The sequence below is a fragment of the Liolophura sinensis genome, chromosome 10 (genome assembly GCF_032854445.1).
Source record: "Liolophura sinensis isolate JHLJ2023 chromosome 10, CUHK_Ljap_v2, whole genome shotgun sequence".
In the NCBI taxonomy this organism is placed as follows: Eukaryota; Metazoa; Mollusca; class Polyplacophora; order Chitonida; family Chitonidae; genus Liolophura; species Liolophura sinensis.
In genome coordinates this window covers 27,502,463-27,574,551 of record NC_088304.1, presented here as the reverse complement: position 1 = coordinate 27,574,551, position 72,089 = coordinate 27,502,463, and the positions used below count along the sequence as shown (strand labels likewise).

At 40.4% G+C, this 72,089-nt stretch overlaps 2 protein-coding genes across 2 annotated transcripts in view; one reads left to right on the top strand and one right to left on the bottom strand.

Annotated features, from left to right (window-relative positions):
* The window catches only part of LOC135476519 (BRCA1-associated protein-like), a 15,566-nt gene extending 1,004 nt beyond the window's left edge, over window positions 1-14,562 (top strand). The window contains 15 exon segments of the mRNA XM_064756562.1: window positions 287-731; window positions 2,816-2,926; window positions 3,313-3,391; window positions 4,122-4,178; window positions 4,180-4,236; window positions 4,447-4,512; window positions 4,984-5,041; window positions 5,152-5,179; window positions 7,778-7,853; window positions 8,634-8,701; window positions 10,092-10,272; window positions 11,050-11,139; window positions 12,023-12,136; window positions 12,808-12,954; window positions 14,380-14,562. Of these exon segments, the coding sequence (XP_064612632.1) occupies window positions 287-731; window positions 2,816-2,926; window positions 3,313-3,391; window positions 4,122-4,178; window positions 4,180-4,236; window positions 4,447-4,512; window positions 4,984-5,041; window positions 5,152-5,179; window positions 7,778-7,853; window positions 8,634-8,701; window positions 10,092-10,272; window positions 11,050-11,139; window positions 12,023-12,136; window positions 12,808-12,954; window positions 14,380-14,562 (1,760 nt within the window).
* A 30,415-nt stretch (window positions 14,563-44,977) lies between these two features.
* Window positions 44,978-71,619, bottom strand: LOC135476295 (fibrinogen-like protein 1). Its single transcript, XM_064756281.1, has 5 exons — window positions 71,501-71,619; window positions 69,095-69,643; window positions 49,568-49,687; window positions 48,447-48,584; window positions 44,978-46,885 (listed from the first exon to the last, which is right to left on the bottom strand). Exons 2-5 carry the CDS (start codon window positions 69,600-69,602, stop codon window positions 46,455-46,457), a joined length of 1,197 nt encoding a protein of 398 aa, XP_064612351.1. The 5' UTR covers window positions 69,603-69,643; window positions 71,501-71,619; the 3' UTR covers window positions 44,978-46,454.
* Between the last annotated feature and the right edge of the window lie 470 nt (window positions 71,620-72,089).

Genomic DNA, 72,089 nt, shown 5'->3' with positions numbered 1-72,089 from the left:
ATTATATACAGTTGTTACATTTACCTAGTATCTGGTAGTATAAGGGATCCTTCCACCTGTTATAGACCTTTCTACACTCTCTATGATAAAGGTTTTAAAGCTAAACAACAGTGAAACCTCTCGTAACATTTTCTTATAGATTATAACTACATGCTTTTTTGAATCCGGTTAATTAGCCTATGAGAACAATGGCTAATGCATTTTAATTTTTCTCTGAATATATCTTCTCCTTTTGTAGGAGTTGATACTAAACAGTAATATATCTTTTCTGTTTGACTATTTTAAGGGCCAGACACAGATGAAAAAACTGTTCAGCTTGTCAAATGTGGGACAGGTGGGAAATCTGACTCATCCTACGCATCTGTTGTGTCCAGCATATCTACTGAGGACAGTCAACAGGTTCGAGACTTCAACACCAACAGTGCAGCTTCTAACACTGCAGAAGAAGTTTCTACAAGGCCACAATCAACTTTCACAAGACCCAAGCGCTCGAGGTCTGCTGATCGTGTCACAGCCAGGAAGTCTCAGTCACAGACAAGGGGTGGTTCCGTGGAAGTTGGCTACTCTCCCATGTTTCCTGATGATTCCCATGCATCTATGCACCCTGGTTCGGGGATTAAACGTCCCCAGAGTCACAGCCCTTTGCCAAAAGGCCCGGGCACAATATACTTCTTTTCCGGCAATCCCATGGTTGAGGTCACCAAAGGTCTGCTTCATATCTACAAGGACAAGTAAGCTGTTTACTTACAGTGCAACCTAGTCAGTGAACTGTCATTTCATACATGTACACGTATCTCAACCGCATGCATGAGGCATGCAACTGGTTTGGTTGCAGTAAGCTGTCAGTGGTTTGCCTGTATCAAACATGTGACCTGCCAGCGGTTGGCTGTAGTAAGTGTATAGCCTGTCAGTGGTCTGCCTGTACCAAGCCTGTGACCTGCCAGTGGTTGGCTGTAGTCATTGTATAGCCTGTCAGTGGTCTGTCCTTATCAAACCTGTGACCTGCCAGTGGTGTGGCTGTAGTCAGTGTATAGCCTGTCAGTGGTCTGCCTGTGCCAAGCCTGTGACCTGCCAGCGGTTGGCTCTAGTCAGTGTATAGCCTGTCAGTGGTCTACCCGTATCAAACCTGTGACCTGCCAGTGGTTGACTGTAGTCAGTGTACAGCCTGTCAGTGGTTTGCCTGTACCAAGCCTGTGACCTGCAAGTGGTTGGCAGTAGTCAGTGTATGGCCTGTCAGTGGTTTACCTGTTTCAAGCTAACCTGCCAGTGGTTGGCTGTAGTCAGTGTATAGCCTGTCAGTGGTGTGCCTGTATCAAGCCTGTGAACTGCCAGTGGTTGGCTGTAGTCAGTGTATAGCCTGTCAGTGGTCTACCTGTATCAAGCCTCTGACCTGCCAGTGGTTGGCTGTAGTGAGTCATAAGTCTGCCAGTGATTTGCCTGTAGTGAGCCTGTAACCTGCCAGTGGTTTGGCTGTAGTTAGTCTGTAGCCTGTCCGTGATTTGCCTGTAGTGAACCTTAAACCTGCAAGTGGTTTGGCTGCCATGACTCAATAGTCTGCCAGTGATTTGCCTGTAGTGAGCCTGTAGCCTGTCAGTGATCTGCATGTGTGAAGCATCTAACCTTCCAGTGGTTTGGCTGTAGTGAGTCTGTGGCCTATCAGTTGTCTGCCTGTGTCAAGCCTGTAACCTGCCAGTGGTTTGGCTGTAGTGAGTCTGTAGCCTGTCAGTTGTCTGCCTGTATCAAGCCTGTGACCTGCCTGCTGTCATGACTCAATAGTGTGCCAGTGATTTGCCTGTAGTTAGCCTGTAGCTTGTCAGTTGTGTGCCTGTAGTGAGCCTGTAGCCTGTCAGTGGTCTGCCTGTGTCTAGCCTGTAACCTGCCAGTGATTTGGCTGTCATGACTCAATAGTCTACCAGTGCCTGTAGTGAGACTGTAGTCTGTCAGTGGTCTGCCTGTGGCAGGCCTGTAGCTTGTCAGTTGTCTGCCTGTAGTGAGCCTGTAGCCTGCCAATGATCTGCCTGTGTCAAGCCTGTAACCTGCCAGTGGTTTGACTGTAATGAGTCTGTAGCCTGTCAGTGGTCTGCCTATGTCAAGCCTGTAACCTGCCAGTGATTTGGCTGTAGTGAGCCTGTAGCCTGTCAGTGGTCTGCCTGTGTCAAGCCTGTAGCTTGTCTGTTGTCTGCCTGTAGTGAGCCTGTAGCCTGCCAATGATCTGCCTGTGTCAAGCCTGTAACCTGCCAGTGGTTTGGCTTTAATGGGTCTGCAGCCTGTCTGTGGTCTGCCTGTGTCAAGCCTGTTACCTGCCAGTGATTTGGCTGTAGTGAGCCTGTGACTCTATGTTAATGAAGCCTTAGGATAATGGATTAACAATTCCTTATGAGCTTAAAACATTAATGGCATTTGATCACGACTCTGATAACCAATGGTGCTCTGTGTTCTGGGATTTTGTATACAATGTGACAGTAACTTTATTCTGTGTTTTATGGTTAGCTGACTCTGAATAACTTTAAAAATGGAAGAGAATTAAAACTGAAAATCCAGCTTTGTCTGATTTTGATGTTTTTAAAATTTCTAGTTTTCAAGGCGTTCTGATCATGTAAATCAGTCTTTAACAGGGAAAATTGCTGGAATTGTCCACCTTTCTGAGAAACCAGATGATTTTCAATTTTGCTTTTGTAATTTTTATACGCTCCTTCGACATTACAAAAATATTTAATCCGCTGGAAAAACAACACTTTTAAACGTTCTGGCTTTGTGAAAATAAAAAAATCTGTCCTTCTAAAAGTGTGATGAAGCATGTTTGTCTGTTTCTCAGTCAACTGACTCCGCTGAACGAGGACATCCCGCGTAGTGAGATGGTGTGCATCCTGACAGTCCCTGCAGCTTTCACTATCCATGATGTCCTGCAGTTCACAGCTGCTGTACAGTGAGTACACTATTGCTCATTTTGTTTGGTGTATTCATTTTTTTTATTTGATAGGAATTTTAGGCCATACTAAAAAATATTTTCCAACTCCAGCATTATGGTAGGAGGAAACAGGAAAGAGCCCAGGAGAAACCCACAACTATCCCTCAAGTTCTTGAGTATTCTTGAGTAAGGCATAAACAACATCAGTCAAATAAGTAAATATATTATACCATTCTCTACTGCTACTTTTAGTAATCTTAGCTGTGACTTTTCAAACTTATTTACCCTGTCAAGGGATGATAATCATGAACGATGAGAATACAACGTGCCTGAAAAAATTGTTGTCACTGTGCAATTGTTACATACTTTCATTGTATACACTGACTGAAGTTTTGTGCTTTTAGCTCTGGTGTGGAGTTCATGCGGATCATCCGAGACTCCAGTCCCAACCAGTACATGCTCCTCATCAAATTTAGAAATCAGGTAGGACATCAAGACTGATAGATTATACATCCATTGCTATGGCTTTCGTTGGCATTTTCTTTTATTTGTGTGATGTTGGTTAACTCCACAGCCGGGAATTGTTTGTTTGTATGATGTATGGTTAGTTGTACATGTATGTGTGGATGTATATGAGTGACCTTTGGAAAGTTTCTGACAAACTTCCCCTCATGTTCTTTGACAAACATTTGGTCTAAGTGACGGAAAAAGATGAAAATGTATGTGCTGTACAGTAATGTGTTGTATAATGTATCCGTAAACCATACATGATTTGGCTATGGCTTTAAGTGATAAGAAAGGTCTCTGTGGCCAAGTGGTCCACAGTGCTAGTGCAGCACAATGGCACAGAATTCTCCCACCAGTGCAGTTCCTGTGAGCTTAAGCCCAGTCCATGCTGGCTTCCTCACTGATCGTATTCTTGAGTACGGTGTAAAACACTAATCAGTCAAATAAATAAACAAGCCAGAAGATTTGCTGGGTATCTGGCAAAAGGGATGTGCTGTACTCCAGGCACTCCAGTTTCTTCCACTCATTGACTTGACCGATATCACAGAAATGAAATCTGATCCTTGAGAACATCATTAAATGTCATTCATATTGACAATATTTGGTAGGTAAAAGTGTTCTGTGGATAATGTTGGTCGAATCAGTTGAGGATTTTCAGTATGTACCCATGATTTAATAAAGTGAGGGTTTTCTTCTGTTTTGGCAGACACTTGCAGATGAGTTTTACAGTAACTACAATGGCATTCCCTTCAACTCAATAGAGGGACTATGTGTGTCATCTAGTCTATGTGGCCAAAGTCGAGTCAGTCAAAGCAGGGGAGGTAAATGTTAACATTATATATACATACACACAGTAATAAAATATTACACACCAATGATAATAATATTACATTTTGTGGTCAACTGTTTTATGTTTAGAATTTATTGTTTCTGATACACAAAACCTGGGGATAAAACAGTTGTTTGTGGTTAGATGTGTTCAATAGTAAAAGAGTACAGCCTGAATTGTTTGACTGTTTTTTGTTTCACAGGGAGCTTGTCTACCAGTACCAGGGCTTACTGAGCTGCCTAACTGTCCAGTATGCCTGGAAAGGATGGTAAGTGTGATTATCTCCCTTTTGTGGTAGTTATCTCCCCTGATCAAACTATACATTACAGTGATATGAAAAAGTATTTTATCAAATTGTAAAAGTTTTTTGATAGTTTGACAGGAGAAACTTGAACTTGACACTCACACTCTCAGTGAGAAACCAGAAGAGTTTAAGAATATTTCCCTGGATGCTTTCATTCAGTTAATGTTGTTTACTGTTATTCCATATATGGATAAGTAAACAGTTGATCGAGTGAGGTACTTAGCTTGTACTAAGAATAATATACAACATTGATTTTCTGTTGTTATAATGAAGTTTCAGCACTTTCTTTAGTTATTCTAGTTATTTGTTACAAGGTTTATGACACATCAAATGTCTGCACATGTATAGTACATACATTTATTCTTGTTGCAAATTTGTAACAAATGATGTAAGTGTCCACTATTTCATACAAGTACTCCTGTGGTTTCATTTCAGGATGAAGCTATTGATGGCATCCTGACAATCTTGTGTAACCACTCCTTCCACATATCCTGTCTGTCACAATGGGAGACACCAGGTAAGCACAGGTGTTAAAATCGTGGTGTCTGTGTGAAGCTATTGATGGCATCCTGACAATCCTGTGTAACCACTCCTTCCACATAGCCTGTCTGTCACAGTGGGGAGACACCAGGTAAGCACAGGTGTTAAAATCGTGGTGTCTGTGTGAAGCCATTGATGGCATCCTGACAATCCTTTGTAACCACTACTTCCACATAGCTTGTCTGTCACAATGGGGAGACACCAGGTAAGCACAGCTGTTAAAATCGTGGTGTCTGTGTGAAGGCTTGATGGCATCCTGACAATCCTTTGTAACCACTCCTTCCACATAGCCTGTCTGTCACAGTGGGGAGACACAGGTAAGCACAGGTGTTTAAAATTCGTGGTGTCTGTGTGAAGCCATTGATGGCATCCTGACAATCCTTTGTAACCACTCCTTCCACATAGCCTGTCTGTCACAATGGGGAGACACCAGGTAAGCACAGGTGTTAAAATCGTGGTGTCTGTGTGAAGCTATTGATGGCATCGTGACCATCCTGTGTAACCACTCCTTCCACATATCCTGTCTGTCACAGTGGGGAGACACCAGGTAAGCACAGGTGTTAAAATTGTGGTGTCTGTGTGAAGGCATTGATGGCATCCTGATAATCCTTTGTAACCACTCCTTCCACATAGCTTGTCTGTCACAATGGGGAGACACCAGTTAAGCACAGGTGTCAAAATCGTGGTGTCTGTGTGAAGCCATTGATGGCATCTTGACAATCGTGTGTAACCACTCCTTCCACATATCCTGTCTGTCACAGTGGGGAGACACCAGGTAAGCACAGGTGTTAAAATCGTGGTGTCTGTGTGAAGCTATTGATGGCATCCTGACAATCCTGTGTAACCACTCCTTCCACATAGCCTGTCTGTCACAGTGGGGAGACACCAGGTAAGCACAGGTGTTAAAATCGTGGTGTCTGTGTGAAGCCATTGATGGCATCCTGACAATCCTTTGTAACCACTACTTCCACATAGCTTGTCTGTCACAATGGGGAGACACCAGGTAAGCACAGCTGTTAAAATCGTGGTGTCTGTGTGAAGGCATTGATGGCATCCTGACAGTCCTTTGTAACCACTCCTTCCACATAGCCTGTCTGTCACAGTGGGGAGACACCAGGTAAGCACAGGTGTTAAAATCGTGGTGTCTGTGTGAAGCTATTGATGGCATGGTGACAATCCTTTGTAACCACTCCTTCCACATAGCCTGTCTGTCACAATGGGGAGACACCAGGTAAGCACAGGTGTTAAAATCGTGGTGTCTGTGTGAAGGCATTGATGGCATCCTGACAATCCTGTGTAACCACTCCTTCCACATGGCCTGTCTGTCACAGTGGGGAGACACCAGGTAAGCACAGGTGTTAAAATCGTGGTGTCTGTGTGAAGCTATTGATGGCATGGTGACAATCCTTTGTAACCACTCCTTCCACATAGCCTGTCTGTCACAATGAGGAGACACCAGGTAAGAACAGGTGTTAAAATCGTGGTGTCTGTGTGAAGCTATTGATGGCATCCTGACAATCCTTTGTAACCACTACTTCCACATAGCTTGTCTGTCACAATGGGGAGACACCAGGTAAGCACAGCTGTTAAAATCGTGGTGTCTGTGTGAAGGCATTGATGGCATCCTGACAATCCTTTGTAACCACTCCTTCCACATAGCCTGTCTGTCACAGTGGGGAGACACCAGGTAAGCACAGGTGTTAAAATCGTGGTGTCTGTGTGAAGCTATTGATGGCATGGTGACAATCCTTTGTAACCACTCCTTCCACATAGCCTGTCTGTCACAATGGGGAGACACCAGGTAAGCACAGGTGTTAAAATCGTGGTGTCTGTGTGAAGGCATTGATGGCATCCTGACAATCCTGTGTAACCACTCCTTCCACATGGCCTGTCTGTCACAGTGGGGAGACACCAGGTAAGCACAGGTGTTAAAATCGTGGTGTCTGTGTGAAGCTATTGATGGCATGGTGACAATCCTTTGTAACCACTCCTTCCACATAACCTGTCTGTCACAATGAGGAGACACCAGGTAAGAACAGGTGTTAAAATCGTGGTGTCTGTGTGAAGCCATTATGGAAAAACCATAACCTTCATATACACTTTTCTTGTATGCAAAATTTTTTAAGGAAGTCAATTTAAGTGCTAAATTTTGTGTTTATTTATAGCAGAACTTACACTTGATAATATACATCCCATGAACGGTTAATTTATATTATTAGCACACATTTTTGGCGTGAACTTACATTATCTCCGGTTATCCAGTTACGATTTTACATTTTCACTGACGCTAATAAACTTCGTCGAGAAACTGGAAGGCAAAATGTCACGGATTGGGATGAATCACCTTTTCACTTGTTTGAATGAGTAAGAATTAGGCTAATGATAAACCATTCACTAATTCTTTTTTGTCACCACACCTGCTTTACCAGGTAAGCAGACAGAAGATAGATCGTGTCATGTTTATAGCTAGCGTCTAGACAAAGTGCCGTAAAATGGTCCAAGCGAGACTACATGTACGAGCTGACCAAGATCTGCATAAGATGCGACCGGGATGGTTCCAACACCTGTGCTTGTCTGCCCATAATGGCCGTATGATCTGCATAGGGTATTTCATTTGGATTGGACAGTACTGCACATGTATGTGCCTGACCAGTAGAACATGTATTTGTAACGGCTTTGTTCATTTCAGTTGCCCTGTGTGTCGTTATTGTCAGACACCAGAAGAAGTGGCTGACAACAGGTGCATAGAATGTGGATCACAAGAGGTACTAACAAATGTTTAAGGGCAGATACGTAAAAAGCATTTCTGCAAATATTCACCATTTTCAGTGTTTTTAAGTTCCGTGTAAAGCTCAGGCTGTTGTCAGCGCATCCAGTCTGAATCAGCTATTAACCTCTGAGATAGGTATACTTTAATACAGCTTCCACTGAGGTTTTAACGTGAAAGGCTTGTCAGATACATGACGAGATGCACTCCAGTGTTTTCCATCCATATTACAAGACCTTTTAATTTGGGTCCCTCTGTCACAAAGCAACTGTCTACTAATTAAGTTGATTGTACATGTAGCTACACGCACATTTGTAACATGCATATATACTGTATATTTAACATTATGGCCTCCGTGGCTCAGTTGCTTAGCACGCTAGCGCAGCGTAATGACCCAGGAGCCTCTCACCAATGAGGTCGCTGTGAGTTCAAGCCCAGCACATGCTGGCTTCCTCTCCGGCCGAACACGTGAAGATCTGGCAGCAACCTGCTGGATGGTCATGAGTTTCCCCCTGGGCTCTGCCTGCTTTCCTCCGACCATAATGCTGGCCGCCGCTGTATAAGTGAAACATTCATGAGTAGGGAGTAAAACACCAATCAAATAAATAAATAATTTAACATTTACAAATATTTTATCACCTTATTACCTGCCAGCACATTAGACTTGGTTGCTTCTGTTGATTCTTTGAACTGTATTTTCCATCATATGACATCTTTTTTTTGACACCTATGAGTAGTACCTGTGATGTAATGTGATGATGTGTCATTGATGTTGCAGAGCCTGTGGATCTGTCTGATCTGTGGTCATGTAGGATGTGGCAGATATGTGGCCAGGCATGCTTTCAGGTCAGTCTTTACTCATTCAGTTTGGCTTAGTTTGATTCATGGTTAAGAGAATGGGTTGTGGTATCACTGACTATTGGGCTACACTGAATTACCTCCACTGAGGTCACTCTCCCGTTTAATTGGTGCATTTTTAATAATGAGTAAGCTGTGGTTAAATGAGAGAAGAATGGCGAGTTTCAAAACTTACACCAGTACTGGCCAGTTGAAGACCCTAACTTCAGGACGGATTTGAAAACCAAGATAAAGGTTATATAGTTTTAAGCCGTTTGAAGGAATTTAGAAATCTCACAATGAAAATACATGTACATGTATAATAGATATACAGCTTGCATGCACATGAATGTCAAACATGTATGTCCTAGCTAAGCTGAAGAACACAGACTGGATTTAAGACCTGCAACTCTGCTTGGCTGATGTCATGTTTTTTTCTGAATTTTGTTGACTAGAAACTAGTTGTTAGTGTCATTGGATAATCTACTGTATGGTACATACTGCATTACACCCACTTCAGAAGCCAAGGTCCCACTTCTCGTAGTTTATGCCTAAACAAGTGATCTTGCATTACGTCATAGCTACTGCCGTGGGACAAGGGTGGTAATGTACACATAGATGAGTTCTGCTGGCAGTAATAGGCATAAGACTATGGGTGTAACTGTTGGAACAGTTACTGCCTAGTGAAAGAGCTCCATGGTCAATTTAACCACCGACATAAGAAAATTATGTTCCAAATTGTGTACACAACGATGATGTTATGGTCAGCTGATACATGTCACAATTTCTGATGACAAAGTGCGAAAAGTTAGTTGTAAGTGTGTTCTTCAATATTTTTTCGAGTTTTCTTTAAAGGAAAATAATATGTTGTAAATGATTTTTGTATGGTTGGTATTTGTGACCACCTTTTGGCATGTATAGGTTGTATGTCATGGTATATATTGTCTTTGTGTGATAATGTTATAAATAAAGATGTAACACATGTGTTTATTAAAGTTGTTTACGCTAGAATTTGGTCTTTCCAGCTAGCAAATGTGTTCATCCTTGATTTTGACCATATTTATGTTTTTAATATATTCATAAATATTATCATCATTCAGATTAAAGGTATGTGTTTGGATATAAACAACAAATTTGCATTCAAATAAATTTATTAGACATGCATTTACATGCTTATTTGGAACAACATTATGCAAACACGATGCATACCAAGATGTGGTCCCAAATACCCACCATACAAAACGATTTTCCAATGCTGAGTATCTCCTGAAAGAGAAAGTCACAAAAAATATTGAAGACGATATTTGTAAATTTTGGCATGATTTTTATGCTTTCTTCTCCCTTATAGGAAGTCGGTGCACATGCACTGTTTTTTTTTTGTTTTGTTTTTTTCTTTCAGGCATTTCCAGGAGACACAGCACACGTATGCCATGCAGCTAGGTAGTAACCGCGTGTGGGACTACACCGGGGATAATTATGTGCACAGACTGGTACAGAACAAGACTGACGGTAAACTAGTCCAGGTGGACGAAGGTGGCAACTTTGTACAGGAAGAGAAACTCACCTCCCTCACACTAGAGGTAATTCACCTGTGAAATGTACAAAGAGGTCATTAAAGGTGTACATGCTGGCTTCGTCTCCGGCTGTATGTGGGATCATCTGCCAAGAACCTGCGGATGGTCGTAGGTTTCTACCAGACTCTGCCTGGTTTCCTCTCACCATGCTAGTCACCGTCGTATAAGTGAAATATTCTTGAGTACGGCATAAAACACCAATAGAGTAAATAAATTAAGGCGTACATGTATGTTATCCACTTGATTCAGACAGTGAAAGCGATACCAAGATTTGTCATTGCCATCTTTTGGTTCAAAATTTCTTCAAAAGTTAAGCCACAACTGTGTGATATATATAAAGATGTCAAGTACTTTCCCATCCAATACTTCAGTTATTAAATGTTCTCAAATATTGTTATACTAATCCTCTCCACAAAATAGTTGTATGAAAAAATGTTTTATTTGCATGGTGGTATTTGGTTCGTATTTGGTTTGTATTCTGTTCCCAGTTTGTAAACGTACTGTCAGGCAATTCTTTGTCAACATGTGTTGAATTGATCACCAAATTTCACATTCTTTTCTGCCATTGGCTGTCACACATTTAATTACATGTACATGTAGTGTAAATGTAAATAATTTTTTATTTATCTTTATCGGGGAGATTGTTTGAAATTGAAAGATTGAAAACGTGTTAAAATCTTCGTTTAGTATATCATACATCTACATTTTGAGTTTTGAAAGATGTTGTTACTATTATGTGACATAATTTTTAACTTTTATTTTTACCTTCCTTTAATTTCTCAGTACACATATCTGCTAACCAATCAACTGGAATCTCAGAGGTTGTATTTTGAGGAGAAGATGAAGAACATAGAGCAGGTGGCTCAGGAACAGGTGATTATAACAACACTTCCACAGGCTTTTCTTATATCACAGTTCCTTCAGTTGAGGTGTTCTGAATTCCATGAATTACTGTTTGAAATGTCTAAATTCTTGTGAGGTTTTTTGATCTTTTTATGGTGTGTACATGTAATTTTACTTGCAAGGGGAACTATCTCTAGCTGCCCTACTGGCTCTAGCTAATGTGCTGGTTTTGGTGCTGACCAGGGAAGTCACAAGCTGAAATCCAGCTCTCACCAAAATTTACTCACGTACATGTAACTCCAGTTAACTCAAACTCATAACTTGACAAGTCCAGCTCATGCTGGCTTCCTCTCCGGCAGTACGTGGGTTTCCTCCCACGGTAATGCTGGCCGCCGTCATATAAGTGAAGTATCCTTGAGTATGGCGTAAATTACCAATCAAATAAATCAAATATTAACTTGACCACTGTTAAATAAATGAAAAATTACTGCGTATGATATTTAACACCAATCAGTGGAGTGAATAAATAAATTGTACTTGTAAACCAAAGATACACTGATGCTGAATTTGTTATGGCTTAGCCTGTAGCTTAGTTTCATGCACTGTTTTAACCAGGGATTCAAACCTGATTTAAGTTTGATTTCCATCTTTAAAACTGATCCTTGATTTTGATCTTTCTGTGCATAAAGCAAACGGATAAAGTTTTTTTGTTTTTCCTGATAACTAGCTGGATTGGTCAACATTCCAATGAGATAGGCTTATACATTTGTTATGGACAGACTTGCTACATCAACGCAAATATGAGTGAAATAATACTCAAAGTGATTTTAAACAGATTATTTATATTCATTATAAATACACGTGGCTATTTATAACTAGATCCCAGTAAAACTACATGATCATACATTGACAGGTTCTTGACACTGAGGCTAGGTATAAAGAGACGAAGAAACACTCAGAGTTTTTAGAGAACAAAGTCGACCAAGTGACCAAGGAGAAACAGATAGCAGAGAAGAAAGGGGCACAGGTGAGTCTACAAGTCCGCGCTGAAATCAACGCCTGGATGAATACATATGCAAAAGTCTGCCTGTGTCATTTAGTTTTGATTAAGGTTTGCCTTCTGATATTGGTTTGGTCTTTACCAACCCAGTTATGTCCATCTTTGAAATCATTGGACAGCATTTCTCTGTTAGTGAGTGAGTGAGTGCTTGGGGTTTAACGTCGTGCTCAACAATTTTTCAGTCATGTGACGACGAAGGAATCCTTAGCGTGTATGTGTTGTGCCTCCTTGTTGCAGGGGGGATTTCCACCGCTCTGTTATCTAGCGCTGCTTCACTGAGACGACTTAGCAAAGGCAAGTAAGCCGCCCCGCCTGAACCATTATACTGATACGGGTCAACCAGTCGTTGCACTATCCCCTTCATGCTGAACGCCAAGCGAGGAAATTACAACTTCGTCTTTTAAAGTTTTAAGTGTGACTCGACCCAGGATTGATCCCAGATCTACATTTCTCTATTATCCTATGAATATATTTTTACAAAAAAACAAATAAAATAAAAAAAATATAGAATTCTGGATATAGTCTTAAATACATGTGGATGCAAATATGATGTGACATATATCGCATTTCATGTACATGTATTCGGAATCAGTCATTCGAAATTCAATGCTATTTTGTGTTTTCTCTGTGCTGCACAGCTGCACAGTCGCTTGACGTCCGTGCTGACAGAGCTTCGTGATGAAAAGGAGATGAACAAGGGGTTATTGGAGAACCAGCAGGCCTGGCAGAAGAGGGTGAACAGTCTGGAGACCAAAGTGCAGGAGCTGACAGCCTCAAAAGAAGAGGTATAGCTTATATGGTGTTCTGACAGATCATCACCTTGCCTAAAATACAACACTGTTGAATGACAACTCTGGTATTCTGATAAATCATTACCTTCCCTGAAATACAAAATTGTTGTTTTGATAAATCATCACCTCTCCTGAAATACAACACTGTTATTCTGATAAGTCATTACCTTCCCTGAAATACAAAACTGTTGTTTTGATAAATCATCACTTCTCCTGAAATACAGCACTGTTGTCCTAATAACTCATCACTTCTCCTGAAATACAACATTGTTGTTTTGATAAATCATCACCTGTCCTGAAATACAACACTGTTGTTTTGATAAATCATCACTTCTCCTGAAATACAACACTGTTGTTTTGATAAATCATCACTTCTCCTGAAATACAGCACTGTTGTCCTAATAACTCATCACTTCTCCTGAAATACAACATTGTTGTTTTGATAAATCATCACCTGTCCTGAAATACAACACTGTTGTTTTGATAAATCATCACTTCTCCTGAAATACAACACTGTTGTTTTGATAAATCATCACTTCTCCTGAAATACAGCACTGTTGTCCTGATAAATCATCACTTCTCCTGAAATACAGCAATGTTGTCCTGATAAATCATCACTTCTCCTGAAATGCAGCACTGTTGTTCTGATAACTCATCACTTCTCCTGAAGTACAACGTTGTTGTTTTGATCAATCATCACCTCCCCTGAAATACAACACTGTTGCTCTGATAAATCATCACTTCTCCTAAAATATAACAGTCTTGTTTTGATAAATCATTACCTTCCCTGAAATACAACATTATTGTTTTGATAAATCATCCCATCTCCTGAATTACAACACTGTTGTTTTGATAGATCATCACCTCTCCTGAAATACAACATTGTTGTTTTGATAAAGTGTCACCTCTCCTGAAATACAACACTGTGATTGAAAGACAAATCTGTCTACCTTGTTGAAAGCTATGTGTGGTGTAGAAATCTGTGATAACTGACGTATGTAATAAAGGTATACACATAACGGTTGAATACATAACCGAGATACCTAGAGCAAGAAAGAGGCAAATTCTGAAAGTTTTCTATAGCTTGAATTGTTTGAAAGCATGTAACGACAACTGAAATGTTCAGTTTCATGAAAACCAATTCCATATTTGGATTTTCCTTTCTAGGAGACTGTTTAAAATTATTTATTGGGACTTGTGCAAGCTGGACAACATTTCACCATACAAAAGATTGGAGCATAGTTATATTACTTTAAAAACTGGCTGTATGTTTAAACAGGCATCGCAGTAGTCCAGTTTCCCTCAAGAGTGTTGTGCATTTGAAATAAAGAAATGAAGGGGTTAGTAGAATCTTTAAACTGGAGTACAAACTTTGTAAATTACGACACAAAGTCGACGTGACTTGTTTTTGTTTTACAGGAAATTGAGGAGCTCAGAGAACAGCTTCGGGATGTAATGTTTTACCTGGAAGCTCAGCAAAAACTTTCCTCAACAAAAGAGGTGTCACAGACAGAGATCCAAGAGGGGCAGATCATTGTCGGGGCAGCTGCAGAGGAGTCCCCCTCCCCCAGGGGCAAACGGGGAAGGAAGAAGGGCAGGTAGCAGTGCCTGGGGCAGATTGCATGGGAAGGTGCTCAGGTTGGAGCATTAGTGGGGCACAGATACCCGGAGACATGAGAGATACATGTGTATGAAGACAGATGAAAGAAGTGGTTAAGAGATAATGGATGATAAGGAGAGAGAGGAAATATGTGGCTGCTGTAGTGAAGAAAGAGAAGGTAGCGAAGATATAACTGAGACATACGTCTTGTAAGTAGTGATATCAGCTCAAGAAAACGTTACACGTGGGAAGAAAACTTGCAGAGTTAGATGAATGGAAGAGGTGAAGGCGGACTAATGCTGGCGTTGAACAGGGTTGTATACGGGGAATAGAAGGGTACGTTCTCAGAAAAGATGACATGGTCAGTCTCTTCAGAACGGGTAACTGTTTGCTTGTATTAGTGGGCACGAGGTGGCAGCGAATCTGATGAACTTTCTTGCTCCTTTTTCTGTTGTGCATTTGAAGTTGATGCATCCCAGCGTGTGCAATTTTATGTCATGGTAGGCTTTGGATCCTATTCGGTGCTCCTGCATAGCATTCATATTTTACATTTCCCCCTTGCATTGTTTGTCCAGCAGGAATCACTGTTAAACTTACCTTTTGTTATTGTGATGACATGTATTTGCGCATATCTGTGAGAAACTTGAACGTGATGGAATGCTTAGACAAGTGAGTGCTTTTTCTGTTTCTCAGCCTAGCTCCACAAAATGTAATATATTGATGTTTATATGTATATATTTCTTCTAGTAAAGATTTCATGCACAGCATGTGATTGAAATCAGAAGGGGGTTTTGCATAGGGTTATGAAGAGATTTTCTATAGAAACTCCTGGAGAAAGTTATGGGGTCATTAATTTTGGAGAACGAAAGCTTTGATATTTGATTGCAAACATGAAACTGATCATGATTCCGTGAAGAGCGTCCAGATAATTTAATTAAAATGTGTGCTTTAATTGATCATTACAAAGCCATTGTTCATGTTGATATCTTCCTAAGAAAATAATGTGTATGCATGTTTATACATGATGTATCTTTTTGAAAGCTAATATTCCCTTCACAAGCTGCCACACACTGAATCTTTTTGTTTAATTTGACAAGAAAAGTATTAGCAAGTGTTAGGGATCGCTGAGACGGTTTTGAAAGTGTACATTCAGCTATTTTCAAAAATAAATAACGCATTTTTGATTGAAAATCAAAAGTCGGTTTAATCTGTAGCTTTTTCTTTTACTCTGGCGCTTTTGCAGAAATGCGTTTTTTTATAGTTTTTTGTCCGATTTATTGCCTTATGGAAAATGTTTAAGAATATCAGTTACAACCAGGATCTACATGTATATTTAGTGAAATGATCATTATGATTAAAGAGGCTATACTGAAGAATTTTGACCCCCCAAAAATAACTACCGAAATAACTACCTAACTACGGTAATAAAGTACCTAAAGCGACTCGCGTTTTAACTGTTTCAATCTTTCGAATCGTTTTAACTCTACAGATAGTACAGTAATTTGTGCTAGGTGAATACAGAATACAGCCTACTAAAACTCTCCTGTATGGGCCCTTTAATGAGACTAATTTGTCATTTCAGACAGTGATTTGATGGCATGAAAAATATGTTCCGTGCAAAAGAGGTTTCTCTTCCTGTTTCTCATTCATTGTTGTTTAGCAACCACTGGTCCGTCTCCTTCAACATTCGAATATGCTTTGCCACGGTGTTGTATATGTGCGGACAGTTTTCTCCACTTGGCTGAATTTCAGTTTCTTTTCTAAGGATATTCTGGGGGGGGGGGGGGGGGGAAATCGTGAGTAACATTGCCACATACACTCTAACAATGTGCTCATCCTGATCGTATTGATAGTTGCATTTCATACTGTTATGTGTCAGTTTCAAGGTTTCTTCAGGGCTTTCCGTGTTGTCCATTATTCCATCCACATACCTGGTGTCAGCTCCAAGTTCGTGAGCCTCGATCGTCATGTTTTGTTGCTTTTTAACTAAGCGAATTTCATTAAGTTTCTCAAATGACGTCACCACTTTTTACTAGTCATGTTTCGGAATGCAATAGGATCTCATCTCACAAAGAAAAGGGACTTAACTGCTCATACGAAATTATTTTGACCTGTATGCTGGACAGTGGCTACGAGCAATAAGCCACATTATAATATTTCCAGAACTGTTCCTGAATGGCGAGTTGCAGCCTCAATGATTTCCACGCAAGGTGTCTTCCGTCAGACATACGCCACTGTGGTTGTGTTTTCGTTACTGATGTAACGAGTCGGCGCATTATGTTTGCCATTAAAGCATGTGCTGTTCATTACACCTGCCATTGGCATGCAAGTTATGGTTTAGTTCTGCAAATATTGTGTAATAGTTGTAATGTTTATTTATGTATAAATGTTTTTGAGACTTTCGAGCATATTTGTGTATATATATATTTTAATTACATGTTATGTTACGAGCATATTTGTTTATGTAGATATTTTAATTACATGTTTTATATGCATTAAGGACGTGGTACTTAATAGGATTGAATACGAGGCCGTCGCAAGTGGGTCAGGTGTTCGAATGCAGTTCTAGCCAGGTCGACTGCGGCTGCTTTTTGGCGAGAGACGGTGGTCTTTGTAGGCTTTGTAAGCTCTCGATTAAATAATTCCTTCTCCACACATTAACCTGAGTGCCATCATATTTTACCGGAAAATTCATCAGTGTAATAAATCAGTGAATACCTTTTGTCTTCTGTACAAATGTATTGTATGCATATCTGTGCGCCACAGGTGAAAACGTATGTCAGTAACATGCCAAAGGTAGATGGTTTAGTCCATACACTCCTCATTTCGTCCACCCATTACACTGACCATTGTTTTAAACCAGTGAAAAATTTTTGGGTATGGCCTAAATGTCAGTCAAATAAATAAATAGATTCTTCAGTATGGCGTCACCCAATACTTACATTGATAAATAGGATATTTTATTTCTTCTGATAAATTAAGGAGCACCTTTTGTCTCCATCAGTTTCACATTCCATGTGGTGGGATTGGTGGTTTTCGAAATATCTTCTCGGTCTTTCTCACAGGCACTCCGAGTCATCAAGCTTGCGCATATATACTACGTACGACTGTGGATGACAAATATAAACATAAAGGTTCTTAGTATAGATCAATTCTTTCATGACATTTTAAAATGGCACACGATTGTTCAGAACATATAATTTTGAAAATTTTAGTATGCATGTTGTGTTTGGTGGAAGTATATTTATTTAGTTATTTGACTGGTGTTTTACGCCGTACTCATGAATATTTTAGTTATACGAGGGTGGCCAGCATTGTTGTGAGAGGAAACTGGACTGGGCCCTGGGAAAAACCCACGGCCATCGGCAGGTCACTGAAAGACGTTCCCACGTGCTGGTGGAAGTGTACGCCGTGGCCTTTGATCAGCCTTTCAACGCGAGAAACAGTGGATAAATATACATCGATAGCGGTGTCCCTATGTCACGGCATGACAACAACGGGAGACTTGGAAATTTCCAGAAGGGTTCAAAGCAGAACTGATACGTGGGAAGGTCTGACAGCAACCTGCGGATGATCGTGGTATCCCCCGTGCTCTGCACGCTTTTCTCCCACCGGGCAGAGCTGGCCACCGTCATATAAGTGAAACATTCTGGAGTACGGTGAAAAACACCAATCAAATATATAAATAAATAAGTCAATAAATCAAAGCAGAACGTGACCCAATCGCAATATGGACGACTCACAGTCGCTGCCAGACGAGTTGCTATAGTTCAATCTCGGCCACTGCACCACTTTCCTTGACGATTATTGTCAATGAGTCGTCGACAGGCTCACAACAGCCGTTGGTTGAAGATCACTTGTCTTCCAGCATTATGACGGGTAAGTGTGTATACTTATACGTCAAATGTGGGAAAGTTCGTCGGTATATTGCCAAAGGTTGGTGGTTTATATCACGAACATTCCCAGTCATGCCTCCTCCAGTAAAACTATATATAGATTCCTTTGTATAGTTGTGAAAAATTATTGAGGGTGGCCTTAAGCAACAATTGGTTGAGGAATTGCATGTGGCAGGAAAGCTCGTCAATAACCTGCCAAAGATCAGCGATTTACCTCGGGCTCTGGTTTCCTTTAAACATACATTTGACCTCCATCGTATACATGATGAAAAAGTTGTGAGTATGCCGTTGAACAACAATGGAAGAAATGATTAGCGGCGTTTAACATGTGCCTCTAGACGAACTGATTTAGGAATCCAGCCAGAATCCAGCACTTTGAACCTGTCTGCTGTACACCACCCATAAAACAACCTGTATACGAACTCGATACTGCTATTAAAGCGTTATGAAAGAGTTATCATTTATAGGAAGAATTCACTGAGTTGGATTCAAACCACAAGAAACCATGGAGTGTTATGTTTATTTTAACACCGTGTTGCATAATATGGATATATGACTAATTTCTGTAGTTAGGAGGATATGAAGTACACAGAGTTTAATGTGAAAGCAGTTGATGTACATGACTACTTCTTGACAGCATTTATCGTGTCCATCATTGAGGTACATTTGAAATAATTTAGCTTAATTTATACCAATGTTAAAAGTGTTTAAGAGCCATCTGTTGGTTAATAAGAAAGTAAAAGGATATACAGAAGTAAAACATTTGCTGTAATTCACTTATGTATATCTACACGAGAAAACAGTTCATATTTTCTGCGACCATTCTGCTCCTGTCTTCGACCGGTTGTTCCGTTGACGTGATTTTAGCAGCTGTACCCTGCCCGGAAGTAGGAGATCGGATAAATGGAGTTATCCTTACAGCATACGTTAGTGTCGACGTTAAAGGTGGCCTGGCCACAGCAGCCGGTCGTGGCGCCAAACCTCCGAGGGCTGACTACACCGTTACAACACACGTTCGTCAAAACGTTGTAAGCCTGCGCTCCACAGCACAGCGTTCGGTCCTGGTACGTTAACGGGTAGATGCGCCCTCCGCAACAGATCTGCGTACGACGGTTATATCGGACGGCTCCACAGCAGTCGTAGGTATCGGTTGGCTTGGGAACAATGCGTCCTTTGCAACAAAGACTTGCACGCCTGTCATAGCGTGACGTCCCGCAACACGCGAACTGATCCGTGTGGAAAAACGGCTTGGGAACGAGGTTGTTATCGCAACAAAAATTTGCGTCCAGGTTGAACGGTCTGCTACCGCAGCACCCTGTCCAACAGCTAGGCCTGAAGTACGCTCGGTCCCCACAGCACACGCCTACTTTGGTATTATACAGCTCTGTACCGCAACAGGATACCTCATGCGGTTGTACAGCCGGTTTGTTTTGCACAACACCATTGCAACATAACTGCCTCTCCCGCTGGAAAATCTGTCCGTTGGTTCCGCAGCAGTCGTAGTTATGCGCCGTCGACGGTTTATTAACGACGATGTTGCTGCAGCAAATACTTGTCTCTGTGTTGTAAACTTGTCGTCCGCAACAGGCGTAGTTGCGGTAGTAGGAATCGGCCGGCAAATCGACAATCGTGTTGCCTTCGCAGCACCTCTGGTTCAGCGTGTTGTACGTGCGATAGGGCCCGCAGCACTCTTGTAACGGTGTCTGCACGCTGACGATGTATGGTGGGTTTGACGAGCAACAAAGTTGCCTGCCCACCTGGTAGGCGCGGTTCCCGCAACAGCCGACGTAAGGAGAGCCGTTTCTGGGACTGGTCACGCCGTTACAACATATGTGCGTCTGCGGCTCGAAGGGCACGTTGCTACACTGATCTGAGGACAAACATAGAGCGGAAAACTGTTAACCATAAAATTAATGCTTTTCTGCCTTGTTGAGTTCAGTAGTTTTACATCTGAAAAAGTTATTTCGGTCATAAATGGATGATGTGCCAGCCATATAGTGCATATACTGCTTATTTGAATTGCTGAAGATCGGTTGTATTCTTTGGGTACTTCGATTTTCTCCGCCCATAAACTTACCGCCATATTGTAAGTGAAAAAATATTGAATACAGCGTTAAACAACTACACTTACTTGCAGTTATAATTAGCATACCTCATATGGAAGACACCATAAAACGGCGACCTACTCAGTCACACAGCGTGACTTCAACCATCAAGTTTACCACAATTAACAATATACGTCCGCAAATATAATAGTATTCTGTAACTGATAACTGTTCCAATTTTCCTAAACATACATAAAATCGTAACAGTAAATGAACCAAATCTTCATTTAAGTAGAAGGCACGCAGAACGGCTCAGCTGGCCCTCTACCGATTTTAAGCATTGTGTTATATTTACATTGACAGCATAGCCATGGATGCTAATTTACAAGAAAAGACAACACGTGTTTGGTAACTGTGTAAATGAACTCGTAAAAAGACGTCCTTACGAGGCTGTGGAATGCGCCATGTTACAGCAAACGGAAACGCGATGTCTCGTCACTCGTACCCCACGCCAAGGCAGAACAGGGTTCAAGTGACGTAAACGGGGTTCTCGGGTTATAGAAATAACTCGCGCCTGACTGGATAAAGTTGATAGCCTGCGGCGCTTCGATTCTCTCAAGGCGATATCTGGGTTGTACAACAAAATTACATCCAAAAAATACATATAATAGAAAGTTATGCTTTTTAAACTTCCTGTGGAATACTTTATCAATGCATACATTTGGTCTGTAGTTTGTTTGCTTTTTTTTGCAAGAGATTTATTTTGTCAAAAAATTTCAGACACAGGTCCAGCTGGCTACTTCTCTGGCCGTAAGTGAGAAGATCTTCCAGCAACCTGCGGAAGGGTGTGAGTTTCACCCGAGTTTCAACCCACCAGAAAGCTGACCGCCGTCGAATAAGTAAACTGTTCCTGAGTACGACGTGAAGGGGTCTGTGTGGCTGATATAAGACAGTAGTGTACCTTAATGGAGGGTTTACCTCGGTTCTGTATGACTTCATACCACATACCACAAAACTATGCAACCAAGTCAATACAGGTACCAATATATGTTTTTTAAAAGCGTGATGTACCTGAGAAAGTGTTTGTGTGGCAATTATACATTTAATAAGTGTATGTGATGGTTCTTTGGATTTTTATTTTTCTAATAATATCATCTTCGCATATATATCCAAATTTCTGGGCATTTTTTGGCGCATACGTACATTTCAGTATACACAGTTATGTGCACAAGTTATATTCACGACGTAAGTGGAAAGGTCTGCTACCTGCGGATGGTCGTGGGTTTCCTCTGGGCTTTGCCCGGTTTCCGCTGACCATAATGCTGGCCGCCGTCGTATAAGTGAAATATTCTTGATAAAGGCGTAAAACACCAATCAAATAAATAAATAAATATATTCACGAACATGACGGGAATTTCTCTATACAATTCAGATTTTAACAATTTTAAGACTACTTCCAATACAATACAGTGAAAATTGTCAACTCGCTCTGCAGTTAAAAGGAAAGAGCTTTTTTCCTGGAATTCATGAACCCGGCGCGATATGAGGCTAGTAATCAAGAGAGCTACGCTAAATATTGAAATACACGCATTTAATAAATGTTAAAATTGCGTTAAAATCTGAAATCACACAAACTGGTCATGTTTCAGTTTATTCAGTGTACGTAATTGTGACTAATTCAGAATATTTTCTCAATACACCACAATCTTAAGTATCAGTTACTGTATACATTTCTATGCTCTAACCGTTACCTTCGTCGTGTAAAATGTAAGGTACCGGTATTCTTTTTTCGTGTTACCGTACAAACTTATAGGAAAGCTCGTTTGACTTCACGAGTTCAGAATAACGGTGAAAACGTTTGTGTTGTCAGGGATAAAATCTATACACATTTTTGCTATTGTATGTCAGCCAAAAATTTGTAATTTAATTTAGTTATATGTATACTTCCGCGATGGAACCTGGATGTACAAACACTTTTTAACAAGTCTCTTCGTACATGCATTGCAAACCTGTAGATCTTGAGCTCATGTATAACAGATCTGTGGATCATACGGCTGTATAATACTGTTTTACTGCATGTTATAAGACGTACGTTGCTTCTGATAGAATATAATTAAGCCGTCGTGTCTATAGCCAGTATATAGTTACAGCTCTTTTCAAAGTATGCATTATTTTCTTCTCACTGACATTATATAGGAAAGAAAATATTCCCCCCAAAAGCAGTGCAAAAATACAGTAAAGAATTATTACAGTTTCCGAAAAATATATGTCATATTATTCATATGTAGAACAGTTTGTGATAGATCCTTAATGCGATAGTATACTAGTATATCTATGTATACTTACTGGCTTTGGCAGTTATGAGACTTCCGAATATCCACAGCAACTGTACTAGACTTGTTGAAGAGGCCATTGCGAAACACATGTGAATTCTCCAACGTTCTAGAACGATTGTGACAGAAAGGTTGCTCTGTGTTTTTATGTTTATACTCCTGGAAAGAGATATGGGATAATTAAATCTCAGCGTATGCAATGTGACACATCTTTCGAGCCACTTGATGTGTTAGGCGGACATCCGTGGCATTCCAGTGACGGTGCGTATGTGTCATGTGCCTCTATTGAACCCGAAATATGCATAACTGTTGTATACATATTTGTTTGGCTTTATCAGCCGAAGACATCTTACGTCTGTAACTGAACTGATGTTAATAAAGTTGGTCTTCTTCGGTCATTTGCATATTGTGAATATGAGCAATGAGACTACTCGGCATTGCTGTTGAATAGCAACACAGGTGTACGACCATTGGTGACTATTGTGCAAAAGGTTTGCAATATCAAAGCCCTATGCAGCGTTCCGTGAAGAAGCCATATCAGAATTGAGCTCAAAACCGTGACCTAACCTGCCCTTGTTTCGTGCCGTTTTTGTTTTTCATATTCATTCCTTGCACTTCACGTATCGTATATTATGGTATTTTGTGTGGAGCTGCTGTAAAGCCATTGTTCAGCAAAGGGTTTCCCGGGGATGCAACATGCATTGTTTCCTTTTCCATGAAAGAGAATAACAGAAAAAGGGGAGCCGCTTCGGCAGTCTAATAGGACGTTCGCCTCGATCTGGGTTCAAACCCGGGTCAGGTCATACCAAAAGTGGTACTTGTTGCTGTCTCGTTGGCGCTAAACAATGAGAGGTTGGAACAAGGGAACAGTTGGAACAGGAACAGGACTGGTTAGACCGGTCTCCGTATAATGTGATTGGGTAGGGTGTCTGGTGTCTTCAGCAGGGTACTTCCGTGGAGGCAGCACTTTGGCGCCATGGTCTTGCCACAAGAAGAGACAGTCTATGTACGCACACGTGATGATTCCTTGTCGTCATTTCTGAAAACATGATAAAGGAATCCAGCGTTGATTCTGATTGGCTGGTGTTAGAGATAGGCAAGTCCAGAATGATTTGCCTAAGCTAAAGTTTAGGTATGATACATTTGTTCCAGCGTCACGAAGGCTGTAGAATTTAACTCAGGATGCCCTGTCTCAAGTGTGAGCCAAGTAGGGTAGATTCTTTATCCCTACAAGTACGACGTAAAACCTCAAGCATGCATACATACTTGGAAAAAATTATTCATTGATTTGTCGCTGACACCATCGTACAAGTAGAAAATGCATGATGCTAAACAGCAATCAAACAAAAATGAAATTAAAATTCATGTTTTTTCTTCAACGTGCTCTAAAAGTACGGAGAAAGTTATATAAAAGTTACGCGGATACATGTAGGTTAAACTAAGCCTTGTTTTGCACCTGGTGCCAGGTGTAACTGTTAACTGAGTGAGGTCATCATTGCTCCCTTTTCCCCGGGGCTGAATGGTTATGTGTACGCCTTGGCCACAGGGCGTCATACCTGAATAAGTAATCCAGCCCGCCAGATGTTAACGAACACAGTAAACCTGAAGACCTGCTCAACCGTGAAGGTATGGAGGAGACCATGTATTGGAAACCTCATATAAAAATACATCAACTTAATTTTACAATGTTTCATTTGAATTGTACAGTGGGCTGTACGTACATGGGAAGGTTTGTCAGTAAAATGCGGATGGTGGGGTTCTCCGGACTTTGACCGGTTTTCTCCCACCATAATGCTGGTCGCCATCGTTTAAGTGATATATTCTTGAATACATCGTAAAGTACAAATCTAATAAATCTTCATGAAAAAGGTAATGAGTGAATGACTATGGCATTAGGTCACGTTGGCACTATTGCAGCAATGTCGTGGCGACAACAGGGATTGTTAATGACTTCAGATTTTGATGACTTCCAAAACCTAGACCCGAGACAGAACAGACACTTTTAAATCCAGGGGCCGATTCCACAAAGCTTTTCTGACTTTGTGAAGAAAAAAATTCTTCACAAAACGTTTTTTGATATTTAAAATTGAAATTTGTATATATCTGGCTTAAGATAACACTGATAAGGTCAAGCCCGTGGACATCACACCGACCTCTTTCTTATTTTGTGTTAAACATTGCAATAGACATAGCAATCTGATATGCACCCATAGATGTAAAAGAGCTATAACATCATAAATTACTTAGCTTGCTTGTTTCTCCACAATACTTCACATTCAAACTGATCACATCACGACGTTTTCTCCTTGTGGCAAGTTGGCTACAAAACTGACATATTTATAGCGCGAGGATGCCGTAATACATCGCACCGCGCCCCACCTTGTCACATATAACACTGACACCCAGCCTAGGTCTGTTCCTCTCTTACTGAGAACCTCTTATACATTTTAGTGCCAAGGTTAGTGTTTTCAGTGTCACATGAATGACTCTTTTCCCCAGGGTTGAATCGCGCATCTGTGGCTTATAAGACAAGGTGCTTTATCAACGTACTTATTTTGTTCAAGGGAAAGAAAATCTCCATGCACATCTCAAAATTCACATTTTAATGCTTCATTTTGTGGCTTTTTTCTATTCCAGCCGTACATGTAGATTAAACTGTACTTTCACACGACTGAAATTGTTGCCAAGAAATCTGAATTCTGTTTACACGTGACGCGCATGAATCGATACTCTTATATGGATTGCATACGCACAAAAAACCATGCATGCCAGTCTCTTCAGTTGCATACATGTATTCAATACATTCATGTTTGAAAAGGCGCGTTTGTCAGAAGACAAAACTGTGCATATAGTAGTCCTATGCATTAAAGTGTACAGATGTGTAGGTATAGTGTGGACCTTTTTATGTGCGCAATGTATGTCAGACAGTATACCTTGATTGTGTTATATTTGCATACACGGATGCATGAATAATTTGTTCATGCATATTCATAAAATCAAGCGGAATGCCTGTCTACAAACATGTGTTGGAAAAGGCGAATTGCGAAATGACGCCCAATTACCTAATCTATGCTTAATGCTCACATGGTAATGTCTGTTCATGATGAAATGCTGACAAACATCGAGAAGAAATTTGAAGAAAACTCCCCAAAAATTTGTAAAACAATTTAGACACTGTTTTTTTATTTGATTAGTTTTTATACGGCCCTCCTGAAGAACGTTTTACCCATATAATGTCAGGCAGGAGAGGGAGAAAACCACCGTCTTGGCTATTTGACATGAGATCTCTGTCTGAGGCATAAAATCAGATTTCGTCATATTCTTCTGTTCTTTACCATAGAGATTTCTGAGATCAATTAAATTGTTTTGGGATCGAGATAAGCAATATAAGAGCTAACATTGGAGCTGTAGAAATTAATATTTTGACAAAGTCATCAATATTATCTTAAGAAAATGTGTCAAACTTTCAACTCCCAGCAAAACAAATTACGCATCGTGCCCGAAGTGTTTTAATGTTTGACTCAAGTCAGAAATGGTTTTGTACAGTAAGCCCCTGGCATCTAGGGTTTCTTCGCCTCTATTATATCGCCGGTGTATCTTTGTCTATATATTTCCCCTTTAGTTTCATGAATTAAGGACACAAAATCAAAGTCCACGTGCTAATTAAATATGCAGTTCTTAAAACTGTTGTAATCCAAGACGGGTTTTCCTAATATTGCCGTCAAATATGAAAGAATACCGAAACCAGAGTATATTTTGTATAACAATATTTGCTTCATCTTAAACTTGGGATTACGAGTAGCTGAAGTTTGACCCAAAACGGATTGCTAGATTTGCTAGGAAGTAAAATGGCGGCGGTAAAGCTGTTATTACATGTAACTCTGTATAATGTATCCTAGGTATAATCGTAAACTTGTTATGATAATTAGATATATACATCAACGATGGAAATGGCCGCTGGGACCCTTGATCAACTGTAGGCCACGTGCTCGAATCCAACTTTTTTCGATAGCGGCTTTGAATCAGCAGGGTTGTGATGTACCTGGTGATACATATGTCATGTGAACAGCTATCTGTTACTCGCCAAAGACCGTCCATCAAAAAACCTGATGGCTATCGCAGATATAGAAAGTTCTTGCGCATAGATTAAAAACAGCAATGACGTGAATAAATGAATGTTGACCGTATTTGATAATCAGATCAAGCCTTATGACTATATCAAATTCTTGCGCGGGGGTCGACAAAAATTACTTTGCATACCTAGAAGATAGGCCATAGCCTATAGGTATACATACATGCCCTTATCAAGGACAATGGGGTGTAAGCATCAGAAAAGATCTGTGCTTGGCAAATGTTCAAGAATTATTCATCTGTCATAAGCGTAGAAAATCAGCTTTAAATTTAGTTAGATTTGCCTAAGCAGACGCAAAATATATAATGATAATAATTATATTAAGGCAAAAGGCTTAATTATTTTATTTATTTGATTGGGGTTTAACGCTGTACTCAAGAATATTTCAATTGTACTGCGGCGTTCAACACCATGGTCGGAGGAAACCAGGTAGTGCCCGAGAGGAACCCACGGCCATGCGCAGGTTGCTGGAAAAAGGCTAAAAATTGATCTCAGAATTTAGCGCATGAGAATGTTAGTGTGTATGATGCCAGTATATACTGAGAGGCCAACATATCTGCCCGAGTTGATGACAACCATTGATGTCCATTTTTAGCATGCTGAAAAGGGCATTAACTCTCGAAACAAAATGCTTTAATAAGAAAGGGAGAGAACTTTTAGAACCATCTTCTAATCGTCCCACAACGCGATCTGTGATCACACAACCGTGTATGCATCTACACGCTCTGTATATTAAATCCTGGTTTAACATACATATATATGTACCATGCGGTAAAATCTATGGTGCGGTAAGTCCAATCCAATCAGAGACAACATAGTTGTCCTCGGGTTAATGAAATCATCCTCTGTTACTAGAAGGCCACATATTACTGCGCGAATTCTTCCTCAAGCCATATTGTGTTTCCTCAGATCTGTGGTGGGTAGATTAGGCATACATGACGCTTCATTCTGCTACATGCAAATATACACAATAACATGTCTTCATTAAAATATCCTTGAATTTCTCTAGACCTACCCAGCAAATACATGTAGTTTTGAGGGGAACATCTTTGTATCGTAACTATTGGCTTTTACTAAACCTTATTAAAATTCATAATTATTAATTATATTAATTAACATGATTACATTTTTATTGGCCAAAATTCAAGAAAACATGGGACACATAAACGCTCAAAAATCTCAGGGGATGGTGATGCAGACAACGACCGTTACAATTTCAAATGCCTAATTTACGTCCGCCAGTTTGTTATTACGCTTCGATCTACAAGCAACTTTTGGATGGTCGTGGATTTCCTCCGAGGTCTGCCTGGTTTCCTCTCACCATAATACTGGCGGCCATCGTATAAGTGAAATATTTTTGATTACGGCGTAAAACTGCAATCAAATAAATAGATAAATAAATGTGCATCTTGAGGACGCACGCTAGAAAAGCGGGTAATGGGGTTGTTTCGATTCATTGCTGTCAGCTGGATCCAGGCCTATGTTCTGCAGTTCACACTTTTGTGCGAATGAATACATGTGAATGACAAGAGCTGAAACTGTGGACATCAAACTACATAGTACTTAAACTGGGTTCAGTGGGGGCTCCGACGATCACCACATACGGAAGGCCGGAACCTAGGGGGACGGAAATGCTTAGAGGAAAAGCTTCCGGAAGTCAAGATTCTGTTAAAACTCAAGACCTGTTTGGGTGTATGTGCATGTGGTGAGACTAAGAGTGTGACTCAGGAGCTTGTTGATTGACGAAAGACTTTGTATGAATCATCTATAAACTCCTGTATATTGTGGCCCATCCTTCTACTGTCAGAAGGAGACCTTCTTAAAAACCGACTATATCGTTACATCCGGGAAGAGCTCATTCCATGTCGCATGGCTTTATGTGTTGATCTGGCATAGATAGACTGGAAACCATATTTAAATACAGCCATACCGTCCACAAAATTGAAACTAGAATTATTCAGAATCTATCGCAATAGAGTTAAACTATAAGAAAAATACAATCACGCTTGGTGTTACTGCATGCGGAAGTGACATATTGCCGTATGAAGTATATTCACCGATAACGACACGGGCTGAAACAAACAATTCGAAGAGTTTTTCAGTGCTGCCCAGTTTTTTTTTTATAAATGACATGAATATCTTGATATTATTGAATAAAACTACACACAAAATTGCCATGCATGCACAATTATTATTTCAACTTACTGCAAATTTGGATATGAAAGGTAAATAACATTTTGAAAAGTTCTGTCATTTCCAAATATGTAAAAGTAATTTTACACTTTTTGTCGTTCCGATAATTGCTCATTCCTTTTCGATGTCTGTACTTCTGTTGTTTAAGATCAGCCCTACAGAAAGGGATCTTTGAAGAATATAATCGGTTAAATTTAACAGAAAGTCTATTGTCTCAGTGATGCTAAAATGTATTTTTCTATCACATCAAATTATTCGGTTAAATATAACACACATATTCTATTAATACAACATGTAGATTCTATTTGCCTAACGCTAAAAGAAATATGAAAAAATATTGTCTTACAATAACAGAATTGATTCCAGCGTCACTCAGTCAACAGACTTTCTGTTAAAAGTGACTGGCTAATTTTTTGAATGAAGGGTTCTGGGAGAGGAATAATTTTGTATAAGCCTACTTGTTCTATCACCTTTAAATCTGCAATCATCGTTTCGTTGAATAACAGATAGCATTGTATTCTCAAGGTTCCCACTGAACAAACAACCGGCAAGCTTGTTAGGTCACCAACGTTACCATGTCCAAATAAACGTTACACCAACAGCCATCTTCGCGGTGGGTCCCTGATACGGCGGTACGTCTGGACAAGACAATGACATGGCTGTTCCATGAGAACGACCAGGCCCTGGTTTGTTTTACTTGAGAAAGAAAACTTTTAATGACACAAGATGGTTTGCTCTAGGGCAATACACGTACATTAAGTGCGTCGTCAGAGAGCCAGAATGGTTTATATTATCTGATAAGAACACCACTTGAGCGGAAATGAAGAGTCAGCACGAATAGAGGTATACCGCCGTACGGTTGGATTGGAACCTATAAAGTAGCTTATATAACACAAGCCTGGGGCCCGAGAATTAGTTGAAAACTGAGTTTCGTGAAATCTGTGCGTCGAAACAGACATTCTTCCATCAGCCGTCAACCAATAAAGTAGCAATAAGTAGTTGCAATTGCCTAAAGCATGCACTGTTTAGGTCATCTTATGGGTTTAATCTGGCAGAGATCGTTTATCAAACAGCAAACTTGTCCATGCACAACTGCCATCCACCAAAATGACGTCCATGAAGAAGTGGCATCCACCAAAATGACAACCATAATTTCCAACCACCAAAATGACAGCCACAATTTCCAACCACCGAAATGACATCCATGCACAACTGCCATCCACCAAAATGACAACCACAACTGCCATCCGCCAAAATGACAACCACAACTTTAATCCACCAAAATGACGTCCACACTTACATTCCACGAAAATGGTGTTAACAGCTGCCTTCCACCAAAATGCCGTCCACAGTTGCCTTCCACCAAAATGCCGTCCACAGTTGCCTTTCACCAAAATGCCATCCACAGTTGCCTTTCACCAAAATGTCGTCCACATTTGCCTTTCACCAAAATGCCGTCCACAGTTGCCTTCCACCAAAATGTCGTCCACAGTTGCCTTTCACCAAAATGACGTCCACAGTTGCCTTTTACCAAAATGCCGTCCACAGTTGCCTTCCACCAAAATGCCGTCCACAGTTGCCTTTCACCAAAGTGAAGTCCAAGGTTGCCTTCCTCCAAAATGACGTCCACAGTTGCCTTCCACCAAAATGCCGTCCACAGTTGCCTTCCACCAAAATGCCGTCCACAGTTGCCTTTCACTTAAATGACGTGCACGGTTGCCTTCCACCACAATGACGTCCACAGTTGCCTTCCACCAAAGTGAAGTCCAAGGTTGCCTTCCTCCAAAATGACGTCCACAGGTGCCTTCCACCAAAATGACGTGCACAGTTGTCTTCCACCAAAATGATGTCCACAGTTGCCTTTCACTTAAATGACGTGCACGGTTGCCTTCCACCACAATGACGTCCACAGTTGCCTTCCACCAAAATGACGTCCACAACACAGCCATTGTATTAGTGAATACGGTAACGAGCTCCAATCAGATAATCAACTAATGATTCAATGACTGCTTTTTTGTGCTTCCTAGATGTGAATCACGCTGTCAGATACATGAGGTTATCGATGCGACATTAAACATTAAGCCACTACCGCTTTTAAGACCAAACATAATCAACGATAAAGTTAAAATATAAGCTAATTAATCAGCTCTGCGGAAAAGGACTGATTTCATACTAACTACGCATAAGTGTTATGAGTTCCATGAAGCAAGGAATACAGTTACTCTGTGTACACGCAAAATGCATAAGTGTTATGAGTTCCATGAAGCAAGGAATACAGTTACTCTGTGTACACGCAAAATGCTGGTTTGAGTATTTATCCATTTATCCATTTATCTAATCATTTATCTATTTATCTAATCATATATTCATTTATCTAATCGTTTATTCATTTATTTATTATAATGGTGATGAGAGATATTAGTTTTATTCAATTATAGGATGAAACTCAAGTTTATTTGTGGAGTAAACCTGACAGGTCTCAGGGGAAATTACCCACCTGCAAACTCCCAGGCTTAGCCGAGGTATCGAAAGCTGCATTTGAAACTGCTACCTCTGTGGTCCAGGACTCGTAGTTAATGAGCAACTTAAGACTTACGTTCTAAATTGCATGTCCTTAAAAAGCCAAACCCAGAACAAAGAATAACTCAAATCTTGGTAAGTACATCGTTCCACAGTAAAGAATCAGTGTAGAAATTTTAAGCTTTCTAGAGTGAAACATTTTAACAGTGGCTGTGTTTGAATGTTTTACTTAAGTCTTGAGATGATTGATAAATACGGGCCCACAACAAGCTAGTGGATTTGGACAGAGTCCATAAATCTGTTCGACAAAGGAGTGTAATACATGTAGTTTAGGTTTTGATCTTAATAGAGCTGGTGCGATATATTGGGATGTGCTTTTTCGATGTCTGATATAGAATGTCACAGAAATAGGCTGCTGCTTTTATTTAATGCAGAGACCAACGGAGCATGAAGCTTACTAATAGCTGCTCACATCTAACAGATGTTTATGGTAAATAAGAATTAAAATATTCTTCAGCGCATATCATGGAATAGTCATCTCGCCGTAGGAAGGTTTTCCCCTATGTATATCATTTTGCAAAATGGCATTCGTTATGTCTGCATAATCATATAATCAACTGGTCATCAAGGATCTCGTTGGTTTGCCATCTATTAAAAGCAAAATGGTTTTGCATATAGCTTGTTAGCGGCTGGTTAACACGGGGAAAAGTTTCTGTGCACTTATGTTGTAATGTAAGAAAGACGATATGGGCCACTCGTTATTTCGTATCGCGCTTTTTGAGAAAACTGCTGTGCAAAGAAAATAAAAACAATACAATCGAGAATTTGTTGAAAAGCCGAAACCTTAGGAATTTTCCATGTATTCTCGTTTGTTCATAAGCTGTGTGTGTCTCAAAGCGGTGGTGGAGAGCCGGAGTGGTCGTGTCCATCTTCCATAGATCTGCCTTAAAGGAAACGGTGAACAACTGCCCGTGTGCTATCATCGAGAACCCTTGTCGGTCTAAGAAGCTCGTGATTGCCGAGAGCGTAGTGATGCCAGATCTCTGCACCCCGTCACACGGACCTGTTCCCTAGGTTCTGGCACTTTGCGCCCCTCACCCACGAGAGGCGACAGCTGCTGAGGCGAGCACCACGAGGTCTGGGTAATCACCTCTAACTCCCTCCTCCGTCGTCTTCTTTCTCCTCGTCGTCTCGCATTTATTTTATCTCCTGCTGAAATGTTAGGCAGTCATAAGACTAATTCACTCATTGCAAATAAACAATATGTATACAAGAAAATATCGTATGATACGTCGATACAGTGGAGCATTGCGAATCGCTAAACACTGTAGGACGGTGCGTCAATAAATAAAGTATCCGATGAGGCCTCGGTTTATCCGTTTGCCCCCAGACGCTGAATCTTCCTGTCGGAGTATTTGTGATATCTCGAGTAGATATGGAGCCGATAAACCTGGCAATGGAGGACTTTCACCTGGTAGTAAATCAAAGCTGGCGCTGTATGTGCCATACTACAAAACAACCGTGCTCTTTGTGAGGTATTGCGCAAAATGACTGTGTAATTCCATGTGATTTGGATATGGTTTTACTCCATGTGCTTTTCTAGCTCTCCGTTCTACAAACAATCCTCACAATATTTTAGTAATATTCGCTTCCCGCAAAACAACCGTGCTTTTCTGTGTTTTCTTGCCGAATGCCGGGTCAATTTGACTTGGATATTGTTTGAAAGGTGCATACGATTTTATACCCTACTTCTAGCTAGCAGACTCATTACGATTATTATAAACCCGGATTGTGCCTGCTTTCTTTGAGTTGTTTTAATGCCATTACATGCTAAATGTGATGGCAACACAGCATTTTGAGTAATTCTAGACCAGTAACGTCAAATAAATTGCAACTAACATCAATGGAATTTGTTACAAGTAATTCTGCTTTTTCAAATCTTGCTAATGGGGTGTAATTTGCTCTTATTTAAGCATTTATATGAATAGATTAAAACTAAATTTTACCCTATGTGGGAAGGTCCGCCAGCAACCTGCGGATGGTCGTGGGTTTCCCCCAGGATCTGCACGGTTTCCTCCCACCATAATGCTGGCCGCCGTCGTATATGTGAAATATTTTTGAGCACGGCGTAAAACACCAACCAAATAAATAAATAAATAAAATAAAACTGCATTAAACTGAAAACAGGCTACATTTCACCGGTTGTGTGTGACAGTTTGCCAAATCCATCACACTGTCGTTGCTTCTCTAGTTTTATCCATAAGTAATTTAATGTATTGGGTCCAAATTACTGCCTGCTCTTGCTAGTAAATCTCGTGAGATTATGTTCGCCGACAAATTTAGAACAAAAAATACATAGTCACTCTGTTGCATGTAGCCTTTCTATTTACGTCGAATTGAACGACAATGGAAATTATAGCTCAGAAATGATAAGCAGGGTTCCACATGGCACATCTGCTACTGCACCGTGTATACGTTTTGCAGCTAAAGAAATAAAATAAGTCATACTGTAATAGATCTTTTAAATATTCCTTGTAAAATACTCTGCTGAGCCCGTCGTTTAACACACAGGGGAAATCTTACAGGGAGTCGACAAAACTGACCCGTGTTTAATGCGAACAAGTCGCTTTAATTTAGACATGTCCCGATTTTTTTCATTTGCAACGTAACCTTGATCCCAGCAGTAATGATAACGTAATTTGAAGTACATTTCCCGCTAATTACTTTCAGCCCACCTACAACCAAAAACTTTATTTAAAAAACGTTCTAAAGGTCGTCTCGACGGTCGAATTCTTACGATCAGTTCTGTGCTTTGCGTAAAACAGTTTCTAAAAACAAGCAAAGCATTTTGAAAGGGGAAACTAGGTTTGAATCAAGAAACATATTTATAAACACAAAATAATGTCGGGACACAGGACTTCTCCTTTGTCTTAATACATACTATACACAGGCCCGCTATAACAGTTCTTCTTGTCTCCATCTTAAAACGGCGATTTTAATTATTTCAACCATGCAATTCTACCGATAACAGCTTTGTCATGGCTTGTTTCTCCTGGTCGGTGGATATAAAACGGAGACTCATCTGTTTCTGTGTGTGGCGATATAAAGGATGACACCTCTGAAAACATTTGCCTTGCTTGATTCTTTGTGTTACACGTGTTACGAGTTTAACTACAAAAAGCTGGTGCTACACTATCGTTTGTGTTGAAACGCAGTCCCCTCCACCATTGTAGAGTTTTGATTTGCGATGTCTGGAGGAATGCCTTGGTCCACCTGACGGTGCGTCCAGCAAGCCCGACCCCACACGAACAGGCTGGAGAATGGGGCTCTCCCATTACCGTGGTCACTTGATCATCCCTACCTTTGGTCAGAATATAGTTTATTTGTACTGCAGACCTCATACCGTTACATCTATGCATTCTGTACACTAAGTCGCTCTCTAGGCTAATTCATCCAAGCACATACAAATGTACCCCTGCTGTTGGGTTTAAAGGAACAATCCACCAAGAACTATAAAGTCTTAAACCCTTGTTGTGACTGAATTAAGCCCACGGGTCTCTCTAACATTCCCCAGATAGACAAAGTATGTGCAAGAGGTAAATAGTTTAGAACAAGAGGTGGACACTAAGTTGGTACTCGGCGCCACAGCTGTTGTTGCTGTCTACATGGGCTCCCTAACTCATGCCAGACAACGGAACATACCGGAATATGCCGATTATGCCCTGATCTAGGGCCGGATTCAACAGGCGCATGCCAAAGGACACCATCGTCAATAAAACCCCTCATTAACGGATCTGAAATAAATGAGGTTAGCACTGCAGGGGCTGATGGCCAAATTCCAGGGGAAAAATACCTCCAGACACGGAGAATTGCTTACCAGTGTCGCTTTCCAGGATATTCGTCTGTTTCATCTCGTATTGATACACACATATAACTATATAGTGAGGTCCAGAAAAGGCTGTATTTTGATACGTCAGGCGAGTGATATGCCGCACAAAGGCCTCTTCCTTTTATTGATTTACTTATAGAGGATCTCAAATTCGTGGCTCTGTGGCATAAAATTTATTAAACCAGAGTTTAAAAACATTTGTCTCGAGTTTAATAAGTTTGGTACTACTCAAGCGCACGACTTGGAGATTACGTTTATCACATAAATCGAACATCGAAAAATGTACAAAATCAAGTTTGAAATCAACGAGATCATTTTGTCTTGTCTCTTGGTTTGGGCTAATCGTGAAATGATTATAACGATTTACAACCAGCAAGGATTTCCATTCCAGCAGTTTTGTATTTAAATTTAATAATTATTTTACTTGTACTGGAGAGTATAGGCTGATAGGTTCAGGATACCAGGCAAATTGCTGTGGAAATCATCAGTGTTCGTCAATAATGTAATAAATCGTCATTACCTTAGGCTGGCAAAACCAGCGAGGGCTGGATTCGAATTATGACCTCACACTTCACGAGCCTGACGCCAGTATGAAAATGGCCCTTCAGGCCAATTAAGCGAAGTGAATCAGTCGTAACGTCGTACATATACAATATATTTAGATAAAATATAAGCACATGCTTAGACAGAATGTTTTATAAACATGAATACAGTTATTTTGAGATAGACAATTAATCTGGAGTAAAAACCAGTTTGTCCTGCCTAACGCAGAGCAGTTGTACTGTCTAAAACCCTGTTAATATGCAAAATTACAAATAACAAAAATAAAGCTCCAAACGTCACAATAACCAAATCGATACACCTGTGTTCCCCGATGACCCTCTATAAGCCAGGGACACATATAAAAACCCAGTGTGTCTGCCTTTTGTGAACAAAAGGAAAGGAAATAAATATAAATAACTGAAGTCATGCTTTTTCAGTACGTCGCCTAACGGCGCGTAATTCGCGTTTAAGTATCCGTGCACTTATAGTGGGTTCATAAATTTAGGGAAATGTACACCACATGTTTGTTTGTGTGTATGGTGCAAGTACACATCAACTTTCCTACAGACGGCTGCTTGGAGCGCACCTATAATAGTAGATTCTTAATTATGAACTAATTGGTTTTGATGTCGCCTATATTTAGTACATATATTAATAACCGACAAAGCTCACCGGTGAGGAAAACGACGGGAAATTGCCGCTCATTTGCCTTCAAAGTATATCATAACTGGACGGTAAAACTAGGCAGCTGTAGTGGATGGTGGATGTGGGTGGCGTGTGTAGGGGTGAAATGTTACAGAGTGTAATCCCTATCACGTGGTTTGTTATAAATTAATGGCCGTGTTTATACCAATGGATGGTTCATACCAACATCGAAAAATGTACAAAATCAAGCTTGAAATCAACGAGATTATTTTGTCTTGTCTCCCGTTTTGAGGTAATCTTGAAATGATTTTAACGATTTACAACAGCAGGGATTTCCATTCAAGCAGTTTTGTATTTTTATTTAATAATTATTTTACTTGTACTGGAGAGTATAGGCTGATAGGTTCAGGATACCAGGCAAATTGCTGTGGAAATCATCAGTGTTCGTCAATAATGTAATAAATCGTCATTACCTTAGGCTGGCAAAACCAGCGAGGACGGGTTTCGAATTATGATCTCACACTTCACGAGCCTGACGTCAGTATGAAAATGGCGCTTTAGACCAATTAAGCGAAGTGAATCAGTCGTAAGGTCGTATGGTTGAATATATTAAGATAAAATATATGCATATGCTTAGACAGAATGTTTTATAAACACGAATACAGTTATTTAGAGATAGACAATTAAGCTGGAGTCAAAACCAGTTTGTCCTGCCCTATGCAGAGCAGTTGTACTATGTAAAACCCTGTTAATATGCAAACTTACAAATAACAAAAATAAAGCTCCAAACGTCACAATAACCAAATCGATACGCCTGTGTACCCCGATGACCCTCTGTAAGCCAGGGACACATATATAAATCCAATGTGTCTGTCTTTTGTGAACAAAATGAAAAGGAAATAAACATAAATAACTGAATTGATACTTTTTCAGTACGTCGTCTAACGGCGTTTAATTCATGTTTCAGTATCCGTGCACTTATAGGGGGTTCATAAATTTAGGGAAATGTACACCACATGTTTGTTTGTGTGTATGATGCAAGTACACATCAGCTTTCCTACAAACGGCTGCTTGGAGCGCACCTATAAAAGTAGCTTCTTAATTATAAACTAATAACTAATGGCGTATAACTGACCAAGATCGCCGGTGAGGAAAACGTCGGAAAATTGCCGCTAATTTGCCTTCAAAGTATACCTCAACTGGACGGTAAAACTAGGCAGCTGTATTGGATAGTGGGTGAAGGTGGGATAGGGGTGGGTGAAATGTTACAGAGTGTAATCTCTATCACGTGGTCTTTGTAAGCTAATGGCGGTGTTTATACCAATACACCAATTACAGGTCAGGCTGACATTGTAATTTCGAATTACAGTTCTGAATCGTACTCATGATGACCGCGTCAGTGAATTACGGATGGGTAGAGATCATTCTCAACGCTGTGCAAATTAGCTCGATTATCTCCCCTGAATTATTGGACTTTTCAGAACTGAAAGTAGTTCCATAGAAGGAGGATTTGTTCATAAATTTTATTTGTTGAATTGACTTGTATTACACGAATTACCACAGGGCCTTTCATCTGCACGGCGATTATCAGCTTAATGCCAAATTAGAAGCGGTAGTCTTCATGCACAAACCCTCGCCAAACAACTAAAAACATTTCTGAAGTTTAGCCTCATCCTAGTTTCGAACAAATGAGATCATTGTGCAACAGTATTCGGGTGTAATCAGGTCGTGAAGCCATTTGTTTTTCACCAATATTACGTTTGCACGTCACCCGTGAGGAAGTTCATCTGTAACTTACCAAATGTCAGAAGTTTATCTCAGGCATTAGGACAATATGTTTTTTCAACCTACTAAACTTATGACGAACTTATAAGTGAAAGACTCTTTTTGTTTGGCTGAAACAAAATCAAATAGTAAATAGTTAAGTTCCCAGCTGAGTCACATTGTGTCTCTGAGTAAAAATACTGAGATGACCTGTGAATTAAGGACAGACCCCGTGCGTAGTGCAGACAACATTATAAAGCATTCTTATCAACTTTGCATTATATTTATTTATTTTGATAAGTGTTTTACGTCGAACTCAAAAATATTTCACTTCTACGAAGGCGTTCAGCATTATGGTGAAAGGAGGGCCAACATTATCTAATTGTGCATTACATGTAAGTGGAATAATTCTAGGCCAGTGACATCTAATCAATTATAATTAACATATTTTTATGTTATACATTAACATATATTCTGCATTTTGTCAACTATATATGTTTATATATGCTTAAGCTGTGGTGCAAGGGGCACGTGCGTTGCTCAGAGAATCCATTTGTACCTGAACGGTTGGAATAAAACTCTAACTGAGCTGGGCTAATTGACAAGAGGCCGGCTTTCACCGGAAAGACGTGGGGCCATTTGTCAGTTATCGCACTGGTTTTACACAATATGCTTTACATAGCTAGTCTTATTTTATTATCGGTACCAGGATTTTGCTAGTGGTTCAGGTATCCCCGAGGCCTAGTCCGTATACGTTGTTTTAATGTTTATTGTACATAAGAAATGTGATGGCAACACAGCATTTAGGGTCATTCTTGATCGGTAACATATAATAAAATAAAATTATTTGTTTATTTATTCGATTGCTGTTTTACGCCATACTCTCAAGAATATTACACTTATACGACGGCGGCCAACATTATCATTGCATTTAAGGTCGCAGCCTTTTGAAAAAATAATTCTGCCCATGTCATGGTATAGGGGGCATTTTACGTAGCTACGATTAAGCATATGTACAGTTAGAATGGAACCCTAATCTATATATTTATGTTATAAGGAAAGCATGTAGCTTTACAGAACCTTTTATATAAGTATACGTTAAGTTCACGCAAACTGGACTAGAGACAAGATTCTCTTTACAGGCTCCATTATATAAGCCTAATTGCGCCATTTAGCATGACGAAAAACATGCGTGGTTATGAAGCATGCGCCCTTAAAAAGGCATGGGAATAAAAACTCGTTAGTACCGTCGTTGTCGGGGTCTTATTTACTCACCGTATCTCCGCACATATCCGGAAAGCTTTGAAGGCAAGTTGCAGCAATAATTATTGTTCACCTCGAGAGGTGAACCTTTTTATGACTTACCCGTAATTAGTTAATTGGTTTAAAAAAAAATATGATAATATAGTAGTGAACACGCGCACAATATCCTTATCCAATTAAAATTCCTAGACACATACCTCAGAAACTTACCCAAACACCTAACAGAAATGCCATATTTATAAAACTGTACAAAGTTAGGAATCTTTACGTAAGTGTGTTTGTACTTCGATTTCCTCCACCAGCATTCATCCGATGGACTTCACACTTATCTGGTGAATAGCTGCAGATCCACTCGATTGCAGTAGCGAGTATTTTAAATATTGTGCATCGCGTTTGTGTGTGCAATTTTACATAAGGAGCATCCATGGCCGAGATGGGGCAATGGCCCAGGAGTTTCTCAACAATGCCGTTGCTCTGAGTTCTAGTTCAGCTCATGCTGACTTCCGCTTCCACCGTACGCGGGAAAGTCTGGCAGCAACATGCTGATCGCCGTGCGTTTCCCCCGGGCTCTGCCCGATTTCCTCCCACATCAAGCCCACAACCAAGACATACATCTTTATCTGAGATATACCCTTATCTTATAAGAACAACATGATTATAATCATAATACTTATCTTATAAGAACAACTCCACAATGAAAACGTACATTCTTATCTCTTTCTTTATATTTCTGATTGGGTAAGAAGTATTCAAGAATATTTCAATAGGGTGGTGGAAACCCACGACTACCCGCACCTATACGACCGGAGGGAATTCAGCATGAGCTGGACTTGAGCTCACAGCGATGGCATTAGAGGTTCCTGATTACCTTACGTCTTTCCAACATTAGTGGAAACTGTTGACTATCTTTCTCCACAGGAATCCGTCCTATTTTCACCCTTTATATACTTTATTAGTTCTTTTGTGGTTTGTGTTAAACGTGGTTTCGCGAATAGGCCTTGCAATTATTGAAAGTCGACGAAATCAAAATATGGTTTTCAGTTGCATTTTGATTGCAACTGTTAATATATTCAAGATGGCGATCTAATTCAACACCATAAATATACATCCTCTAACCCAGATTTAAGCGAAATTAGACACTGCCGACATTCACGCAGTCCAAGGATGACGTTCACTGGGTATACCTATCGTCTGTATGTTACATACCCAAGTATGTTTACCCCGGTCACTTCAGTTTTCTCCATTCAAATACTAACCACAACCAGAAAAATGCAAAATTATTGAATGTGTCGTTAACAGAAAATAAATACAAGAAATCCTTCCCGATCACAACAGGTAGGTTAGAGTGTATGAATGGTTGTGTGGCTGTTTGTTCTGTTTGTACATTCGACTCACCGTTATTCCAGTTATGTGAGTTTGTTACATTCGACTCACTGTTATTCTTGAATGAATTCTAGAGTCAACAGTGGTAATAATGGGCTCGAACAAATACATGTATCTATAGCGATTCATCAACCTCCACGTGGCCAGAGCTACAAGATGATACGCAGAGAAAGTACCAGGATACACTTCCAAGGACGCCCGTTGGGTATTTTTTTAACATTCCCAGCGTTTGCTTGTCGTGTTCTGTGACCTCTAGATTATGGAATCAAGTGACCAAATAAAAGGCGTATGTACTGATATCAGGGTTTATATGCCGTGCGAAACAATCCCTCCCGGCGTGATGTTAACTTGTTCAAGATGTCAGTGAGACAGGCAATTAATTTGTGAAATGCATCATAGTTGGATAGACGCAAGTTTGTTTATCAACATAAAGTCTGCTTTGCCGTCGTCCCATTGCATTATATTGCCTGCAAGGGAAGTGGTAGCGGTTGTTGATTATTGAATTTAGACGTAGGCGTTTGCATGGTTTTGCAGGGAAGATAAAAATAATTTAAATTGTTTCAGAAAACTTTGACGCGAATTCAATTCAGTACTTTTGACCTGAGAAAAGCGGTCGTTCGTATTAATTGCATACTTTTTGATTTTTTTACTGGTATGTAGTAACGTTGTTTTGGGAACTTGTATTGAGATTACTGACCTGGAACGTCTATTTTAGTTGACGGCTGGTATAGAAATGTGTGTTTTGAAGGCTAGATGAAAGGCGTAATCACCTGTTCATCTTGCTAAATATCTGTTCATTTCACTGCAAAAATTATAATACAAGATGGTGCGTTTTAAGTCATTGACTTTAAGTCAGGGAACTCCGGGTTCACCCGCCTGGCCATATTATGTTATATCAATACAAGATGCCCGAGTTAAATCAAGTAAATAAATAATAAACAATTTGTATAATTCACATGTACACATGAAATTTACATTTCTTGGGTTTTTCCAATTAACAAAAAGTCTTTTTTCAGTGATAAACCTTTCCCGCCTAAAGTAATTCGGGTCCAAACTGTGCAGTCTGTTATTCATTCCTACATTTGCGATGATGTTTATTGGGAAAATTGGTAAAGCAGCACTCGCTCTGCACAAGAAAACAAGTAGTAGTCGTCAGCTTGGAGACTGCATGGGAAAAAGTTCCTCTTATAAATCTTGGTGTAGCAGCAGCGGACTGGAAATTTTACACATCCCAACACGTCTTGGTAAATACTGCATCACGCCGGATTAAATGTTTTAACATATAAACACAAAGGGGATTTATATTTCCTTACCACTGGATATTAGCCACCTTACGGGCGTAAATCATGTTTTCGTGAAATATGATCGTCTACGGCACTTAAACATCTTTCGCCATAAAATGCGTTTTAAATGGCTCTTTGGACAAGCGTTTTATTCCAGGCTTCGTGTGTACCAGGTTTTCTCTGGAGTACAGCGGGCCAGCAAGGTCTCGTTACATAACATCACGATTCACCAGCAGGTCTGTTCATCGACGGGTTAAGAATTTAGATGGCTCATTAATGCCAACATGTCTGCCGACACTCCACTGCCAACTATTTCTCAGTTTACAAATTTCTGCCTACAGCGCAACAACTCCGCCTATTTTTACCCTGACACTAATTAATGCACGAAAAGCACTCCGAAACAGGCTCATTCAAAAATCAACTGCCAGAACATCGTCTGTGGAGCGACATCTGGCGAAGGAAACGTTTCTTAATGGCTGCCAGTACGCCAATCTCCTCACCAGCCTCTAAATTAACCATGGTCACTTCCGCGACTGGTTTGTACTGTGATACTTACTCGTTGTTCCCTTTGCTCTGCTATATATGATATAAAACGTAAAACCACTTCTTTATGTGTTATCTTGTCATATATTTTAAAGTTTGTATTATTTTTGTCGAGTCTGTCAGAACCCTTTTTAAATATACATGAAATGATAAATCATTGCCCTTAGTGAAAAAAAAATGAGAGACGTTGAAAGATAAATGGCATTCACATTTCTACAATATATTGAGTACAGCATGAAGAGTAAAACCAGAGAAACGAGTGAGTGAGTGAGTGCTTGGGGTTTAACGTCGCCAGAGAAACGACGATGGTGTGATAGTTGACAAATGGAAACTTTATATAAATACTTTGCTAAGAACAAATAGTAGCAACTAACACGTCCGTAATACCATGACAAGCAAAATTAGGTAAAAGAGAAAAATGAGGCGATGTTAAATATAAATTATCAGACGAAACTGATCTGGAATTATTCACATGCTGTAATGCCTAATGAATTATTCACATGCTCTAATGCCTAATGAACAGTAGCATTTTACAGGCAGGTTCTCCTTTCCTCGGTGATCAAAACTGTACAAAGAGCCCTATTCGAACTCGTAATGTACGCAGTTATGCAAAAAACCAATGAAGAAGGTCTGAAATGAAACAAATATATTAGACGTGAAACAAATGTGTTGGACCAGGGGAGGCAGTAACGAGCGGTCTGAAGTGAAACAAATATGTTAGACGTGAAACAAATGTGTTGAACCAGATGAGGCAGTAACGAGCGGTCTGAAGTGAAACAAATATGTTAGACGTGAAACAAATGTGTTGAACCAGGGGAGGCAGTAACGAGCGGCCTGAACTGAAACAAATATGTTAGACGTGAAACAAATGCGTTGAACCAGATGAGGCAGTAACGAGCGGTCTGAAGTGAAACAAATATGTTAGACGTGAAACAAATGTGTTGAACCAGATGAGGAAATAACGACTGGCATATGTTAAAAAAAAACAGGTTCAGGAGAATGCCAGTTCACCGTATAATGGAGTGAACTTGTGTAGTTTTATTGCTCGTGATAAAGCACCACCTGAATGGGTCAATGTTTGAGCTTCTCCAGCAAAAAGGTCCAGATTCGACTATAATTGTGCTAGAGAGTTAAGCGCTACAGGAAGCGGGAGGGTGAGGTGCTGAAAGTGGGGTGAGAATGACACAGGGTATTTTAAGAGAGAATGGAAGAGGGATAGAGATAGGAAATGCGCTAATTAACTCATGCCAACGGATTGCGCTGGAGTAAAAGTGTTTAAGCCAGTTCCTGAGACGATCGAGAAACTTTACACAGGAAATCTACTCCAACATCGTAATTTTCATCCGGACTCTTGTTCAGATGCGCACATTTGTGTTCTATCGTTCAGCGTCAAGAGAAAATAATGAATGGATTTCTTGGTCGAGACGGAAAGGTGTGTTATTTACAATAAGTTATCAACAGCCATAATATTTTTCTTTGTATAAACAACATTTCCGTCATTTTTTGCGGGGAGGTGACACAGATCGAACAGAGTGTTGACCTCTGTGTAGTAAAGCATCACTGGAACGCTATGCCGAAGACACCAAACACGACACCCCACTCAATCACCTAAGACGAACACCCGAACCTACTAGTATTTGGCCCATGCACCATATCAGTGCCAACCAAAGTAGCATCCATTGTACTGAATGTAAAGTCTTATGCTTCACTCGACTCAGAATTCATCCACGGATATACATCTAATGAGGCATACGAATGGATGTAAAACGGTATGCATGTAAAACCACCAATATGTAAATTGATTCATATTTTCGGCATTCTGTCCCTTCTTGCATTCAGCTGTATTAGTCGTGTCCAAACGTCACTAACGACTTTACCATGGTGAAATAAGGATTTCGGTAGGCTTGGGAGTCTTATAGCAAGTACAACCTGGTCATTCTTCACCAAATAATTCCAAAAATACGATACAACATTTAGAATGTTTGTCATTGTTTACTATTTATTTCTTCAAAAATACCTCCATATCAATGTACACATGCGCAAAACATACAAAATTCGCACGAATAACAATACGTCATCAGAAAAAAAAAATAACCAACCAGAGAAGTGTTTGTTCTGAAAACGACCAGACAATTTTTTCTCTCCACCCAGCGTTCTCCGGATCCACCAATCAGGACTGGAGCAAAAAATGTCCCCTCACTATTTACAGGCACTTTATTTGAGGTAAGATGCAAGGCACTATAATCAACGAGGCACTTTTCTGGAATATTACAGAGACGGCCTCGTCATTGTGAAGGAAAAACTTACAAAATCTTATCTTATTGAAAATTTTGGCAAAGAATGTAAGATTTGGCGCCAGTACAAGAGTCTGGCGTGCATTGATGTGATATTAATTGAACGTAGCAAGGAACACATGGCTAGAACATCGTAACTGGGCTCACAAAAGCGTGCTATTTTTTAAGGTTACACGAACAAACAATTAAATACAGCGCAATCTCATCAGAGTGTTTTTGTAAATTACCCCGCCGAGAACTAAACAATCTTGCAAAGACTATTACATACAAAGGAGAAAAGTTCACCTCAAAATAGAACACTTGAAATAACTAGCCACGTTATTATCACATGACAAAGGGTAGGATCGTCTGTAAAAAGCCACGGGAAGCTAAAATGCGCTTCTCAGTTGCTTCTTTGGAACTAATTAGAATAAATAAATATATTCTTCCACAGACACACAAAGTTTAGTCCGACAGCTGAACTGAAATTCCAGATCAATTTGCTGATCTTTTGCCCAAACAAGAGTTAACATTTACGTGTAGATACATGTACACTTCCTAGACACTTCTACATGACACAACATTAAAGAAATAATTTACAAAGTCAGCACCATTTCACAAAAATGTTTCGTTTCGTTCTTTTGGCACTGTATGTCATTTGCTATAGAAAAACAGATGACGATGAATAAAATAACAAAGGGCACAGCCTCGGCTCCCCAGTTTTGTGTCTGCATAAATTAGTTGTCAGTCCAGGTTTGCACTTTCTGGGTAACCCACGAAGACAGCTTCGTGTTATCACATCTTTCATCTTCCTCATCTCGTATCTTTCACATCTTTCATCTTCCACATCTTTCTCGGACCAAATCTCATCGGGATGAAAGTTCACGGTCAACACCAAGAAAAATGGGCTTAGTTAGGCGGGGTCACTGGTTGGGACTTCACCTCTGAAATTCTACAGAGTCCATTGTAAGTGTTTAGTCTCCTAAAATACTTCGTCTAAATATTTCTGCCCTGGTTTTAACTGCCCGGGAGAGAGCTGTTTCAAGCTGGGAGGGAGAGAAAATACCACGAATCCACAACGGTATGCTCTCATGAAAAATACGCCCTCTTTCTCCCCCGTGAGGGCATCCGGTAGACCGAGATTCATCAAACCATAATGGGTATCACACACGTCACGAATTTCGTCACACTACACGTCATTCCTGTGCCCCGGTCTGCTTTGCACGTTGGTAACCATCATGGTCACGTGTTTCAGCGATGAATATTCATGAATGCCGTTCCAGAGGATGCCGTTCCTCACGAAGTAGTTCGAATGCGATCCTTTGGTGTAATAACGTCCATTCAGGTGGGAATCAAAGCAAGTATTGAACCACCAAGCGCCATGATAGTGCTCCGCGCAGTTGTCATAGTTACGTCCGTCGTTGTCCCGGTCGTACGTGCTGAACGGCTTCCCGTCGTGTTTTTTCCATTGTGACGTCAGTGAATCACCCGCGTTACCATGGTAACCCTTTACATTAAGGGTGTAGAGGTTCTTTTCGTTGTCCACCTTGAATTCGTCGTAAGAGGCATGGTAACGTTTGCCACTCATGTCCTCTAGTTGAATAAGAAGTTTTGTGTCACCTGCAAAGTGGAGTATTTTTATTAGAAGAGGACTGGAGTATATCTATTTCTGGCAAAAACTAAGCAGCGGTGTCAATAAAACTTTGCCGGCTCCCTCCATCTATTTACATGACTGTCCCCGTACAATTGAAATGTTCCCTATTTGTAGCGTAAAATAGTCCCAAATAAACAAACGCAATACATGTATATTGAATTAGGTACGCACATGTGGAGAGAACTACTTTCTTATTTGCAATTATTAACAGCACATGTTTTAGGTACAAGTGTATGAATATTTAGGGCATCAACACAAGCTGAAAAAACCACACTTTAAAATATAGACTTTGTCGCAATACAGGAAATGCGACTGATTTAGACAAGTACCCATTGACCGTCGTGTGCGTAACATAGCGACAACATCCTATATATCACCACCCCCACACAACCTGTTACAGTAGTTATCATACAAATTGAAACTAATGTCGAGTTATTAAATGACACTTTTGACTTCTAACTTTTCCACTATTAGCAGATGGTAGCATCATTTTTCTAGGTTTCCTGCCTGCGTGTTTCCGCCAACCCATTCGCAGCACGATCGGGTACACGATAAACAAGTACTTGGGTTTATCTGACGTGGTAATAATTGTTTCCTGTAGAGATACGTAAATCCAAGTTCGCCTTTTGCGTGCATTGCTTTTTCCTTGTGCAGAGAGACTGGGTGTTGTCGGCATATTAATGCTTATTCATTACGCTGGTGATTTTCATCATAAGAGATAAATTAAGCACATTATTAGGACAAGCAGATAATATCTAGGGCTTTTAAGTAGGCCTAAGTAAATAACAAGAGGACGCCCTGCACTCGCTGCAGATGGACATCCCAAAAGACGTGTTTCCGTCTTGGACATACTACTTAGAAGATGTCTACAGCACCGTTATAAAATAAATGTATTATGAATACAAAATAGCTTCCAAGATTCAGTGAACGGCACCAATGATGTAAAACGCAAATGGTTTTTGAACAGCAGAATTCTAAATGATGTAAGGTTTCCTTAATGATAAATTGATATGTCCAGAGGCTTGAAACGCATTTACTTTTTTTCTGCCGTAACTAATTTCTCAAAAATAATATTTAAGACAAAATCAGAGCGCTATTTTTCATCAAAAACCTTATTTATGAGAGAAAAAGAGTAATTTTTCTCCACAGAAGATAAAGTTACAGGGGACATACACTGATACCAGTTTGCAAATATGACACATCCTACAAAGTTTAATTACGCTCTTAAATTGATGGATTGTGGTACACGGTATTCAGGACTATTTTTTTTCTCAACACTAGATAAAGTTACAGGGGACATATACTGACCCCAATTTGCAAATATGACACATCCTACAAAGTTTAATTACGCTCTTAAATTGATGGATTGTGGTACACGGTATTCAGGACTATTTCACTTATAGCTGATGAACTTTCCAACGACTGGAAGCAATATAGGATTTTGCCGGGTAGGAAACGTGTCTATAAATTTGTCCATGTAAAATTTTCAAGATTGCCTTTTATGTGAGTACATTGAGGATGCCATACCTTGGTTAGTGAGATAATGGATGTTGTCATTTCCCAGCCAGAATTCGCTCTCCAGATTCCCGAAACCCTTTTTGTAGTCGTCCCACTTCCGGTAGAAGTCGACGGAGCCGTCCTGGCGTCTCTGGATAACGGTCCAACCTGGAAATACGGATACAAGATATAAGAGCGTGATACTTGGAAAATGTTAAAATCACATGATTTACAAGGTATAGCGCCACAGTCCAATTCTCTTAGTGCTAATACTTTATATTTGGATACATAAAGTGAACTAGATTTCTTTTTTGTCAAGGTAAACGAAACGTTCGTCAAAGGTACATACAAATAAGCCTAGTAATAAATGTGGATGCGGACTCCTCCTCAAGCGTATTAATTGAAACTGAGGTGAAAATATTTATTTCCTCATTTAGAAGACGGGTCTTGGTTGAACACTGCCTGTTACAGGAAATTATCTTCAACCTTCATAACCTCTAGTCTTTTCACACAGGGGACTTGGTGGAGATCTATAGAAGATATTTAGATTACCACCAAGCCTGGCGGAAAGAGACTCAGATAATGATGGGAATATCTTTGTCTCATCTGCCGATTCAGAAGTAAAATAGAACAGGTGTGCTGGACAGCCCACTGACCTATATATTTAACAGACACTTTGATCTGCTCAGATATTTTTAAGTCAAGATTAAATCGAATCTACGAGGCAGGAGAGTTTAGCAGATTGCAAACAGAATTCATATATGTTTTGAGAAATTTCAAACGCTAGCAAAGAGGCGTAACGATGGAAACGGGTCCAAACCCGCCAGGCCATTAAAGCTACAGACATCTTACTTACAGCCTCTCTGCACGCTCTCTTTCTTCACCTAGAGAGCGGCGCATGCGCTGTAAGGAGTGTGCCTAACAGATTCTCTGGCATAAAATCCCAATGAATTTACGTTTTTTAAAATTCAGATTTAGATTTGGACTGGATTGGAGCGAAATGAATTCTACCACTTCTGTCATCGATTAGTCCACGCTGTGTCAATGCATGTTCGAACTTCTTTATCAAAGGTTACCCAAAGATTTCAGTTCTATCCTGGCACATGAGTGATAATATAATGGAGAAACGTCCTGGGAAAAGACAAGGTTACCAGAATTGTTGAAGACTTTGCAGAACGCCTTGAAAGGTTCCGGTGAGCCCTCGGGTTGAATCATGATGTAATAATCTCCAATAAATCTCATCCCTCCGCTCCGATATACCTCGTCACAATCTGCAATGAAGAAAAAAGCACAAAAGTGAGTTTCAGAGAGAGTTTGATGTGACGTGGTTGGTGTCAGTGAACTGTTGTATTTTGTGCTGTCGTTGAAAAGGATGACGTGGTCAAAGCTCATGATTAATGACTTAATCAACCAACCACGTAAATGTACTCATTCATACATTCATCATCGTATTGTTTTCCTGCATAAACCCAGATTCTGCCCGTGGATTAGGCATCTCCGTGGTCTGGGCCCTTTATATAGTTTTGCTGTTGTTGTATGTTAAATGTGATGAAAAAACAGCATTTTGAGTGACGTGTAATAAATTGCAATTAACATCAGCGCATTTTGTTAAAGTAATACTGCTTAAGCCAGCATGTTTAGGGCGTGTAATTTGCTACTATTTAGGCATTTACATGAACAGTTAGAATAAAACCCTGACTGATGTAAACTGACAAGTGGCTGTATTTCACTGGTTACGAGTGAACATTTGTCAACTATCACACTCTCGTCGCTGCTCTGATTTCAAATTCCATGTTGTACGTCCATAAATTCATTAAATTCTTGTTTATGGCAGGAGATAAGAGCTGTAGCTTCGATGTATACCAGGCTACAATCTCTCTAAGTAGGTATCAAGACAGGTTAACGAATCTACATATAAGTGTAACGGACAACCTAGTCTATAGGACTCGGGTCCTTTCTGCCATTGTCATGACGTTTTGGTGACGTTTCATGACAAGTTGGTGAAGTGTATAATACTACTCTTCTCGGGCAGAGGCCTGTATCATTCGTCTTAGTACCTCTGCTACAAGAGCCGCCCATACATCTGATACACATGGCAAAAGAACAGGTTTTAAGTATGGAGGTTATTTATGGTTCATTTGTGGGCGATAACTTCAGGTATTGCGGATGTAGTTTGTTTTTCGTTTGAAATGCGAGGATCGATAGTCCACAACCTGCAACCAGTTGCATAAAATAAAATACATAATACATAAAATCAGGTACCGCAATGTTAAGGTTTGATGGCATTTTTTTTTACCCGTTTGCAAAGGTGTTTTGCTCGTTCCTTGGCTAACACAGATTACGTAACTTCTCACTGGTATCAGAAAATTTATCTTTCGACATAGAATGGAAGCCACAGCTTCGAATGAGCTGTCGTTGAGAGAGTCGTAGTGTTGTCGTAGTAAGTCATCAATGATCGATTCGGTTTGAACCCGAGTTGATTCTCACGTGAAAATGAGCTTCATTCAGAAGTTCTTTATAAACATCTAGTTATATTAGTCTTTTTTAAATTTCCATTTGACTTGTTTGAGCCTATTCATTCTCTTTGGGTCAAAGTCGTCTGATTATTTGCCTGACTATTTGTTTCGGACTGCCTGCAACTTGATCACCCTCTCAATCGTTTGCTACTGTGTGTTCCTAAAGACACAGCATGTCTAAGATTACCAGCTTACAAAGTTAGTAAGCTATGACATGGATGTATCTGACATAGAAGTGAATTTCACCATTTATCCGCACAAAGTACCTATCCGGGGTAGTAATTTTTAACAAATATGGAAACAAGGTTGTGACATGTCTCTATTTTATTCTCCGTACTGTTGATTTGAGTTTGCAGTGTTTTGCTGGTCTTCCTTCGGTTGGACAAGATACACAAAACAGAACATAGCTCAGAGAAAGCCAGCGTGGGAGGTGTTGACAAGATAGTACAGAGAGCTTCCTGTGTATATATATAATTACGACAACAGAAACACAAGAGGCAAACGTCCTGTGAAATGTTATGACGTAAAACCAGGCAACACAGCCGAGGACGAAGGAAACCACGCCATAGACAAAATTCAAAACAAACCAAAACAAAACACAACAGACATGGCTAATTATCGTTCGATACTAACATGGATGCGTTCTAACAACATCTACGAAGTATTTTCTAAATATTCGCATCCTATTCCCTCAAACCATCTACATGGTGCAAGACGTATACGAAGATTTAAGGTGATACAGATAGTCATTAGAGAACTTTGAGATGTTTCGTCAAAGTGTAGAAATCTCATTTGGCTCTTTAGTCCCACCGACGTTGGCGGTTGTCCAAACCGCAATTCATTACAGCACATCTGGTTGTTATGACATTTACAGCAAAGTGGCGTGCGTTTGGGGGCAAGTGATACGGCGACGTAAGAGCCAAGGGCCAATCGGGCGCCCGAGAGCACGGTAAAATTACCGGCAATAAACGTTTGTGAATCATAACCGGTTGAGGGAGTGGAAGCCGGACTCGGTGCGATAAAAGTCCGGAATGGGCTAGTGAAGAGTGCAAGGTGGATCAGCATAAAGGCAACCCGATAGTTTGGTGCAATGTGTATAGAACGCCTTAACTGCGACATGGATCCGCGGTAAACCGAGTAAGGTTATTACCCCGAGCTTTCTTTTAACATGTTAGCGAGAAAATTACCCTAAGTGCGGGATAAATATCCTGACAGCAACATAAAAGTGGTAAAGTGAGATAAGTTTTCACGTCGCACTGACAGCTGCAGGAGTTTAGCTTATCCGGGTAATTGTGAGTCGACTTACAGGGGTCAAATCATAATTAACCCCTGACCTTGACATCGACCTTCTAAGAGGCCGATAATACAGACCCCTACAGCAGCAACACGCGATTACATCGGTGCGAGACGTCCTGCACCTGTTATCTAAACGCAAAATTTTGCACAAGCAGTCATTTTTTCCATTAGATCATTGGGGTTTTAAGTACTACTTAAAAATATTGCATGTAAGCCTCTGCGATGGTGGTGAGGATGGATGGAAGAAAGCAGACACAGAACGGATATACAGTGCTCCCCCATAACCCCCTACAGAAAATGTAAATCTGCTGGAAACTAAATTAGAAAGTGAGACCTCGTTTCTCAATGGCCTATGGGTTTAGAGTGTACCAGCTTGTTATAAAACTTAGCCAACGATTGCCCATTTTTACCCGAAGAATGAAATATTACAGTGGATTAATAGACGGTCAGCGCGATACATTTAAAGTTTTCAACCACGGAGCTGTTTTTATTTTCGCTCAACAAAGGACTAAAAGACTGTTTGCTGTATGGTGAATGACGATTGATTTTAAAGATGGGTATCAAATATCTTTAAAAGTTTACAAGAGATCAATGTATAAACGGATTTCGTCACATGTACATGACGCAGCCGAATGTTATAAACAGCGACTCCCTTTAAAGAAACTCCAGATGGCTTTTATGTAAAGTGCCACAGGTTACCCAGCCAATACGCGAGGAATTAATGTCGGTAAAAAGAAGGCAAATAAGCCTCTGATCTCTGGGCAATGAAATACTGCTATCTAACGCCATGAAGAAACACATGGCCGTGTAAAAGTTATATGAGTTAACGTCTAGCGTGGAGAATGTTTAATCAAAGTATAAGCAAAACTCCACAGCAACACTCGTAACAAGGCTGCAATCAGTCACGTGGACATTAAACCGAACTATATTCCTACAGCCAGTGACACAATAAGGAACCCAGACGCTTGTTCTGAATGTGAACCCGTCTAATACTTTTGTCAGAATTGTTCAAACACAGCGGTAAGTTTCAAAACGGTTGCATGACTTGTTATACAAACTGGTGTTCTTGTATAGAGTAAAACTCCACGGTGTAATTACTGACAAATCCGTTTCCAAGACAACGCATTTGAATGCTTTTGAGTTGTTATTCTGAGAAAGAGTCAAATAAAACTCTGATCACAGAGCTACTTGAATCATTTGTCATTCATGTCAGCTCAACCACCATTAGTTTCCCATTAGCAGTCTCAGAACTTCTCATCATTTCCCGAGGTGATGAAACTTCAACTTAAGAATCCACTTTGCAAATATGCCACTACCTTTCCTCCCTGCCTCATCAGATTGCTAAAAATAATACACACAACTTAACGCATCTTCTACAAGAGAGGAAACTCGGAGTATATGTAAGTGGTTCGCCAGGATGAGCTACTTGCTAAAATTCGGATCCGCTCCACTCTGGTCAGTGTTTAAGATGACTACTGAGTTCGTGGAAGAGGCTGAGGAACTACAGCTTCTTCGTCCTTTAAGGTGTCTGTATGGAACACCAATGGTGTTATTATACTGGTTTATATGCTTTTTTTGAAAACCACTTCGCTCTAAGATATACATCTTAGTTTCCATCTACATCGACTTGTGACAAAGACTTGTGAGATGAGGCAGGTGCTAAGCTAGCATCTTCAGGATGAGTCCATCAAACATAAATATGCTCCTGTTACGATTTACATGGTGCTTGTATCAGTGTGACATGCTATTTATTTATATTCAGGATGCTGATATCACCGTCAGTTGTATTTTGCTGACCCGTAGAACTGTGGCTAAGTGTTTGACAAAATTGCTCGTAATGTTAAGAGGATGTAACCCCAGTTTTATTAATGGAACTGGTCTTTGGGAATTAGACTTTGGATGTAAATTTAATAGTTGGCGGCTTGAAATGTGATTTGGATACTTAGCTTACTATAGCGACGAAAAGATAAAAGTTAAATATTTATGCCAAACAAGACAATATATCACTCGAGGTCAGGACGATGGCTCGATCCTGGGTTAGGTCAGATTTGGTTCACTTCTGTGCAGATTTGAGACCGTATCTCACATAACGGTATAAACCGGGCGTTCATAAAGAACAGATTTATCGCGCCCACTTAACAACGGCCCCTGGGCATTGGCGAGGAATGTTAACTAAGAGCTTGAGAAGCGCCACACGACATGTGCTGAGAAGTGGTTTACCGACGATACGCAATGATCAGACCCAAAGGTCAGGACCGGGTGGTAATGTCACGAGAGACTGCTCTGGCAACTGGTCGCTCTGGTAGCTGCGATTTCGAGTGTGTATCCTAGTTTGTTTGAGGGTACCTTTCACTATCCCCAGTCGGAAGTAATACTGTCTGCCCTTCGTGGAAGGTACCATAACACAGGGTTACGCCAGGGGTTGAGGAGGACGAGAGAGGTGCCGGAGGGCAATATTTACCGTTATCCAGCTGTTTAGGCTGACACTTTATCTTTTCTACCAACCAGCCAGGTTGATAACGAACCGTAGATAACCCAACAGCTAGGCTTTGCATATAATTTCCAAAAAAAAAACAAAAAAAACATCGCTAACATATATAGCAGAGCTACAGTATACATGTATTAGCATCAAGGCATAGTTTACATCGTGGAAAGTCCTGCTAAACCGTATCCAACATTTCCATTAGATGTATGTATGCCTTCGGTTGTGGTAAAAAAGCGACCTCAATGCATTCAGTGGAATATCCTAATTCATCGTTAAAGTCTCTTCAAATCATATAAGCAATTGACTTTTTCGTACAAGTCATAATCAGCACAGAAAAATATGTTACGCCTGATCCCAGTCAATTCGTACAGTGTTCAAATCGCATCGCTGTGTTGAGGTTTACACAGTATTACATATCAACATGCTTTCATTTATTTCCACGAAAATGTTACAACAACAAGGACACCTCAAAGTCGTTTACTCATACCACACAGACAGGCCCAGTAGCATGGCAAATTTTACTTCTGAAAAAAAACTAAACTTTAAAGATATATAAAATAACGGTTAACCGGTCAGCATTTCCTTGTTCCTGTTTCTCCATAACCCGAGATATACAGTACATAATTAGAGGTGGGCATAAACCTGTTCTGCTCGGCACACATGTTACGTGTTGAATGCATTGTGTCTGGCAAAGGTTGGCCAGCTACCAAGTAGGACAGAAGTAGAACAATTGATGTCTACACGCCATCGGCGCCAACCACTTGTAGATACAATGTTGGCAACAGATATATGGTTGCGATTTTTTGCTTAGTAACAATACTAAGACTAAAAGTAGGTCATCAGCGAATTGTGTCAATGACATAATAACAGTATTAACTAAGTTCACGTAGTTATATCACCAAATCCAGCATAACCTCTCGTGAAGGGAATATGGCAATGTGATGAACGACTTCTTTTTTTGCCAAGCGATTTACCTGCTTGAGCAGAATTAGGGCGCGATAAGTATGTGTTTAAATCAAGAACACTTTTTCAGGTTTGAACATTTGGGCAACTTGGTACGTCAGTCATTTGTTGGTTTCGTCTCAACTAAATTTAGACCAAAACATAAGCGATGTGCGTTAATGCGTGTAAAACGCTTATATGCTAAGGTAGCACAATACATAAAGCACAGCATGTTACAAACAATACGTACGAAACAACAAATCAGGCAAGATGCATTCTTTTAAAAGCCAGTGTGTATCTGTTGTGCCGTTTTCATTGGAATGTACGAGTATAGATAATGCTAGTACAATACTGTGCATGAAGTCAGAAAATAGGGTACCTTAGTTAGTGAACACAGTGGATAATATCAGTATCCATCACACAAATTAGCACTCATCTGAACCGACAAGTTAAATCAGGTACCAGAATCTACCGGGCATGGGTTATCTACGTAACCAGCTGTCAACTGCTTGTTGAATCAGTCAGTGAGCAAGCTTCTAATGCAATCAGACATTCTTCTTCTTCTTCCTTGTAATTCCAATTCCCTCCGGAGAGAAATACGCTCTGAAAAAGTTCCTGGTAAAACTGCTGGCATGTTGATGTGTTTCTATTACATTCGCTACATGAGATACTGCGCGTTTCTATCGAATAAGAACAGGCCTCTGCTGTTAAGGAACCTAGGGACAAATTACCAGGCATGTTTTTTCTTAGCTTCTGTTACACAAAAATGCCATTAATGATATATATCATACCTGATAGCTAACTTGTGTCATGGCTTTTTCATTTACCAAAATAGAGACCATACATAACACAGGTGCAATAACACTACATGCTATTTACTAATGGAGAGAAAGCTGAGAGGTTTAACTGTGAAAATATTTGTAAAGATCAGTTAAATGAATTAATGAGAAGAAGAGTAATTAGTTGATTGATTAATAAACAGAAACGGCTACGGTATTGCGGGATGAAACAAACGCTAGGAACAAAAGATGTCCCCTTGCCGGTAATAGGGTATATAATTTATACGAGCTAATCTCTCCAGACATTCGCCTTTCGAAACTTTAAGTGGTGTAAACGGTTATGTTTTCTCGCGATATTTGACAAACAGCAGGCAGTGCGGTAACGAAACTGGACAGAAAGCCTAAAAACACGGCAATCACCGTAGGCCTACAATGCTACAAGGTGATGATGTCAGTGACTTACAGGCGCTAGATATGGTCTTAAACGTCTTCCTCTGCAAGACACGCTGTCAACGATACACGTGCATATCGGTGTGTCTTACAATTATGCATAATGAATGATTCGATTAAACGAGCAGTCCACTAACAATGTAACCATTTACCGTTCATGAATCAATGGCGCAAGATAGTTCGTTGTGCGGGAGTATTTATTGCATTTGTACCCACAACAAACAACTGAATTTTTTGTCAATAATTCCGTTAAGACAGGCCGTTTGTTTCCTAAGATTAGTCGACTTGTCTCTCCCCGGGCATATGTGTAACAGTGGTTTATCACTTTGGCACAGTGCCATCTACCGGGAGACGTTTGCGGACCCCGGAGTATAATGGTTGACCCCGCGCTTTAAGTGCAAACGTCAGGCTACGTCACGGTCAGAATACAGGCTCACAACCGCCGCGACACATCTGCATACAGTCAAACAAACACGGGTATCAAGCCCTACCGACCAGCGTTTGAAGAGCCGGTCTGTTACTGGAAATAGCACAGGAAACCAAGAGAGTTAACAAAACCAGGCTCTGACTAATAACAAACGCAGATATTGTTTACCTTGAACTAAATACGAAAAATAGATCAGACTGACCATCTGTAGGGCCTAAAGACCGCCGCATGTAGTGATGGGTAAAGCTGAACTGGAGAATATATGGCCACATCTTTAATTTCTATTAACTACAGCGTGAGGCCAAAGAACAACCACAATGGGTGTGCGCATCTTTTGGCAGACCTATACCTGTTTTCATACGAATACGGCTATGTGCAGAAATTACTTAAAAGTAATATCTTTAAAGCTGAATCCTTTTCATCTACAAAGTAGCATATTGATGATCTACTGGCGTTAAAAAAGCCCCATGTTGCTGAAGCGGTGAAGGAAATCTATCCGCCTTCATTGGATTTTACAGGAGACAACAGATAGTCCTGATGGTACATCTTATTTGGATCTATATCTGTACAAAGACGAACAAGGCCCCCTTTCACGCCGCCTTTACGACAAAAGGGATAATTTCAATTTTGATATTGTAAACTATCCTTATTTGGATAGCGATATACCAAAGGGTCCTGCATATGGCGTATACATATCTCGCCTTGTAGCATTTGTCAGATCTTGCGTAAATTGTGACGACTTTAATCTGCGTCACAAGTTGTTAGTTCAAAAACTAGTTGTCAAGGATACTCCATCAAACGCCTTCATTCTCAGTTTCTCAAATTTTACAATGAGTATAACACTCGTTGGTAGGTATGGACAGAGGGTTCAGAATCTCTGGTGATCTGCATTGTGATCAACCACATAGACGGCGCTGTAATCCTCATGTACATATCTAAGGCGTTCATGGTATTTTACAACATAGATGAAGCTGGTTGCCGAGTGTAACCGTCTATCTTGTAGACAGCTTTTATACAGACCAGCATGTTATGTGTAACATCATAGATGACGGGCATCATTGAAAACTGATGACTGCTTCTCCCTTGTGTGTTACCCGCTTTATTTCCTTTTTGTATAATTTCTTACACATCTTTGTCTTTGGGAGCTAGCGTTAAACGTTGGTTTGGAAATGGATCTTGCAATTATCGACTTGGAACGCCCTTTACGGACTGCGACTGGTATTCGAATGTCGGACATGACACTTATATTAATTGTAGTTGTTTTAAAAGAATTATTGATTGCATATACTTTAGGCTGGAGAAGTGAGGTCTATAGTTTTAGGATGCATAAAATGTGACAGATCAGAACTGAGCAACTCGTACGATGACAGAGACTGTGTTGGTGTAAAACGTTTCGAGGAAATTCAAGACACCATCTTCGAGGAATGGTACTGCGTGATATCTGGCCAGAAATCAGTCACAGCTGCCATTTGACAGTGGTTCTGCCATCAGCCAATAAATCTAGATTTCTATTTGCGCACTTAGTTGTAAAAATTTCAACAGACACATTCGCTTTAGGTCCTAAACTTAAGTTATGGTACGTAAAACGGTGTAAGAAATGAAGAGCATAAAATTGTCCCACTTTCTATCCATGCATAAATCTGATGTGACTGATCGTTAGAACTATATTCGGAGGTATCCATTATATCAGCTACAGATAAGGTTTAACCCCAAAGAGATTGTGGCTGTGTACACGCCAGTCGCTACCTACTAACATAAGCTGTGAAGTATTTGACACCCAGATTTCACCACAAAACAAAGTCGTCAATGGGAATAAAAGATCTATCCCTCGCGCCTTTATGTGGATGACATCAACCTGGGTGGTAAAAAAGACTGAACAGTTTTTTGTATTCTTACTCGTGTTGCTGTTAAAGTTCCATCCACAAGAAGCTATTATAACCCCTCTTTTTTCGAGCACCTTTTGAGGGATTTATGATGAACGCGCTAGAGCATTACCTGGGCATTTTAATTGATTTATCACACTGTGCCTAAGTTAATGGTTGTACGCAGGGGCTTTCGGTCGACACCCCACCTGAACAACTGAGGCGTATCGTTCGTTTTTCTCTTCCTGAAAAGAAGTGGCTAAGCATTTACGGCTTTTACTGCAGAGTGTTTTTAGTTCAGCAACTGTAAGTTTAACAGCTTTTCCAACGAGACACCCGCGGTTATGTTTGTTCGGTACCACAGCTTTACTGCCATCAAAGAGGCAATTAAACAGTAGATATTTCAACGCTCTTACGCCGTCAAAAGGTACGTCGCTCGCTTCTGACAGAAGAGCTGAGCTACAGTGAGTATACTTTGGCAAGAAACAGATATTGCCAGATACTCTGAAATGATCTATTGGAAAAGAACTGTAGTTCCTCGCGTCACCAGTCAATCCATTTGAAAGTTTCAGTGGGTTTGCTCCAACTAGTAAAACAATACGCTCTCATTTCAGAATTCGATTAAATATATTTATATAACAGTTGAAAACATTTTTCTACTACTGGTTTGCTTTGAGTAACAAGTCAAGACTTGAAAAGCCAAGGATGTGATCGTCCAATATGAATGCATTCAAGGACGTCTTACTTAATTGATTCAAATGCAGTGGCCATGTAGTATTAGCTGTTCCAAAGACAATCTTGCACATATTGTCAGAGGGGCAATCATCCTCGGAAGACTCGCACGAAAAACAGCGCTACGTAGGTTGCTACTACTTCCCTGGTGCATATCAATTCAAATTTCACTTCCGCCTAAATACTGAGCGATTGTTAACCGCCTCATTCTACGTTAATATTTTTGAATTAATTCTTTATTTAAATAATTGCCGTATTCAGAATGGTTACCAAGCATCTAGCGGGAGAAATACGACCTCGGGAGAAATAATCCAGAGGACATGTATCCAAGTCTTCATTTCAGTCACCATGCACCAGTAGTCGCCGAAAAATTGTGCGTGAACTATGATTAAAGATGAACAGCATAGAAAGTGAAACCAGAGCAGCGACGACAATGTGATAGACGTACAGCATAGAAAGTGAAACCAGAGCAGCGACGACAATGTGATAGACGTACAGTATAGAAAGTGAAACCAGAGCAGCGACGACAATGTGATAGACGTACAGCATAAAGAGTGAAACCAGAGCAGTGACGACAATGTGATAGCTGCCAAATGGTCCAGCTTAACCGGTGAATTACAGCCTCTTGTCATTTTACCTCAGTTGAGGTTTTATTCTAACTGTTCGTGTAAATGGCAAATGGTCCAACGTAACCGGTGAAATAAGACCTATTGTCATTTTTACCTCAATCAGGGTTTTATTCTAATCGTTCGTTTAAATGCATAAATAGTAGCAATTTACGCGCCCCAGCACCGTGGCTTAAACATAATTAGGTGAAAAAATGCAATTTATTAGATGTCAGTGATCTAGAATTACTCAAAATGCTGTGTTGTCGTCACATTTAACATACAGTCGTTTGCTTATCGTTTTGCTCGCGTTGTACAAAGACGTAAGTACAAAGTTGTACAGTGTTAGTAACAAGTTATTATTCTGCCTTCAAGTTTCTTTTTCTGCACGTGCACCACATATTGTGGCGAGGCCATCTGTGGCTTGTTTCCTTCTAGGGATGGATATACGTTATTTGGTGTTCGCTGGGCCAAGTGTGTATATATATATATATATATATATATATATATATATATATATATATATATATATATATATATATATATATATATATATATATATGACATAGACCTGCACGTATATATATATATATATATATATATATATATACGTGCAGGTCTATGTCATATCTGTTCGTATGTCTTGATAAAACCATAAAGACATTGAATCATGAATTCGTGAATCCTGTTTTCTTGCGAGTTCTTTTTCAAAGATGACGTTGCAGCTGCTTAACGTACTAAAGGTCAATGTGATGTAAGAGAAAAGTAAAACCTTCAGCTTGAAACTGGGGCATAATTCTACCTATTTGTTCGCGATGTTTTCGATGTAGGTAGCTCCCAACATTAGGCCGAAACAACATGAGGCAGCCGTGCAAAAAGTCATAATCTGCTGACGGTGATAATTGCACTAAACTTTATACTAGATAAGTTAATACGCCGCAGGTTCATACTCAGTGGGTGCTTTTCCGGGGGTCCGCTATATCACACAGGTGTCACGGTCATAAACTGTTTACCATACGCAACCAAACATCACTGGAAATTCCTGGGTATTAAATGACATTGGATCAGTGCTGTTGATATGTTTTATTGCGAAAAGATATAAAGCTTGCAGCCATAATTTAGGCTGAAATGTCATCTGCCATCCGCCAAGCGTACGTTATTACAAATATGTTTAAAAATAGAGAAACTCACAGTGCACCTTCAAGCACGAAAAAATCCAAAAGAAGTCAGTTTTCTTCAGTGGCATCATTTGGTGGTGGGAGCAGAAATGCAGGTAACATTTTTGTCTGATATGATTTTAGAAAATAATCACGTTCTGATCGTTGATGAAGGTTGGGCAGAGTCACACATTACACGGACACCATGATATAGATCATGTACAAGCACAGCACGTCGAAAACCAAACGGTGGCTGAGCGTTTCCTTCTAATCCAATGATCGGGCATTGCCATAACCAAATAGTATAAACGCATCAATGAGCTTGTCGTGTGTTTTTGTTTGGTGTTCCATATGTTGTTACACGTATCAAGGTTGTTACTTAAAATCTTATTCATCACGAGAATTGCAGAGGAGACCAACTTTTTACTTTTTGGTCGTTTCGATTTCTGGTGCAAGAAATAAAGACTAACAAGTCCAGGAGATGTGGAACTACATATTTAAGATATGGCTAACATTCCTCCCCGAAACAGTCTAGCAAACTCAAGTTAAAGCTGGTGTTTTCATCGCAGTAGGCCAAGTGAACAGCTATTGCAGCTCGAACCGGAAGGTATCAGTGGAACTGGTAACACAAACATCGTTGGTAAGTCATTAGCGAGGTGCCCTATTTCAAGTTAACCAGAAGGGCAGGTCAAGAAGTATTATCGGGATCGTGGTCAGGGAAAACACAGTCTGTTATTTTATGTCGAACCTGGGGATTCTTTGCTTAATAGAATTGCCAGGTTTTATTTGTGTTTATTTGGTAGGTCTGGCAATCGCTCAAGGTGGAGTCAGTTGTAGAAGTACAGCAACTGCTGGGGTTATTTCTACATGTTATAACGCCAGTTTATGCTCTTAGTCACAAAGGCTAGACCATTCTCGAAAGACAGACATGCACATTTAGCGATCGTTATGAACAGAGGAAACCGCTAAAGACAAATGACTGATTATTTGAATGTGGTAACAATTGTTATGCATATATATCACTGCTTTGCTGAGTTATCCACCTTAGATAAGATGGTATCACTTAACACTTGTACTTTTGATAGGCATAGAAGCGCTGTAGGCTGATGGGAGTTTGTGAAGCAGAGTTCTTCTGCCTGTTTTCACAATGGCAATTGTTTTCTCAATATAGGATGTCAACTTAACGTAACTATGACGGAGGTCAGGGACACATCCAGTGACAAGGATTGGACGAATGAAATCATTTGTATTTGACTTGAATTGCTGGTGGAGAGACCAAGGCTGTAACGTTTACCTAATTCTGCTGAAAACGCGATAATAGGTGGCGCGTTCGTTGCTACTTTTTCAGTATATACATGATCCTTTAGAATAAAACCGTAAATGAGATAAATTGACGAGTGAAGGATTTCAACAGATGTCAACTGATCACTGCTCAGGTGTCCATCTCTATGCTATGATTTTTTATGTTAGACAGACCTTAATGTGTTATTTAGTGTTCTGAACGAATTAGGATTCATACATGAGCAAATATAACAGCAGCTTCTAGATTCATCTGAAGGATGTTTCAAAACTAATTAACTTAATTAATTAGATCAGATATGGATATTACATAATACCAACTTAAAGCACCAAAAAAATACCATCACTTATACTTATATTTTGTTTTAATATGCAGCAGATGGATCGTGTTATCTCATCGGGACAAACTTTAATTACTATTACATGTAGTAAAATACTCGTGGATCTTTTTTTTTATCCTGTGGTTAATAATGATGGTTTTCAAACAAAACTCTGGAAACAGTAAAAGAAAACAATATTTTAGAAAAGGGTTTGAAATATATATTTCGAAAAAGAAGAGTTTAATAATGCTGTTTGGAAGAATGATACATATATAGAATAGGCACAGAATGGCGCTGAACTAAAAGATTAAAAATTTCTGTGGCTTCAAATCTAACGTGCGGTAATCCAACAATATCTCGGAGGAAATAGTCACCTAAGAAAACTATCAAATAAGCGAATGTATCTCAATGCACGGTTGTTACCCAATATATATAAGATAAGATCAAACGTTTGTTGATGGTCTCTTCAAAGGGATGAATACAATATAGAGGGTAGAAAGGGGCTCCAGGGGGGCACAGCCCCAAAATGACATGAATGGGTATGCCCTACAACGGTACTTACACAACGCTTACAATGATACGATCGTACAATGGGCGATAAAAGAGGGCAACGAGGTATACACACATGCGCAGGCATTATCCAACGACTTTATTGACGGAGAGTCGAATACAAACATAACCAGCGATACGCTGTGAGCAAGAGAGGGTAAGGTGAAGCAGAAGTCACGATCATGGAGGTCCTGACGACGATCGAAACAAACACGCAGGACAAAGAGGCTATGTCGCGCACTACAATACAGTCAATGTGTTTCAATTGACGTTTTAAGCTGTTAAGTTTGGACATGGAGATAGTCGTCTTTGCCCAGCATGGCCACGGATAGGGCACGAAATTCCGAGGGTCGGGGATCAAAGCGAGACTCATGAGACGTCTGCCTCGGTCTCTCGGGTGGATCTGGCTACGTTAACAATGTCAGCCATGTGGTCGGCAACTGGCGAAGCTAGCTGGTTAACACACGTGGCCCAAACAACAATAGATTTCCGTAAACAAAGGTACAGCGTTTGCTAGCCGGGTAATAGTTGAGGAAGAAATACCTGACCGGGCCAATCGCCCCGGCGATTTCAGGCAATCAGCGGGCAGCCTCGGCAGAAATGCAATACCACTGACAGCAAGGTGTTTATTGACGCGCGCTGCCATCTTTACGATACGCCACTTTTTCCCCATCTGCTAGGCAATGCATGTATTCAGGAGATGATATTTTAGACGGCGTATGACGCATAAACAAAAGGCTTGGGTAGATAATTGAAACAAGAAAACTACAAGTAGCTGTTGGCGAAGGGAGCCAAAATCGGCGGACTTTGACGGTGTCAAATGGAGAATCCCCTAGTGTTTATCCCATAACTCAGAAACTGATTTCTAAACGTGTTTTTCCTGACTAGCATGTGGGCTTAATAAAATCGTCTAAAATAACAAGGAACAGGAAAGCGATGTGCAAAAGCTTCTGGCTACTTGCCCGCTTGAAGAAGAGTGCCGGGATTTTAAGGCTTTAATAGCGCCCCTTTCAGTCAGAAATCACTTCTACAATGGCAGGTTCCAAGAAACCCCTCGTATTTCCTTTTCCTACATATTACTCGAACCGACAGACCCTCAGCTCGTCATCGGTGCAAATACGTAAAACACAAGATCGCCCCAATTTAGGTAAAATGACGACCATGGTCCCATTTATCAACAGGCAATAGCTCCGCTCCATTGCAAGCAACGGTCGGTTTCATTAGACGGCATAACAGAAAGCGCCACATGCTTGTATAACCCATGTCACAGAAACGGTACGAAATTTACATCCTGTTCTGTAAAAAGCAGTCTTGTATTTCATCAGTCACATAAAAAATGGACGTTAAGCCATTTTCTGCGGGTGTTAGCTCCATAACAGTCGCTAATGCATTGGTCCAACAATGTTATGAATATATTGTTTGAATTAACCGCAACGTTGTCAAAAGCTAGTGAGGCCAGAAAATGCTTTCAATTACTTGTGAAGAACTCAGCTTATACAGTAATAATACAAGCAAAAGTCTGTTGATATGGCATGGTAAAGTTACCGATCAGAAATGCCAACCATAAATTATAATGAGTTTCTTAAACAATATTTAAGACACGCCACCGATGAACGAAAGTAAGAAGTTATGTAAAGTGAATCAGTCAATAGTTTTCAAATGCTATGTTATGCCGGTAATTTAACCAGACACCAAGTATTTATTGTCGGTAATTATGTATCTCAGTTTCGTTTTGATTGAAACTGTTCCTAGATGCATCATAGCGATTGGATTTAAGACGATGCATATACACATCGTCAAGCAACCCCCCCCCCCCCCCCCCTCCCCCATCCCCACCCCCCTCCCGACCGAATACTAGTTTGTTATCAGCATTAATCAGGGCGGGGTTTTGTCTGGGCAAAGGCAGAGGGCGACTGGTACCAACCAGAGGGCGATGATGAAAAGAGGGACGGGCTGCTCCGCGATAGGTATCTTAAATACATGTAGACAATATGACTGTGTGTAAACTCTGGGATGGAAATGTCAGAAGTCGTGTCACTGGACTGTTTACCGCACCAGCCACCTTTGACCCCTCCACTTACCGCGATAACACGGCGGTGCCCGACCTGACCACGTGACCACAGTTCTCCTCCATCCGCCCGGCCGCTATGGTCTCCACTACTGAACGTGGTGTCCAGGGCTCAGGCGGGGGTGGGAAGATGTGCGTGGGATAAACGACCTGGGTGATGATAGCACGGTTTACGCTACTTATCTGCACGTCAATTATGTTATTAGAGGTCATAGTCAAACAGATAAATATGGGAATGAAGTAACACAATTATGATTTATTTATACACAAATGCACGTTTATTATGGCCAAATTGGGCGAAATGCCAACAGGCCGGCTTCACTTTGTATAGTGTAGATCAACTAAGGATGCGAGCGAAAATTTTATTCCTTAACATTTATTGCTAGATATAACATCTATATCATGTAGCCGATATACCTCTAATATTTTGGGTAAGCTCAGAAGACGTTGCTTGCATATTTTGGTCAATATGTTTGTAAATGAATAGCTGCATTGTTATGATGGCATGACGCGACCTACGCGGCACTGCAGCCATGTCGTAGCGAACTTCTAAAGAAGTAAAGTACATGTAAATACAAAACCTATTTACTACAAATGGATGAAGCAGTCTGGGCACATATTGCTTTACCAAGTGAGCTGAATATAATAATATATTAACGTCTACAAATCCATTCCGTTGAAAGAAAAATAGAACATGGTCGGAGCAATACCCACAAATATTTTTGTTTTAGAAACAAATGTGTACGGCGGAACAACCAGCTGTTCAATCTTAGCTCCAAATACTAAACTACGACTGCTTCTATCAATAGCTGACACGAGGCAGACCACAGTCACCTAACTTTTGGAAGCACTGGTTCATACATTCAGGAAACCACCTTGCCTCCAGTGTGGATTACCGTGGGTTAGTTTTTCTGGGGTAGGTTTTAGTACATTACCGCTGGGGCAAGCAGGTCGGGGCACACACGGCCCAGGGAGCCAAGGTACTGGGGTTGTTGCGGTTACAAGGTTGACAGATGCGGCTATCTCAGACTAAACCCTACTATACACACCAATAACTTAGATTATTATCTAAACCAGGTTAGGTCTTAACGCATAACATGTCAAGCGGTGACAGGAGCAACATATCACCCGGTCTATTTATAAACAAATCTAGGTAGAAAGATTAACGGAATCGCGTCGAACGGTTGGTGTGTGCCGGAGTTAAGGGGATATGGTCAGGGGTGAGACTGATGAGTGGGAGGGAGGTGGAATAACCCGGGGGCATAGAGGCGAGGCGACTGGCAGGAGATTGCCGATGTTCGTCGCCATCGAGATCCTTGTGCTCCAGGAAACAAAAGTAGAAGCGATAATTCATACCACGTTTTCTGGCCCCGAAATGGGCTTCGTACGTGCTTCTGTGAGGTGGAGTATATAGAGTATAAATCCAGCAAGGTTCGAACTCTGGACCTCTTCAGCTGGAACTTATATAGGCACAATGGATGTCAACGACATCGTAGAATTGAGTCATCGGGTTAAAGAAAGCTTGAGAATTTACACCCGTGCTGTCGACGTTGAAAAGAGGCTTTCGCTGTTTTCAATGTTGTTCAACATCGTCTGAAGAATTTGAGAAAGACGATAACAAGTTTCTTTCAAGCTTTACTTCATATCATCTTATTCTTGAATAATACAAAACACAGCGTCGCAATTAACACAAATGTACCCGGTGCATCGACAGCAAGGCAAATCTGCGATTTTAGTCGGCAGGATCCGACATTGATCGGAGACTATGAGGACATTTGATTAGATACCAAGAAGATGTACACAGTTTTCTTAAGCTCAACTGACAATTTCTTCTGGAGTCTTAGGATAATATTTTCTTAAACAATAATATATTATATGATATAGCAAGATAAGGACAACAGTGTGATTGTTGCCAAATCGTCACACGTAGCCGATGAGGTACAGGAAAGACGTATAGTGAAATGGACGGGGTTCAACGCTATCTTGGTAGTATCTCATCCATACCGCGGCCAGGAAACTAGCACGGTCAAACGTCATAATTCAAGATCAAATTGGATCGTAAACGTCCACCTCAGTAACCTTTCTATAAATATGAACACATTCTATTTGTAAAGTAGCTAGTAACGATGGTGGGCAAAGAAAGTTGTCTAACGTAGCTATTAATTAATAATGGTTGGGAAAGAAAACTGCCTAACATGACTCTTATCGTGTATCTACAATACACCAGGGCAATAAAGCATAAAACAAAACACGTCAATAAATGGACACATGGTATGAAATATTTTTGAGCTCTTACCTCATTATAAAAAGGAAACAGGCGGTTCAACTATACTATGTTTTACGAGTAAAGGTATTTTTTAAAACTACAACCACTGTTCAAACCTGGTTTGTTTTTCTCCGCACTAAGCCAGTAGGTGTGGATTCCATGAGAAAGAAATCCGGCCAAGCACTCCCGTATGCGGTTTTTTCTGCTTTCTCGTTAAAGACGAGAAGACATTTGGAAGAGATAAACGTCAGGAGCCACAACATGTCGAATGAATCTCTGCTAGACAGACATGACTGGTAACCCATAGGCGTATGCATATTTCTGCTGCATCCTTTACGATTTGGGTGAACGTAAAAGGCACGAAATACAAGGTGGGATACCAGAGACAATAGGTATTTACGATTATTGTTAACGATGGCTTGACTGGAATTGACTTAAGATGGTTGGCATTTGACCTAACACTTAAAGTGTTCATATTATATGTAACAAGTTTAAAGGCATTCTTAATCATCATTTTTGCTTTTAATTGGAACATGGAACGTATATCGAGCCGCTTCTATCCATTGACGTCTTATACGAAAAATATAAATATATTTATTTCCTCAAAAGTATCATGATTGTTTTTAGGTACAGATTTTTACTAAATTGTTTGCCGTTCTAAAATGAGAAATAAATAAATCGTCTGACAAAAGCCGCATCTTATACCTTCATAGCTCTGGCGCTGCTGTGTGAAACCTACAGTTAAATGAAATCCAGATAAACCTCCTATACAAAAGCGTCGGCCACTTTTGCATGCTAATGATGCTTGATTACTCGAGATAGTCATGTAGCTACATTGTTTTGTACATACGAGAAGTTACAGTGGCTAATTAGGCTGCATGCCTGTAAGCAAAACAGATCAACAAACATTACGTAATTTACTTACCCTTTGGGTATGTCTCGGGTTCAACAGGAGTAAGGATTACAGGCTCCGTGGTATCCGCCCTAAGCAGCTGTTCTAGATGCCCCACAACCGCACTGAGGTTCTGCACCGTGTTCGACAGTACCGCATACTTCTCCGACAGAGAGACGAAATCGTCCCGCTTGTTGTAGAGGAACTGTCGCGTGTGTTGCAGTGTCACACTCTGTTTTTGCATCAAGGCTTTCGTTCCTTGAAGTTCTTTGCCCAGCATATCCAGTTTATGGGCCATCGCTTTTAATTTCGTCGACGACAACTGAACAGCATTGTCATTGTCTGCGGGAAGTTTTCCAAGTCTCTGTTCAAACACTTGCAGTTTTTTGTCCATCATTTGATTCACCTTTTGCATCACACTCTCACAGTTGCATCGTCTTCCACGCAACCGTCTTCTTTCCCGCCTTTTTAGCTTGTCGACGGCCTCGCTGGTCACTAGAACGCAGAGAAGTACTACTAGTCCAAACTCCAGGAACTTCATCTTGAACGCTGAACAGATAATCCCACAGAAAGCCTGGCTACCTAAAAGAAACACAAATCACGTGTACACTTTAACTCAACACCTGTACTTCTTCTAAGCTTCGTGAACCAGTCTTTGTTGCAGACCAGATGGTACTGGTAGAATAGAAATCCGCCTGAATCAGTGCGAAGTAGAACCGCAGTTTCAACGTGCACTGTTCGCCACCTAAGTGAATACGCTACATGAATGACTTCAGTAAAACGGAAGATAATTTATACTAGCTTTCTGACAGATCAGTCTCTTGTGCCGTTAGCGTGTGCAAGTTCAGCGGGTATCCTTAAGTTTCTGATCAACTCTCGGCTGTGACAGGCAGAAAAAGACCCCCCTCCCTCTGTAAGAATGTCAACTTGGGGGTTATGATACACAGGCCTGTCTCATATCGACTGGTAAATTAACTCCGATTTGTATGCGGGTCCCAACAGTTCATTCACACAAGCAGCTCATAATCCGATTAACAGTCAGGTCTGAGTCCGTGACTACGACCCCCCACGAGCGCGTCAACCTAAGCCAGACACCTAGGGATGTGTTAAAGACTAAAGAATATACACGAAACACCTAACTATTTGACAGCACTGCAGGTTCACTTCGCTAGCTTTATGTTTATTGTGTTCACTGTTGTAAATACTAAGCTCCAAGCGTTTGCAATATTCTATGATAATGATTAGAAAGATCACACCTTACGTACTTTAAGAAACTATGACAGTTTCCTGTGTAATCTATATCAGTATTCTTCCCTTATTTCTTACGCATGATTTATCATAGAAAATAATTTGTTTCAGAGACGAACACCAACAGATGCTTAAAATCTGCTTAGGCATGTGGGAAAATGTAGTTGTACTTATTCCATTCATCAGTTTGCTTGGAAAGTCCAGTCACAGTTCAACAAACTCTCATATTAAACACTGACATGATTAAGTATTTATTTAACTCAAGAATTTTTCGCTTCTGCGATGGCAGTCAGTTGTACGAGTAAGGGAAATGGTAGTACCAGGTTTCAACATCCAGAATCCCCTCATCTGACGTACAGATATGCACAGCGTATTGGTGGAAAACATGTGGTGTTCCACGAACGTTAGACTGCGCAAACTGTCAACAGAGCGACGTCGACCGCTTATTGTTACGAATGACCTTCGAACAGTCAGAGCGAGGGAATCTACAAGCCCCTTGTCCAAGATCGGGATTGAACTCGCACCCTGTGCGTGAAACTCTTTTAATCACTGGGCCACAACCCACTCTACGAGATGGTCATGGATATGCACGAGGACATCGGGCCTGACAGAGATGTATTATATTACTGATGTGTTCTCTTAATTAAGATTTTTGGAACTGGTGGAGATATAACATTTAGCGTTATGGGTTAGTCTTAACCATAACTATAAGACTCTAAACTAGTTTCTTAACTATAAGAAATAATTAAGCTTCTTCTCAGGTCTATTGAATCTATGTGTCGAAACAGAATTTCACGTACCAGCCGTCAACAAAGATGCACGTTCCAAGTCAATTATCGCCACGCCAATTCCCCAAAAACTAAGAAAGTATATATAATACGAAAATAGGGTAATAGCAGTCTAGGCTTTTAGGCGAATGAGCAAAAGCTGTTCACCATCTTCTTTTCAAGGCAATGCACTTCAACTACTTTTATAATAACTCATATTATGAGGGTCATACAAACATCTTAACTTCAAGCTTATACATGCAAGCTGTGCATTAATCATATAAGCTTTTTGTTGAAGAAGCTAAACGCTCAACCCTCGTGGATCTAACTCTTACAAGTTATAAAAGAAAACGACCACCCTATTGAATTTGATTCATAAGAACTCACCGAATCCTGGACAGAAAACTATGTATTTCAGGCTTACCTTGAAAAGTAGTCCCACTATTCTTCGCTCGCTCAGCCTGTGGATGATAAATGTATTCTGTTATATATCCGTGTGTGATTAGGATCGGTTCTGCGTACTATCAGCCTACGGCCCAAGTATGACAATCCAGTCTAGAGATCCGGGTGGTGTTGAGCAAAATGAACAGACGATCTCAAGGATGTGAACTATAACTGTACATGTCCTTTAAGGACGCCAGACTTTCAACAACTAGGCTACAATCGTTTGGCCTACATATACAAACACTATTGTGCTCCCATGCCGTTAGTTGATAAAACAAAGTTGAAAATCAAAGAAGGAACATGTTTGTCTGCAAATAATGTGTTTTCCTTAGATACAATAGCTATTGTGTGAGGCAAGTGGCTGAGTCGAGGAATAATTTGGGGCGATATTTATCTGTCGTTTGATGAGACCCCGGGAGACGATGATTTGGCACGCCTCGTGGCCTATGGCAGCAGACGACACACATACCGGAAATGGGGAGGACCAATAGTACAGTCCGAAACACGGACGGGTTTACATCAATTAGCACGAGCGGTAAGGATATCAAGGTAAACTTCGACATCCCCGC

What these genes read in the sequence shown, in the direction of transcription:
- LOC135476295 (XM_064756281.1), bottom strand. Translation starts at nt 69,602, where the DNA reads ATGAAGTTCCTGGAGTTTGGACTAGTAGTACTTCTCTGCGTTCTAGTG. An exon ending in CAAAGTCTTCAACAATTCTG is followed by an intron (nt 48,585 to 49,567) that starts GTAACCTTGTCT and finishes CCGTATTTCCAG; the next exon opens with GTTGGACCGTTATCCAGAGA. An exon ending in CCATTATCTCACTAACCAAG is followed by an intron (nt 46,886 to 48,446) that starts GTATGGCATCCT and finishes TCCACTTTGCAG; the next exon opens with GTGACACAAAACTTCTTATT.